This window comes from Vanellus vanellus (assembly GCF_965231255.1).
Source record: "Vanellus vanellus genome assembly, chromosome: 9".
In the NCBI taxonomy this organism is placed as follows: Eukaryota; Metazoa; Chordata; class Aves; order Charadriiformes; family Charadriidae; genus Vanellus; species Vanellus vanellus.
Genome location: NC_138914.1, coordinates 10,459,675 through 10,530,451, shown reverse-complemented (window position 1 = coordinate 10,530,451; position 70,777 = coordinate 10,459,675). Strand labels below are relative to the sequence as shown.

At 52.2% G+C, this 70,777-nt stretch overlaps 1 protein-coding gene across 2 annotated transcripts; it reads right to left on the bottom strand.

The window, feature by feature from the left end:
- Window positions 1-19,212: 19,212 nt before the first annotated feature.
- Window positions 19,213-53,759, bottom strand: LMCD1 (LIM and cysteine rich domains 1). 2 transcript variants are annotated; one of them, XM_082487486.1, is made up of 6 exons: window positions 53,714-53,759; window positions 35,652-35,740; window positions 32,873-33,128; window positions 27,240-27,575; window positions 20,807-21,022; window positions 19,213-20,260 (listed from the first exon to the last, which is right to left on the bottom strand). In XM_082487486.1, exons 1-6 carry the CDS (start codon window positions 53,738-53,740, stop codon window positions 20,102-20,104), a joined length of 1,083 nt encoding a protein of 360 aa, XP_082343612.1. In that variant the 5' UTR covers window positions 53,741-53,759; the 3' UTR covers window positions 19,213-20,101. The 2 variants fall into 2 exon arrangements, with proteins under 2 accessions (XP_082343612.1, XP_082343613.1); XM_082487487.1 differs by lacking the exon at window positions 53,714-53,759 and adding an exon at window positions 40,691-40,796.
- Between the last annotated feature and the right edge of the window lie 17,018 nt (window positions 53,760-70,777).

Sequence of the window (70,777 nt, the reverse complement as noted above, 5' to 3'; positions counted from 1 at the left end):
GCCTCGGGAAACCCCATATTTCGGTGCCACATGCCTTGTGGGTGATGAAATGGCTCGGGGAGGTGTTCCAAGGGGGAAAGGGAACAGGACAACCTTGGGGTCAGCTTTCGGGTGGGGATGTGGGAGCTGCCGCAGGTGCCGGTGGGGAGGGTGCTCCTCCGGGCACCCCGCGCTGTCCCTGCCACCAGACCCCACAGGACCCCATTGGGGACACAACAAAGAAGATAAAGCACATTTTCCAATCTAAGTGGCTCTGACTAGAATGAGACCCTAGAAAGCTGAAAAACAAAAAAAAATCCATATTTGAGACAATATTCATGAAGCAGCGGGAAGAATTGCAGTAATCCCTTCGGTAACTCCATGGGAGTCGGAGTCCCCTTGACTCCTTGCATCTATTTTTGGCCTGGAACAGCTCAGATGGTGAAGCCATCAGCTAGCCATGCTCGCCCCCGCTTTATGAAAAACAAGGAAATACCTCTCCCACGCACGCATGGGGAGGAAAAAAGCCCTTACAAGTGAAGGTGAGGGTCAGCACAGGACAGCCCGCCGCTGTCTCCATCCCCGGGAGGCACCTCTGCAGGCCAATGGGGGCGCCTTGGTGGGGGCTGGTGGGTGTCTTGGGGGGGGTGTCGGTGGGTGGCTGCCCCACGCAAGGCAAAGCGCTGAGCAAGCTCAGCACCGGTCAGGGCGGCTCCTTGGCTAGGGAACCTCCTGCAGAACATGCCGGGCTCCACGGAGGGTACCACAGCTCTCCTGGGCGGTGTCATCCCTAAGGAGATAAAACCCGCAGTTTATCTGCCGCAGCAGAGTGCTCGTGCCACGGCTTCCCTGCCCCGGGTGAGAGCGGGGGGCTCAGCCGGGTCTCTGGGCGAGAAACAAACGTGCGGGTCCCCGCTGCTGTGCAGTTCAAGCCCCTGTAGCAAAACATTAGCCAAAGGCTTGTGGGGTTCCTGGGGAGCACCGGTTACCCAAGGCCGGCTCATCCGGCGGCTGCGTTTGTCCGGGAGGGCAGCGACACCCTCCGTGGAGCCACCGAGGTCACACGGCTTTCTCCATCACTCCTGCCAAATCTGAGGAAAGCAACAGAAAGACTAAATCTTTAATATTGTACAGGGAAAAAAACAATCAATCAGACACATCCTGTAACTGACTGAAATGCAACATTATCAGGCGTATTTTTTTTTTCTTTTTTTTTTTTTTTCTCTCCTGCCCACGTTTCTCCCTTTCCCCAGACAGATGACATGTTTATTTGCCTGAGCTGGAGCTGGGAGCTCGTACAATCTTATCATTGTCAAAGCACAGCCTAGCAGAGAAGAGATTTTATCTTTTGCTCTCTGCTATTTTCGCTCCTTCAGGGCTGCCCTTGCAATAGAAGAGTAATTAGCAATTGGGCAGCAGCTCAAGAGAGGCTGTGTGATTGCTGTGGAGCTCCTTGCTTTCCCAGACAAGCAAACGTTTCTAACTCTCTATTTTGCGTAGTTCTCGGGTTCAAATTACTACGAATTAGTTACAGGGCTTGCTATCATAAAGGAGTAAGATTTTAAGGACGAGAAAATACATTAATTGGTTCAGGCACTAAGAACATATGAAATAAATTGAATTTCTTTTTGGGATTAAAGAGGAAAATCTAGGGAGGCTCCAAGACAAATTTGAGAAAACATGATAGTTGCAGTTAATTGAAGTGTTTCAACCCCATTTTTTTTCTTAACCATTTGAAATTTCTTTTCCCGGAATCGGGATCTCCCCCAGAGCGCGGTGATCTGGGCTGACACACATCACTTTGCGTCTGATACTCCAAAACTAACTGGAATTTTGCATTCAGCCGCAGTTAAGTGCAGTGCCAGGATACGTAGATTACTGTCAGCGTTTTATTTTTACAGGACTTTTCTGCTTGTTCTCTTCCTTTCCACTTCTCCGCTGGCTTTTTTTCCCAGCTGAACAACCTGGCGGCGGTGCTGGCAGCGGGACGCAGACCCCACCGCAGCGACCGACGTGGGGCCGGGAGCACCTGCGGCGCTGCGAACACCGGCGGTGCTGCTGCCGCCGGCCCGGGGGAGGCTCCCGGGGGCATCCACAGGAATGTGAACTGCCGCCGCCACTGTGCCTTTGGCGCAGCAATCACGGCTCCCGTTTCTTTGCATCCTTTTGGTTTGAATTCATAGGAAACTGGTAGCACCCAGATGTGCCGAGCGGGGCCAGCGGCACCCACCCCGCGGCCGGTGCGGGGGTGTTTCTGTAGCCACGTGGGGTGTGGGGAGGACGGATCCGAAGCCCCACGGGGCTGCTGAGCATGGGACAGGGGCCGTGGTGGTGGCAGCCCCTGCAGCGGGTCGTTTCGTCGTTCGGCTGCCCCCACTGCTCCCACCGCAGCCCCTACCAGAGCGCGGCATAATTTCAGCAGCGTTTTGCCACCGCTTGCAGATGCGGCTTGTGCACTTGCTGACATTATGCGGGAAAGATTTATGAGCCGTATGAAATAATAATAAAAATTTCTACTTTATTCTAAGCCTCTTGAAGGAAAGAACTCCTTTCTGCACTAAAGCAAACAGGACAAAGGAAACCCTGGCCTCGCGCTCACCCTCAGAGGCACGCGGTGTAACAGCGTTCCCATAAAGTCAGTGCAAAATGAGGAACCTGCCTCTGGAGCAGGCCTTGGCAGGTTGCAAATTCTGTATTATGCCATAAATCATAAAAAAAAAAAATAAAAAATCATCACTATTACTGACATTTGCTCAGCTGACATTAAAAACTGCAGTTAAAAATAAGAAAGCTGAAATCCAGCTGGAAGTTACCTGGAGCCCTGGCACTGCCGTCAGTGGTTGTGCGGCGGCAGGACTGGTTCTTATGGAAAGTGTAAGAGCAGCAGCTGCAGCCCGTTGTGCCTGAGCCAGGCATGGAGGATAAGTTGCATGAAATAATAACGTCTGACGAAATGTGGTGCACGCTGGACCCCATCGATGGTACCCAGAAGCTCCCCAGCAATCCTCAGCGCTGTGCAGTGGTGCCGGGTTTGGTGTGATCACCTGCGCAGCGTTGTACGATGCCCGGCCCTGGAAGGCTCTTTGAGGGGAGCGCGGGCAGAGCCCTGCCAGCCCTGCTCAGACCCGGGCACCGCAGCCCTCGGCAGCCTCCAACAACTCCGCCGTGGCCAGACACAGCCCCCATGAAGGGCAGGAGGAGGTGGGAGGACACTGGTGAGATCTTCCAGCGTCACCCCAGTAACGTGGGGATCAGGGTGAAAGGCAGACCAGTCCCTGGTGGCTTTCCCATGCCCCCGCGGGGATCCACAGGTGACCTGGGACCAGCGTGGTTAGAAAGCCCACCTGCAGCGCTCGAGGCGGCCCTCGGAGCCGGGCGGCTCTGGACACCGAAGCAGCCGGCAGAGCTGGAGCCTTCTGGGATTCGGGCAGGAGCCCTGGGAAAAGGTATTTGCAGCTGTCTCGTGTGAACTTTTGCTCGAAGCAGCCAAAACAAGAAGGCTAAAAATCCCGCCCTCGGAGCGAGGGGCTGGTGTTGCTGCACGGATGTTGCACACTCCGCTTTCTGCTGGCCGGGAGCGGGCTGGGCTCTCCCTAGGGTCTGCCATCAGCATTTAATACTGAGGCTTCTTGCCTCAGGCCACAGTCAGCCCTTTGAAAACGTATTTTATCAGAGGCTCAAAGCGATGCAACGGCTTCCTGTTACAACCAAATGCATCTGGTTTGGGTTTTCGGATTTATCCCTTGCTCCCTGCCATAAGGGGCTGGGGCTGCGCCAACCCATTGTTTCTCCAGTGGAAACAGATGGTACGGGCAAAATATTTGTTTGCGTTCAAAACCAGTCCAAATTATTTAACGTCGACCTGCTGGTCAGATGCCTTTTTAGAGATCTGCCCCTCCGCCACCTGAGCGCCCTGTCCCCTGGCTGGTGGCCGCACCATGGACCTGGGGACGAGGCGCATGACAGACACGCACGGACCCACGCCAGCAGGTCCCACCCCCACCCCTGCTCTGACCTCAGGTTCGCAATCCATAGAGCCATCCATTTCCATGGTGGAACACTTTAATTTTCCAGACCTTGATTTACCTCTGCCTGGAGTTTTTTCTCAAACTAAGTGGAACCAAGAACCAAAGGTGATCTGAGAACTTAAATTTGGTGGAAAGCTTACTCCTTGGAAGAGGGTAAATAGATAAATGCTCACTTTCACGGCGGCCTTTCTAAGGCACATTTTTGGTGACTAAGAAACCATAAAAAACAGCTACTTCAGGGAAGACACATTTATCTTGATATAACTTTTTCATCAAAATTGGTTGAAACTTATCTTTAGAATTTTGCAGGAGCGGCTGATATTTCAGAATTTTTCCTGATAAAAAAAAAAAAAAAGGCAACTTTTTTCCCCAAGCAGCAGCATTTGTAGAAAATCCCTTGAATAATCCTGCCTTTCTTTTGGTGAAAGATCCTGGGGCAAATTCTCTGGTGCTGTAAATAGATACTTTTCCCTGAATCCTCTGTGCTTTGCCATGAAGAGTGTTGACTACCGTCTCCATCTCTCCAGGACTTGTGCTTGCGACAGCCCTGACTCTTTCTCCAGGCTGTTATTCAGCCTCCAAAACCTGATGCCAAAATTCTTCCCTCCAGGCAGCATGGGCCAGGTTTTCCCTGCCGCTACTCAACTGGCTGCAGCAAGCTTCCACGGGGGAACGCGACCCAATGAGTTTAATCAAAGGGAATTTTCACGCTCCTTCAAAGCGTAGATGTAAGTAAGTCACACGATGAACTACTGACGACAACCAGAAATCTGATGCAAAATCTAAATGCCATGCCTTGCTGAAGTGTTCAAAGCCAGACCAAAAAATATAAAATATAAATATAAAATGTAAAAGGAAAGAAAGGTTTCCTCCTGAAGATTTAAGAGTAGCCTCAGATAGATCAGTTACATTCAAACTGCCCATGGGGTATGAAAGATAAAAGGACGGGGTTTCTGGAAAAAGTAAAACAAAACAAAACAAAATTGAGCCACTGATACCATCAACTGACTCCTTCCGGTGGGAAGAAGCATTGCCTGTGACACCAGCTTGATTTCCATAGCTACCAAGAAGAGGTTCCTCTTTAAGAGCAGCTTTCCTTCCTACCCTAAACCAGCCTCTGTGTCACAATATTATGGGCTGGGCATTTCAAACACCAACCAGTGGGGAAGGGCAGTGTCAGTACCGGGAGGCTGCAGGCAACCAAGCACAGGCTCCATCCCAGCCAGACCCAGCACGCTGGAGAACGGGGAAAAGCTGGTGAGAGCTGGGGCAGTTCGCAGGCTACTGGCGGGCGTGCGGGGGCACGTGGCATTTGCCATGGTTAGCGGAAAGCACACACCATTTGTTGAACTTTTATAGTTTAAATATTGTGCCCGACAGTCAAGTCAATTCTCACATATTCTAAACAAAGCACAAATGCAGTTTCCTTGCTGGTGGCTTTCAGCTGTAAACACCAGGATTTGATTTGTCTAAACTTTCGTCCTTTTGGGGGGAAAAAAGTCTTAAAGAACAAAATATTTGTAATTTGTTCAGTCTGTTTGTACTAAAAAAAAAAAAATCAAAAGGCCCTTCTTTTGGCTGCTGTGCCCCAGTGAGTGCATCCCTGGCATGCCGAAGAGGGCAAACACGGGTGCGGTCACCCAGGCTGGACCAAGGGTGGCTTCCAGAGCCACCACGAGCTCCTTGGGGTCTACCAGTGGCCTCTCCCCGGGGACTGATCTCCTGGGGGTTGCATTATTCCCTCTTTACTTGCATTTAGTGGTGTCTTGGGGGGTTGCCGAGTCGCTGGTGTAACCGGGTTCTATCGAGAGCGCTGGCGATTCCCCGGGCAGCCCCTCACTGCGCTGCCGCTGCAGGACAGCAAAGCGCAAGGGACAGGGAGAGGTCTTGGTGACCCTGCACTTTAACCCGACAGGACGTATTGAGACCAAGCCTGATGCAGGGCTGCGCTCGTGGCAGTGACCGCGGGGCTGCGGTCGGGTCGGGCAGCACCGGAGGGGAGCTGCTCTCGGGGTCCGGCCCCGGAGTGGCCGGCTGGGATGCCAGGCTGGCCACTGTGAGGGCGCTTCGGCTGCCCACTGGTGACTGAGAAGCAAACACGGTCCCCATCAGAGCAAAAGCAGGTCTGCGAGTGGGGGAATTCCTGCCTGGGGCCACAGCGGTGTGGCTGGAGGAAGCCCCCCCTTCCATGCCATTGGGAAGGCAGCAGAGGACCTGTGTGGCTTGGGAGGGTTGGGGAGCAGCCATGGCTGGAAACCTGGCTGGGGTTAGAAGGTGGGGTGCGGCAGCGCTTCCAAAAATTGAATCCAAGCTTAGGATTCCCCCCACCAGCTTTTGTCCCAGCTGGGTTTAATAACACAGGCATATGTCAGGAGCGAGCGAGCCCAGCTGCCTGCAAGCGGTTTGGCTCTGTGATTAGCACCATAGAATCACAGAATGGCTTAGAATCACAGAATCACAGACTGGTGGGGGTCGGAAGGGCCCTCTGAAGCTCATCCAGTCCAACCCCCCGCCAGAGCAGGGTCACTTACAGCAGTTGCACAGGACGGCATCCAGGCGGGTTTGGAATGGCTCCAGAGTGGGAGACTCCCCCACCTCTCTGGGCAGCCTCTGCCAGTGCTCTGCCACCCTCATAGGAGAGAAGTTGCTCCTCATGTTTAGATGGAACTTCCTATGCTCAAGTTTGTGCCCGATACCTCTTGTCCTGTCACTGGGCACCACTGAAAAAAGACTGTTCCCATCCCCCTGGCACCCTCCCTTTGATAAGATCCCCTCTCAGTCTCCTTTTCTCCAGACTAAAAAGACCCAAAGCCCTTCCTCTTAAGAAAGATGCTCAAGGTATGGTCGGAAGGGACCATAAAGACCACGGAGATCGCGCAGACCCAGCCTCTGGCACTGAGGGCTTTGCCCCCCGGGCTGCCTGCCGCAGCACCCCCGGTGCAGGGGACAGACGGGTGCACGGTGCTGCCGGGCTCGAGGGGCCGCCAGCAAGCCCACCGCGCCGGGGACAGCCGGGGCCGGCGCAGCGACTGCAGGGTTGGCTGGTGCTCCTCCAAAGGCACCAGGGTCCCCAGCAACCGGGGGAGGGGGGAGAGGGGGGTATGGCAGGGCAATAAGCCCCACTGAGTGTTTGACCTCCCTTGAAAAGTCCGTGGAAAGTGGGTAAATGTCTCCAAGTGTCGCAAACTCACATTTTTGGCCCTGCAAACAGTGAGGTGCTCTATTACAAAAAGCGCTAGTGTCACCCAGAGCAAACCAGTGACACCGGCGAGTAATTTTAGCACGGCCCTGGAGAAGAATTGTGGTGGGAGACTGATGCAAGGACAGATCCTGAGCGCTGCGAGTCGGCACAGCTCTGCCACAGCTCATCCGCTCTCGGAGCCGCAGGACACCGGTGTGGCAGGGGGTTTAGACAAGTCGCAGCAGAAGCCCTCAGAAAGAGATATAGTCTCGTAAAGGCATCCACGTCATGAGGGCTTTTCTTCCTGCTTGCTCCCAGTCTTTTCTTTCAGAGTGTTTATCCAAACCCTGCATTTAAAGAGGTGCCTCAGAGATCTAACATCTGGCCACGGAAGGTGGCGTTCTGGATGCTGCTATGTCAGGGTAACACCTCCACATCCTTTGGGCAGTGTTAATATTTGGACAGTGTTAAAATATAACCGGCGTGTCTTGGTTGAGATTAAGGCCCTGGCTGCGCCCCAGTCCCCGCCAACCTGCGAGACACAGCCTGGATCTCCTCCCACGCCTGAAGCAGCGCAGGGCTTAGGGCTTGACATCGGCACTCGCTGTTTAAACAAAAAATACACATTAATATCTGCGGAAGTAATGCCTGAGTAATAGCTGCAGGAACAGACACGATTAAGCGCTGTGGAGAAAAACAATTAAGCTGATCAGCCAAAATATTAGGAAAGCAGCTCTGTAAATACCATTTTTTTTTTTTTCTCTCTGCAAAATAAAGAAGGAGCCGGAGGTTGCGGGGAGCTGTGCTCTGAATATTCATGGTGTATTGCCGGTCCTCGTTGGCACTGAGGGTAAGGAAGGCCACCAACTGTTAACCTTTGCAATTTAGTCTTTCATTTCCCGCGTTAGCACGCCGTGGAAAGAGCTGCAAGTGGCGGTCGTGGTGTATTAGTCCTGATAACGGCGGTGTGAAATCGGGCTGAGCTCCCCCGTTTGCCCGGGGTGTCACGTTTGTTTTGACTTTATCACCTGGTCAGGATTAAACTCAGTCATTTAAAAATCAGAGGTAAAGAGCTGACCCCGCAGGCCTGGCACTGCGGCCATGAGCACGCTTGTGCCTTTCCACTGTCACAGGCGGGCGAATAAACTTTCTGTATGAAACTTGGAACCATTTTGGATGGGGCAGGCTACTCGGGAAGGGTTATTTTTCTCGCCAGGCTCCTGCCTTCCAGCACTCCCAGGCTCTCCTGCCTGCCTCTCTCCCCCTTTACTGGGCAGCTCTCCCTTCTCCAACGTTTGCAGGTTCTTCCTTGTGTCCAGTGGCCAACATGGGTCGCTGTGTGATGGACACCGGCATGGTGTAGGATGGTGCTGTTGAAAGCAACTGGTCCTGCCCGCAGCAAACCATCAAACTGTGATGTGGTTGCTGCTTCAAAGGTGGAAAACCGACTCACCAAACAGCGCAGATCTGGAATTACTCATGCTGCATGAAGTGGCAATATGGGATGGCATTCAGAAAACAGGCATTTTCTGGGGAAACTCCCCCACTGGCACCCCTGGTGACCCCGGTAGCCACTGGTGGCAATCAGGACGGAGTCAGGCAATGCCCACACTGCCCACAGCTCCTGCCTCATCCCGCCGGGTTCACCTCCCCAGCGATGCAGAATGGGTTTGCCGGCGGCTGGAGAGGCAGCAACGCGTGTGCCGCAAGGCTGCAGCAGGGCACGGGGCACACTGTCCCCCTTGGCTGGGCCGCCTCTGGCCCCCGCTGCTGCTTGCCGCGGCACTTGCTCGGGAGGTGCGGTTTGGCACCGTGGGGAGTGGAAACACCCATGGAAAAAGCAACCTGAGAACAGCGCGGCTCTGTCTCTCCTGCGGCCCCACTTGTACAACAGCCATCTGTTTGCTGGCCTCCGCGTTTGGAGGAAGCGCTGGTGAATTAAAGGCTGAGGAACAAAACGTTTCAGTTTGGTTTGTGGCTTGTGTGCGTCTGCAAGGGCAGCAGGGAGCACGGTGAGGGCTCTGTTTGCCTTTTCCCCCTGCAAAAGGGAGATGTAACTCCAGCGTCCTGCCCCTGTAAGGCTACGGAGACACCTTACGTGATGTATGACACAAACCGGCTTTGGGAATGTTCCTGACCACAGTCCAGCTCTGTGAGACAAACACAACCTAAAATCGCCTTCCCCGTGCTACCGACTGCTGGGATGCTGTCCATCGCTGGGCTGGGCAGGATGGGGGGAGAGAGCATCCCTGTGCTGCCAGGCGGTCCCACAGCTGGGCTGGGGGTCCATGCATGGTCCTTCTCATGCACCAATACACCAGAGACCAGCCTGCACCCAACGGCTGGGTCTCCATCATCCCCCTGCATGGGTGAGCGCAGGCTCCGTGCCTGTGGGATGCAGGGCAGGCGATGTGCCCCGGGATGAGAGTGGGGTGCGGGGTAGCCACCCTGCCCGCGCCAGGCACAACTGAGCAATCCCGCTTGTCATCGCTGGGTCTGCGGGGCTGTGACAGGAATGCAGCGCTGATGGGAATCACGGAATTTTCAGAGTTGGAAGGGACCTCTAGAGAGCAAGTAAGTTTTTTCCACCCTAACCTGTCAATTCTTGTCTTTCCTTTACCTTCTCATCACGTGGTTTAAGACGTCTTTTGCTGGCACAGGAATCGTGGTGCTGCACCTGGAGAGGGATGAGCACAACGGACTCGGCAGTTCTGTAACGCAGCAGCTGGGGAATAACTGCACATTAGTCATGGAGAAGCTCAGGGTCACAGGGGGACTGCACTAAAGCACAGCTCTGGTACGGACCCGAGGGCAGCACTGTGCTTACACTGTTTATACACTGGCTGATGGTGTTTGCAGGGGGATCCCCTTGCATCACCACATCTTTTCCTTGTCTGTTCTCCCGCATCCCGGGTGAGCCAGCATCCCTCCTCTACCCCGGCGCAGCGGCACTACCGGAGCTGCGCGTTGCGACTCCGCTCTCTTCCAGCCACGTGAAGGTCCATCCCAAACCCCAGGGAATTGATGAAAACCCCTCAGCACTGGGCACAGCTGATTTATTAAGAGTAGTTAATTAAAGGCAACTTGTTGTTATTAATTTGGAGATTCCCAGAGTATGTGATCGCTTAGTCCCTGTAAAGTCACCAGAAAAGAAAAATTCCTGCAGCAAGCTTTGATTGGAGTTGAAAAATGACCTTTCTTTTCTGAGTAAATTCGAGCTGCAAACCCAGAAGGCGGCTGCCTTCCAGTTGAACGGCTTTCGAGTCCCGTTCCACTAAAAGGGTTGCTTTTCAAGCCTTGTCAATCTAAGGGAATTTATTTAGGCAGTCTCAAGAGAAGTTCTTGGCAAAGTATTAATGGGTTTCTTTTATAAAAGAGGCCTTTATTCCCTGCTCTTTAAGCTGCCCTGTGTCTCGTTCGGCTTCTTGAGTTCATGTGCAGAGAAAACGTCTGTCTTTGACAGTGTCCATGCTTCAGCGCCGTCCCAGGGCTCCGGAGGAATTTGTTAAGCCCATGATGAAACATCTGGCTCAATAATAACACAGCTGTGCGTGGCACCTTCTCACCCCGGGCGGTGAGGGGCTGTAGCCCTCGGCGTTACGGGCGTCTCGACTAATGCGTGTGGCGCGGGGCAGCCCATGGCGGGGGCACGCTGGGAGCGGGCAGCACGCAGGGTGACACGCCAGTGCGAAGGCAGATGAGTCGCGCACACACCCAAAAATAACGCACCCTGCTGTGCATGCTTTCTTAGCCCAGGTGCATTGCAGCTTGCCTGCTAAAGGCGCATCAGGACAGAAAAGGCTTCCTGGAAAAGCCCTTTCCCCACTCTGGGTGATGGATGGAGCTCAAGCGTGGGCGGTTGGAACTCCAGAGGACGGAGCATGCCGGCAGCGTTTGGGACCTGCATACGCGGACTCTCACCGTGGAGGTCTTGCCCCATTTCACCGTGCAGCCGCCTTCCCACATCACTCACCAACATGGGCTACTGGTGACAAGCATAGCTGCAGGACACGGGGTACCCAGCCGGTTTGGTGGGACAAATTTCTAGCAAAGGCTGTAGAAAAGCAATGGAGCACTTATCCTTGCCAAGAGAGTGGAGCAGTGAAATATGTCAGCACTTTGCACGATTTAAAAATATATATATATATCTGATTCAAGAAAGTGTATTCAGCTGCTGCAGCGCAGGTCCCGGAGCCAGCCGGATGGTGGGACATGGCCACAGCTCAATCTCCCATCATCAGCAGCCCATGCCAGGAGAGCACTTCTTGGTGGGGTTCTCTGTCCGCAAGATGGTTTGAGCTGACACCTGGCAGCTGCTTGAAGTGGAAGCGGTTATTTGAGCACTGTCCATCACGATTTGATCAGAAGGCACTTTGCTTTCCAGGTAGACAAAATCCAGTTCCCTTCAATTTTCTTTTATTAACAGTACAACGCAGTGCACGGACGTGTGAAGTCGCAAATCAGGTATTCCTGCAGACGTGCAAGGCAGGACGGGAGCAGCACCACCAGCTGAGCACTGTGCCATGGGGCTGCCGGAGACGCTGGCGCCCATCGCCTCTTGAAACGAGGCAACAATGCATAAAAACCTCATTGTGGGGAGATTTACTTTTTGGGTGATTTGGCTGAAGAAGTTGAGTTAAAAAGTAAATAAAAACTCAAATTAGATTTATATAGGCATAATTAACCTCACTTTTTATAGAATAACACATACCCACATGCAGTTTATTTAGCTCAGCCCTAAAGCAGCAGCTGTTGCAAGTCTCTGGAAGAGTTTCCACTGAAACACACCGGCACTTCATGAATACTTGTTTTTGCACCTTTAAATTTTTCTCTCTGGGGCTTTTAAGCGAGTTTTATTGTAGTGTTTATATAGCTACCTCAGTCTGCCTTTGGTTTATGTTTTTTTCACCTGAAGCCACTGAATTTTGAGTTTTATTAGTTACAGGTATCTGAAATCATATTCTTTTAAGAACTGACTGCACTAATAAAACTCCTGAAAAGTTTCTGTTGGAGGCAATCATCTTCTGTCCAGGTGTCTGATTCTTATTGAGTTATACTAGAGATGAACAACTTTGCTCCGGCGGTTTGTTACCACCAAGGTAAATAACAAGAGTCCCATCGATTCCAACAAGTCAGGACCAAGTCGATTCATTGGAGAAATATCCAACCAAACAGACTTTTTTTTTTTTTTCTTGAAATACATTATAAAGGAGAACACTACTTTGCTTTTCTTGCAGAGAATAAAGTGAAACACAGCATGATCACCATCGAGCCAAACCTCCGCCTCTCAGTCTGGAGCAGAGCAGCCCTTCCAGGGTCAGGGGAAGGCTCCTGCAGAGCAGAGCTGCTCTCCTGCTCAAAAGCTGCGCACTGCAGGAAAAGGTCAGAAAAACATATTTCTTCCCCCCTTTAAGGATTTTCCTACCTTTTCCGCACGGTCACAGCGGAGCAGGGGGCGCAGAGCCAGCTCCAGGCCCACACATCATCCATGCCCTCCAGCCAGCACCTCTCACCCCACCACCTCTCACTTGCTCCTGATGACAGGACTCCCTCTTCACAGGTTCCGGGCCCATAAATAAATCACAGTGCCCAGGTGTTTTCCATAGACCTCTGAGGGAAACCCGTTAAAGGTCTCCAGACCTGCCTTCCCTCTGTCCCTGCCCAGAGAAACCTGTGCGAAGTGGTGGGGGAAGCAAGCTTTGCTGCGAGACTCCGACCAGCTCCCCGGTCCCTCCTCAGCATCCATGGGTTGGTTGACACCTACCTTTGAAGGTGTCACCCATTAACAGTAAGATCCTGTCCTCCTGTCACAGGGAATAGCTAATTTTCTCTTACTTGTCTGAGCTCAGAAATTTTATTTCAAGCCCTATCGTTTGTCTTAGAGTATATATTGCGAATTTATACAAAGAATCAGCATTTGCTTAAGCAAAGGGCTCCCTTCTTCCAAGCCCACCTCCCTGGCTGAGGGGTACAAAGCACCGCTCCAGCCACTGCTCACTTCTTAATAGTTTTTCTCCCCACCTTGGCAGAGGACTCCCCATGCTTATGTGTGGGGCAGCGCACAGGACCCCCTCCTCCCCAGCTGGGGCCAATTCTTCCCCTGGCCCCACGCTGGGGACCACCCCCGCGGCGAGGGGGGATGCCCTGGGAGGGGGACGGTGACCCGAACGGAGCCGCTGTCCTTAAACAGCCTCTGCCTTCCCACTGGCGAAATCCTCCCAAATCACAAACAGACGGTCCCTTTTTCTTCCTCAAATACTTCTTAAAAAAAAAAGGGACCACAAATAAGACAGCACTGCAAATATTTGCAGATCCAGATCAGTTAAGCTTTGAAAAACATCAGCTTGCAAAAGTTCAGCTGAACTGTGGTTTCTCCCCCGTCAATGGTTATTTTCTCTCTGCCGGCGGGCGCTGCCCTCCCTCCCGCGCTTCAGGCCGCGTCCGCTGCCGGGGGGAGCGGGTGAAGGGCCCCCCCATGCCTGGCACAGCCCCTCGTGCCCCGGCCGGAGGCTCACCCCTCGCTGCCGCCGGGTGCCGCACTGCGGGCTCCAGCCCAGTGCCGGGGCTCGGGCACGGCCGCCCTCCCCTGCCAGAGCCCCTGCGCTCCAGTATCCATTTCTCCTCCATGAAAAAGTTTATTTTCAAAAAGTGCTTCCTCTCTCAGACCATCTCGAGGAAATACTGGGGGTGATTGCGTTTTACCAACGCCAGCCAGCGTCTCGCACGCAGGGACGGCAGCGTGCCCCGGCTGGTGAAAAGCAGCATCACCTCCGACCTTCCTCCTTCCCTCCTCCTCCTCGCAGGAGCCCTCACCCCACCGCAGCTCCCTTCCCTCAGGCAGCACGCCCGCCCCGAGGCCAGGAAGGGAACCGAAGCAAGGCTTGGGAGACTTTCATATCCAGAAATAGTTTATTTAAAGTTTCAGGAACATTTTCATGTATTGTCAGTCATATTTAGGAGAACAACTACACAGCACGTTTGAGTTTAAATTGGAGCTGAATGTTCATGTAGGAGGCACAAAGTCCTCGTGCTCGTCATTGACAGGAGGAAATTAAGAGGTTTGTCCTTTGCAGATTCACAAGCTAAAACACGGGCATCAGTCACTGCGACACGCGGCGCTCAGTCAACCATCAGACAACGCAACGCATCCCTCTGCTTCCATGAAAGAGCGGGATTAATACCAAAAAACCCACCAGGTGAGACGTTCAGCTCCCCGGCTCGGCTCCTAGGGGCCACCCCGACTGGCAGACGCCTGCGCTTGGCACCGTCCCCGCGGGAGCCCTGCGCCCCACGGCAGCGTGTGAAAGGAGCAGCGGCCCCTCCGTGGAGAGGTTTCACGGCAGCAGAAGCACTGGAATTCATGTTTCGGCAGCACAGAGAACATTACCGGCCCCATGGCACTGTCACCCCCCGGCCTTGCCACCTCCCTGGGAAGGGTGGCCGAGGCCCTCGGCACACCGTGGCGCTTGGTCGGCACAGCGAGACCCGTTCCCAAATCCCTCACCCTGCCCCATCTGCTCTCCCTCGGAAGAGAGCAAACCCGGCGCAGCCGCCACGAGCAGCTTCGAGCATCCAAAATGCTGGATTTTCCAGTTAAAGGAACCCAGTGCAAAGCTTGGGGAGAAAACAAACAAACAAACAAACAAACAAAGGCACTCACACAGCCAGCGTGCCCGGCACGTGGGGACAGACGGGGAGACCGGGCACAGCCGCTCTGACGGCTTCACCTCCATGCAGCATCCGGAGCACGGGGCCACACCGGTGCCGTAAGGGATCACGGTGGCCACGGCCAGGCGAGAGGCCGCTCACACGCGCTCTTCACACAAACGGGAGCCCCTCGCTGCGTTCAAACACGGCTCTCCTCCCCCTCCCCCCCCCCCCCCCCCCCCCCCGAGCGGCAGGAGCCAGAGCTGCCCGCTCCCCACCGACGGGGTGCAGCACCCCACCGCACCCCGCTCCCGTTCTGCTGCCGCCGTCTTCATTGCTTTCCATTCCGTCTGCCTGTCTGACGAGAAGAGACCCGTGTGCGCACAACAGCAGCGTACCGAGATGAGCGCATCGCATCGTCTCCCAACAGCAGTGTGGCTGTCACACTGCCGCCGAGGTGGGACATTAAACACTGCGGGGACATCGCAGACCACAGCCCGACGCCATGCGCTGAATCAGCACGCGGGGGGCGCTGGCGCCGTGCTCCAGCGGAGACCTTCGCTGTGGCTGGGGGCTGGAGCGCGGCAGCGCGCTGACCCTCTCACCCGGGGTCCCGGGGCAGCCCCTGCCCGCGGAGGGGGATGCCCGCGGAGGGGGATGCCCGCGGCCAGGCGCCACAGAGCCGTCTTTGTGCGGGAGCTTTTGTTTGAAACGGTGGCCGGGACACAGCTGTGGCACGAGGTGCTTTTCCAACAGTCGCACAACACAGGCTTTGCCCTTCCTCTGTTCCCGCCGCACACAGTAACCCTGGGAAACACCTCCATTTTTATGAGTTTTCTGGACAGACCCTCCGTACCTTGCTCGCCGATGGCTCTCTATAAGACCGGCCAACATGTCCCTGTAAGTATAACTCCTGTGGAAACCAGAGCTCGTGACCCGCAGAAGGCAGCCGCAGCCATCTCTTTCGTTCTAGACGATAAACCATAGCAAAACACAGCGTAACTTCTTCACTTGGGGTGAGTATCTTTTCACACTTACACTGAATTTCAATTTTAATATCAAAACTAAAGGCTCACATATGTGTTGAGCTGTTAGATGCATTAATTTCATGCTTTTGCGCCTGACGCTTGAGAGGCATAGGATTTTGTTAAGCTGTTTAATTGCAGCGATTTTTTTAGCAGACAGTATTTTATAAGCTGCAGAAACACCTGAAAGGCTCAGCGGTTGCCAGCAGTCCAAACAGCCTGAAGCAAGCACGTGTCTGCTGAAACATGGACTTCAGAGAAGAAGCACGATTTATAGATCACAAAATCAAAACCCAAACCAGAATCACGGAATCACAGAGTTTCAGAGTTGGGAGGGACCTCTAGAGATCATCTAGTCCAACTCCCCTGCTAAAGCAGGATTGCCCAGAGCACATTACTCAGGACTGCATCCAGGCGGGTCTTGAAAATCTCCAGGGAAGGGGACTCCACTACCTCCCTGGGCAGCCTGTGCCAGTGCTCTGTCACCCTCACCGTAAAGAAGTGTTTCCGTGTATTTGAACGGAACTTCCTGTGTTCTAACTTGTGCCCATTGCCCCTTGTCCTGTTACTGGGAACCATTGAAAAGAGCCTGGGTCCATCCTCCTTCAACCCACCCTTTAGATACTTGTACGCCATAATAAGGTCTCCCCTCAGCCTTCTCTTCTCCAGGCTAAAGAGTCCCAGCTCTCTCAGCCTTTCCTCATAAGGGAGATGCTCCAATCCCTTAATCATCTTAGTTGCCCTTCACTGGACTTGCTCCAGCAGTTCCCTATCCCTCTTGAACTGGGGAGCCCAAAACTGGACACAGTATTCCAGTAGTGGCCTCACCAGTGCAGAGTAGAGGGGGAGAATGACCTCCTTCGACCTACTGGCCACACTCTTCCCTATGCAGCCCTGGATTCCATTGGCCTTTTTGGCAACAAGGGCACATTGCTTGCTCATGGGAACATGCTACAGTGGTATCTTTTCCAAGTAGCCAAATAAAGGCATTCGTGATGGAGGACAATGGTAATGGAGATGGACTCTGTAAGAAGTTGATGCCACTGTGTGTGGACTGCAGTCACAGTCCAGTGAGAGAAACCCGACGCAGACACTCTCATTGAGGACAATCCTTGGACATACAGTGGACTTGACCTCTCTCAGAGACCACTCCACCCAGCCCTGCCCTCACAGCCCCGGGGGGACGGCTGGGGACAAGGGGATGACCACCCACCACCTGGACAGAAATGCACTGTTGAACAGGCACCAGTCTTGGCTTTATGCTCCCCCCTCCCCCGCCGTGCTGGGGTGCCATGCTCCCCCCAAAACCCCATCCCCTCCCTGCACCCCCGCTCTGACATTTACCCAAGCTCCCACCACACACATTCTTCTGCGGCGGAGAAAACAAGAACCACCTCTTCTCCACCGCCTCCCTTTGAGGCTCTGTTGGTTTTTAACCCCAGCAGTGGTGGAAGGGGGATCCCCTCTACCCGCACACCTCCCCAGACAGGGGACCGCACGAGGAGAGGGGTCCATTGGAGATCCCACCTCTGAAGGGCTCTCGCCCTGGTGCTGCCCCACAGAGACAGCAAACGTGCCAGCCGTAGGGAGCTGGGAGCACCCTCCCCCCACTCTGCCCAGAGGCACAGGATGAGGGTCCCCATCCTTAGGTGTTTAGTGACAGACAGTCGAGGTCCAGACGAGCATCCCTCCACCCTGGGGTCGTGCCCAAACCACCCGCTGTGGTCTCTTCTGGACTTGATGCACACCACGCACCTCTTAAGCTAGCGTCCTTGGTGGCCAATACTCAAAAAAAGGGAAAACCGTCACCGCACGCTTTGTGGGGCTCAATAGGGCGAGTGCTGAGAGCACAGCACCCAGCCCACGGGGGCCCCCACCCTGCAAGCCGGGGAGCCAGTCCACCCCCGCCCAGTTCAGACGGGGCCCTCTGTGGTCAGGACTCCGGCTCAGCCCTCCCCTGCGCCCAGTTTATCACAAACCCTGCAAGCACTACGCTGCCAGCCAAGGCAAAACCACCAAACCAACCCCAAACCACCCAGGGGGAAGACTGCTGTGTGGGCAAACGGACAGTGTCCTTCCAGCAGGGAATGCTGTGTGGGTGTTAATGTCTGGGCTGAAATAACATTTGACAGGCGATTCACACTATTCCTATCACCTTACGCTGTTGGCTGCCTTAACATCACAGGGTTTAGAACGCCGATGTGTCTTTAAAAAAAAAGAAGTTTACAAAGACGTAAAGATAGTTCCCGTGTAACAAAATGAAGAAGAGGCAATAAAGCTGAGCACTGGGCTTTATTTTTCATTCCCACTTTACTTATAACCAGAGCGCCTGCATCCAAGGGACCTCATTATTCCTCACACAACTTCAGGTCCGCACACCCTCTCCTGACGCACAGCATCCGACCGAGCTCATGGAGTGACACCCCCCGGGCACCCAACGCAGCTGCTCACCACCCCGAGACGGACAAGCGACTCCTGGAGCGCCTGTGATACCCCGCGACCCTCCTCCATCACCCCGCAGCGACGGCTGGTGCTGCCGCCTCGGGGGATTCCTGCTCTGCTCCAGCAGCAGCATTTCGTTTACTCTCTTTAAATACCCCCGTGTTTCCGGGAATATCAACCCCGCAGGAGCGCAGGGCTGGACGAAGCCCACGAGGCACTCACACCCCACATATAGGTACATCTCGACCCCACATCGGTCCCACCCACTCAGCCACGGTGATGGACCGAGCTGCTCCTCCCGGGGGGGGGGGGGGGCACGGGGCAAAGTCCATCCCACGGCTCACACGCTCTGACCCCGCAGCGGGTACAGTTTCCCCCAACTCTCATTTGCAGGTTATTTTATCACAAGCAAGCAAACGTCCCCAGCACGGCGCACAGCTGGAAGAGAAACCAGCGTCTTCTGTAGCAGAAAGAAACCCCAGCAACAGTGAGCTCCTCGCACGCTCACCTCTGCAAAAAATATTCCAGTTCTCTGGCAAATTACGTAGACATTTAATATAAGAAAAAAGACTGAGCAACACAGACATCTGCCAGCCTGGACTAGCTGATATTTTCAGTGACTACCAGAAGCATCACTTGATGCAGGGAACAAATACTATCTGCAGAGAGTCAGTGCCGGGTCCTGGGACGGTGTCACCCCCATCAGACCCAAGAGGGGACAGGGATGTCCCCAGGGGAGGTCAGAGCTGCGGGACGAGGGGCAGGGCAGAGCCCAGGGCCAGGGTGCTGCCAGCTCCCACGGGAAGGTACAGCTCCCTGGTTCCAGGAGGGGGTCATTGGCGTATTACAGGGAAAAACTGTTATTGCAGCATTTTAGGCGCACACCCCCCCCACCCCCCACTCCTCCCCAGACAGCCTAGGCTGGAAAGCTGTTTTGATAAAATTCCCGGTCAAACCCAGCTGAAATAAAGGCCCATACTTGAAATGCTTAACAACCTCCAGCGTGGCGGTGGGAACACAATGCCGCTCTGTGGGAACAGGCTCGCCGGGAATAACAGGCGGGCGGCGGCAGGCGAGAGGCCGGAGCCCCGCGGTGGGACCTGCCGGGAATGCTGCTTCTGACGCCGGTTTCAGGGGAGAAGGTGGCAGGGGCAGGGCTGCACCCTTCCCATCACGCCAGGCTTAAACCAGTCACCCTGCGCCAACGCAGGTGGCGTTGCAGGTATTGTTGCATTATTGCATGCTTAGGAGGAGAAAGCGACAGCTACGTGTTGCTGCAATTTTATATCATTTGCTTTCAGACAGTAATCACGCAGGTTAATCAAATTCTTCAAACCCATTGCTTTAGTACAGCTGTCAGCAGCCTGTTAGTGTAAACTTCCAGTATGGATTTCAAAAAAATAAGAACAACCCTCATTTGTGACCACGACCGTAGGTGTAGTACGCCAGAAGTTACTTTTGAGATGTGTTATTTCCAAAAGACTATTGCAAGACCTTAGTCACAACAAGCTTGGAGAGACTTTACCAAAACCAGCACAACCCAGAACCTGCTCTTCAGTCCCGCCATGTACCTCCCACCCACAGGCACGTGAAGTCCCTTCACCTCCTCCCCAAGGAAACATTTCCCTGCAAGCTGCACTGGATGCAAGGGGGGCACGGAGCTGCTTGCAAGTGAATAGCCAGGCTCTAATTTGTTTTGTTTTGGTTTTTAACCTTCCCCTTCGCAGGTACTTGTCAAACGACCCCAGTCCTGTCGGGCGGGCGCTGGGGGAGCCCGCTGCGCCCCAGGCTGCTCCTGCTCAGAGGCGTTTGCTTTTGCTGCAGGTGGTGCAGAGGAGACCGGCGGCATCCAGGGCGAAGGGTTTGCCGGTCAGCAGCGTCTCGCACTCCAGGCAGGCGAAGTGCTTCTTGTGCCAGGCCATGCCTTCTGCCTGCTGGTAGTCCTCCGAGAAGATGATCTACGGGACAGACAGACAATGGCTCATTCGCACCGCCTCACCGAGCCAGAGCAGGGAGCACCAGCCCTGTGATGCCCACCGAGCTCTCCTCTCACCAGGGATTTCCTTCTGCAAGAGCCTGAATATTTTGACACACGCATAGTCGCTTAACTGAGCACGTAAAGCAAAGGGACTCAGCAGAGCTTCTACAATGATGCCGAGATTTGCCCAGGTGGCCCTGGAAGCTAGGCTTTGGGAACGGGGAAATAAAAGGCACGGAACCGCTCCTGAGCAAGTCACAGGCTGCGATTAACCACTACAAACCCATCAGGTTTTAAATGCAGAGCTGGATGGCTGCTCTGAGATGGATAGGGCACGGCTGGCTGCATCAGGATGCTTCACCCGTCTTCTTCAGGCACCGCAGCCCTGGTGACCAGCACCTGATGGATGAGCTCCCTGAGGGCATCCCGGGAGGCGTGGGCAGGGTAAGATACACGCCAGAGAAGCCCTGAACTAGCCCGTGCCAGGCGGGGAGCGCCGGGCAGAGGCATGCTGGCCGGTCCTTACCTCGTCACAGCCGGCGCAGCGTGGCCGGAGGCTCTCGCAGTAGTGGCGCCCGCACCAGGCGGCTCCGCTCTTCCAGAAGTAGATGAGGTCGACGAGGGGCTCGGAGCAGCGGCAGCACACGAAGCACGCCGGGTGCCACTGCCGAGAATAGCCGGCCCTGTCGGCGTAGACCACCGGGCAGTCCCCCGGCGTCGCCTGCTTGCAGGTCTCGCAGCGCTGCGGGAGAGAGGCGGCAGTGAGCGCGGGGCGGGAACGCGGCAGCCACGTTCAGTGCACAGGACGGATATTTACTCCTCGGATGTACCGATTCACCGCGTCTCTGCGGTGCGTCGTTCTTGGCCGCAGAGCTGGCGAGCGGCACGGTTAGCAAAACAGAACACCAGCCCCTCTCCGAGCATGTCCCCAGTGCTTCCCCCTTCTAAAGGGCCCAAAGGACCTACTGTGCTCCTGCTGACAGAATGGTCAGGGTTGGAAGGGACCGCAGCACCAAGGAGGGCAGTGGAAATAAAGCGTTTAACTCCAGGACCGCTAAGCTGTGTGGCTTCGGCTGGTTGTGTTTGAGCTGTTGTGCTGTGAAGGGAAACTCGAGAACTCCAGAGCCAGATTTTACACCTCTATGGGCTTGGAAGGGACAGCAAACGCACCCGTCTGAAGCGAGGGAATAGAAACAGCACAGTGAGGTGGATGAGCAAGGAAAGCTAATCTGAAGAGAAAGCAATGGTTGCAGCTCAAAAGTACCATGAAAAATGTCCCAATTTTGCCTCAGAACTCAGAGAGCATCACTGGGCCCCCATGGCCAACAGAACCAACATCTCCACATCTGTCACCCAGATCCTGTGCAAACATTTGGACCAGTGCTACCTATGGACAGAGCGTCAAGTCATAATATAACTAAGTCCTTATAAATATGCATTTGCCAGCCCTCACCTGGAATACTGTTTGCTTTCTCCCAGCCAGACCCTCGGGCAGGTGAGAATGGCACTACTCCCCATCAGCTCAGTGTCGGGCCTTTGGGACACCCCCCCCAGGCTAAACCCAACTTTCACTCAAATCCAAAGGTTGTCCAAGAAAGAGTTAAGACATCCTATAGTGCAGCACGTCAAAGATGTTATTGTTGCTTAGAGATTAGGTACTTTGGTCTTTTCTCACTGTTATTTTAATATATACGTCTGTGCACAAGACAGATGTCACTCTCCAGATTTCAGCACAGTGCTTTCAATTTATAACAGCCCAAAAAGACAGAATTAGGTTTGGCTAATCCCAAGATTAATTAGCATCTACGCATATTACACAGAAGACCAACTGGGTTTACTCTTTATCTGTGCCTGCAGAGTGATCCTGCGATTAGTTAAGAGCAAGTTTTAAAGCTCTCCTCTCTGAAGCTGACAGCTGCCGGGCTGTTAATTTAAGTTCCCATTTAAGTCTGGATAGCGGAGGTCAGGCTAATAGCTGCCGAGTCTGTGCTTTGTCACTCCCTAAAAGAAATGCTCTGAAGCAGCAGCTGGAGTCTCTCCCAGCGGAGCCTGTGGCTGTGCGGTCGCACTGCCGCCAGCAATCTCCGCAGCGCTCGGGCTGCGGCTTTCACCAAAGCCGGACGCGGTGCGAAGCAGCTTGCGTGTCGCACACGTCGTGGCTGAAGCTGCTGAGCCCGACCGGGGCGTTTGCACCACGGCGCGTCCCCTCCAGCACGCTCCGAGCGGCACAGGGCCGGGGATTTCCCTGTGCTCAGATGGCCACTTCACTTACAAACGCTCTGATTTAAGTCAACAAACTTCTAATAGGTGGGTAGAAGAGACACAAACGTAAAATTTCTCAGTAGAGGGTAAACTAGCAGTTTCTGAGCTGCGGGAGGACACCAGGGATGGGGCAGGGACAGAGGAGGGGGATGTCCCACAGGGCAGCTGTGGCCTGTGTCCTGAGGAACATCTCCTGATGCCACCACGGCCTGGGACACCCTGCACCGGGAGTACAGGACCCCATGGTGATCCTCCGTGCTACAACCCCGGTACTACAGCGGCAGAAAGGGCCTCTCTGGGGCACAGACAGAGTGGGGTTTTCTCTGTGAGCTCTGCAAACAGCAAACTACAGACGAGTTCCCCACCACATCCGGCCCCTTTTGCCAGCTCACGGCACGAGCACCAAGACGACTATTCTTTGCATTTAGGGAGTTTTTATAGAATCATAGAATGGTTTGGGTTGGAAGAGACCTTAAAGCTCATCCAGTGCCACCCCCTGCCCTGGGCAGGGACACCTCCCACCAGCCCAGGTTGCTCCAAGCCCCGTCCAACCTGGCCTTGAACACCTCCAGGGATGGGGCAGCCACAGCTTCTCTGGGCAACCTGCACCAGGGGCTCACCACCCTCACAGGAGAGAATTTCTTCCTAATATCTCATCTCAATCTCCCCTCTTTCAGTGTAAAACCGTTCCCCCTCGTCCCATCGCTCCCCTCGCTGATCAAGAGTCCCTCCCCAGCTCTCCTGGAGCCCTTTAGGCATTGAAGGCAGCAATAAGGTCTCCCTGCAGCCTTCTCTTCTCCAGGCTGAACTTGTTTCTCCCTTTACACAGCAGAAGGCTACTGGTCTTCCTGCATCCACCACATGGCTTTTGTTTGTTTTGTCACTTATTTCTAGCACACCACACATTTCGCTATTGCCTCCTCCCTCATTCACCCTGGATTTTCAGTAACTGCCCCACAGTCCTTGGAGCGGTTCCACCACGCTGATGGGCATCTCTTTTACCAGCAAATCCAGTATGACGAGCGAAGGCAGTGCAAGAGGAGACAAAATATTTCCTGGTTTGGCTTTCCGGCGAGCCTGAAAGGGGATACGTCTGCTTACGCTGCTCCTTCCACTGTGAAGGGCTTCAGATGCGTTTCTAAGTGCTCCCCAGACCCACACCAACGGAGGAGCATGCTCCAGAAGCCGGGATATTTCTGGTCCCCTACAAACAAGCACGCGAAGCTGTGGGGCTGGTGCGCTGCTCCCGGCACATGCTGCCGGTGAGGACAGACGGGCACCAATGAATTCTGCACCCACCCTACGGGACCCTGGTGCGTATTGTCCCGTCCCCCCACCCAAGGCACCAGACTCGGGCACCTCAGGGCACCGGCAAGCCCTATCCCACAGCTGCCTCCACACTGGGGACACGGCCAGACCCATCCATCCCTCCCAGCCCTGCTTATCTTGCAAGATCTAACAGCGAGAACAAACACCAGCAGCGTGCCAACTCCCAGCTCAAGTTTCTTGCCAACAAGAACTGTTAAAAAAACAACTTATTTTGCTGCTTCTTTCTATGGCAATTATTCACAGGGCTCTTCAAGCATCATAACTTCCACCCCCCTGCCATTTACACAGTAAATAAAAAGTGGCTCTTCAAATTTAAGATGGGGATTACAGCTTGGTACTCATTTTACATCTCCATCGTGTAGGGAGAGGAGTGAAGACTTAATTAGCAGAGTTACCAGAGGTGTTGGCCAAGAAAGTGTCCCTTTCTCCTAAGCTTTTTCAAACTTGCCGTCTCCGCTGGCTGCTGTTTCCCAACCACAGCTCCCGCGGAAGGAGGTCCCCGGGCACCACCAGGCTTCCCTCGAGCACTCGCTACACTGCCGGCCTCAAGCATTTTGGGACAACGGCTCATTTTGACCAACTGTTTCAGGATTTGACTTGATTCCACCACAGTGGCTTGCCACATCAGAAGACTTTCCAGTTCTGAGGGGGTTAAAGCTGATTTTATGCTCGGTGGAGAATGTTCAGTCTTAGGACAGACATATTAGAGTGATGGGGCCCCTCTCTGCAGCCGAGACGAGTTGAGAAAGCTGTCTGAGCTCAGATGCCTCTCTCATGGTGATTTACGTTGGCCCTGTATGTTTTCCTTTACACACCAATTTCAACACAGCTGGCCCCAGTGTGCAATATGAGGTTTAACAACCTCAGCACAGGGACCACACAAACACCCGAGGAAATCGTTCCAGCCTGTTTCTTGGTGCAGTTCTGGTGCTTTTCGGGTTCATTCTCTTCCAGAGCAAGGGCAGTGGGTTTCTGTTAGGCTCCCCCACCATCCAACCTTCATAAATCTATAGTTCAGATTCACACCTTGATCTGAAATAGGGTGAAATCAAGCTGCTGGTGCAGATTACCAGGTTTGGTATTCAACAGATACAAATCGGTGTCCTACTTCTAATGGACTCAATGAAAAAACATCACACAAACCGCTTGAGACTCAGGAGCTCCAAAATAAGCTATTCAGCACCCTATTTTCCCCCTGCAGCCTTGAACCAAAGGCACTCATGTCTTCTCAAAAAGCCTTCTTCATTGCTGCAATCCTGCAGGTCTTTAAGGGTTGGCACAAACACGCTCCCAGCTGAGGACAGCACGCCCTGGAGCGGCCCCGGGGCAGGCTGGTGGCACTGGTGGGCGTCACCTGCGGCACCCCGGAGATGGCAGCGGAGGGAGGCTCGGGGGAGTTTCTCAGGCCTGGCAGCAGGCGTCACGCTTAGTTTTAAGAGACGGTCACACAAGCAGAGACGTACCTAAACCTCCACAGCTGGAGTGTGCTGATCTACATTTCAACCCCGAATACATCAACAACATTAAACCCTCCGGCGTCGTTGGCTTCACGCGCTTCACTTACATCCCTTCACATCCATTCTCAGTCTTCACATCGCTCAGTTCGCTCACATCTCCTTTCAGCCCCACACACGTTGCAAAGTGAAGTGCTGTATCTCATTTTTCTATGGCAGAACTTTTCTTCCAGCGCAGTTTCGGGAGAACCAATACACCTTCTGGAAGTTCAGCACATCTCAGATCTCGGGATGCAGTCCATTCCCATCAGGTCACCTGCATTAATGGCTGCACGGGAGATCAAATTAAAACGGGCAGTGTGTTTTTAGAGGAGAAACAGGAGATCTGTCTTCAGTTTGGCAAGGAACCACGGGACTTCACAGTGTGCACAGCGCGCTGGTGGAAGCGGATCTCCTGCAACTGCTTTTGAAGCGGTTCCATTTTTCGGCTAGTGCCTCTAGACAAATGATGCTTTAAATTACGGGGAATAACATCACAGTTATGTATTTACTTGGAAGGATGACCTTGCAGTCTAAATAAACCCTCATTGCTAAAATGAATTTTATTGATATGTTTAATGGAAACCTTCCTTTTTTGGCTATTTTTCTTAGCTTAAAATTCTTTGTCCAGTTCAGTATTTCGCTGCAACAGTGAAGAACTTTTACTGTATCGCTGGACTCTGAAAGTCAGATGCATGTTAACAGAAAAGGCCATAGCAGAAGGGAGACATTACCCAATATGGAATGAAAATGAAAACTGCTCTCAATGTGTTACAATCTCGGTGCAGCAATGGCTAGAAAAATCTTGCCTTAAAAATAATCAGACACCATTTTTTTCCCCAGCCTAAAGTCCTCTGCTGCAAGTTACCCTCACAGGGCCCACTACGAAGTTTTCACTCGCCATATTTTATGGCAAGCATTTGTTCAGCAACCACAATGGCCACTCCAGCCTGCTCTGGGAGAACGTAAATCTAAAAGGGTGTTAGGGAATCTCAATCATTTCCCTGTGGAAATGCATTTTTATGCCCAGAGACATGCATGGTCTGTTCAAAGTCCCCCGGAGTGACTACAGCCCCATCTCCGTGTTCACAGCTTTGCATTAATTAGACCGAGCTACCGCCTCCTGTCACTCGCAGTCCTTCCACCAGCACTGGCCTGGAAGCCCAGCTGGAAATACTCCCTAGCTCGCAGTAAAACACCGCTTCTCATCTTGAGCACCTTATCGATGCCCCGAGAAGCTGTGGCTGCCCCATCCCTGGAGGTGTTCAAGGCCAGGTTGGACGGGGCTTGGAGCAACCTGGGCTGGTGGGAGGTGTCCCTGCCCAGGGCAGGGGGTGAAATAAGATCATCTTCAAGGTCTCTTCCAACCCAAAACATTCTATGATTCTATGATGCACAATCATCTGGGGACATGTCATGCCCAGTCTTTCAGAGCTGCCAAAAATCCCAAGGTGAAGTCACCGGCTCCCACAGCTAACGGAAAACGCACGTGTTGGTTCAGTACAGCTTTTGCTGTGGAGGGGGGGAGGTGGGGAAGAGGAAATCACCCACCCCTCGGCACCCGTTAGATGGACACTGGTGCTCAGCAGGGCTGGAAGGAGCACGCCAGGGCTCCCGCTGGGGTCTTTCACGGTGTTGTACCAAAGCACCTTGCGATGCGACCAGGCATCCCAGCACTGCTCCGCCAGTTTGAGGAAGCACTGCAGCAGGGTCAGAGAAGCCCACAGGAGCAGTCCCGTGGAAAAGGAATGGATAATCCCGGCTGGTGCAATCTTTCCCCCATCCCAAGCTGAGGCTGGAAACCTCCCCAGATCCCGAGCAGAGCCAGGACCACCCCCCCACCCCCCTCCCCCCAGCCCGTCCCACAGCACGTACGTAGTGCCCTCCCGCGGGCGCGCGCTCCAGGGCCCCGTTGGTGGACTCGGGGGGTTTGCCGGTGGTGATGCTCTTGTCCTGCGGCTTCCCCTCCTCCTTCCCGCCGCCGCCCTGGCCCGGCAGTGCCACCTCCCCGACGCCCAGCGCCTCGGCTTTGTACTTCTTCACAAAGTCTTCCATCAGCTTCAGCTCGCCCTCGGCGAGGCCGCGGCACTGCGACGGGTCCTGGTCGTACAGCGGGAGTTGTCTCATCAGCTGCCGCCGGCGATAATATGCCCCGTCCGTCCCCGCCACCGGCTGCATCTCCTTCGGGATGAGCTCCATGTACTGCATGGCCTGGGAGGGAGAGAGCACCCACAGTTACCCGGGGCCGCCGTGGGCAGGGCAGCACCAGCTTTCTTTGCACCGGTACTTTGCAAAGAGAAACGGTGGCAAGAAAACGTGCCCCTTCCCCTCCCTCCCCCTTTGAGCTGTTCTAACCCACACTTCAGAAATAAAAGGCTTAAGTAAAGTAAAACTTACTCAGACGCAAGTGGCAGCCAGGCTACTGTTAGCCATTTCATCCTCAGAAAACAGGTTGGGTGTTTTTTTGGGGATTTTTGGTTTTGGTTTTTTTTTTAAAAAAAAAAAAACAAAACAAAACAAAAAAACCCCACACAAAAACCCACAGTCTCCCCAGGAAAGCAAAGCAAAGCAGCAGAAACTTGCTTCACCAGTTTGCACCCAGCTCCAAACACACGCCCCCTTGCCAGCACAAGCATGCCACTGTTCCAGGTAATTTGGCAACAAGGCTGCTGAAAAGACCAGAAACCCATAAATATCAAAACCCGAGACCAGCAGCTTCCCACTGCCCCGTGCCGGGACGGGGAGAGCTGCGGAGACTGCACCAAGAGCAGCCCACGGCCCTCATGGACTGCATGCCGCACAGTTTACAGTTAGCATTTTAAAAGAAAATAACTATTTTTATACAAGAAAAAGTAGTCAGATGGCAGTCGAGCCTCTATCTTAACACTGAGAGCCACCAGCTCTACCCGACTATTGATCCCGCAGCGCCGGGAGGACGTTTGGTCGCTGCTGCCCTGCAGCGCGGAAAGCAAACGCCGCGGAACAGTCTCCAAAATAAAGTCTCCTACTCAACTGGCCACTAGCCACTGTCTTAAAAGCAGAGGAAACCTCTCGCGAGAGGTCTGTCCCACGCTGAACTAGCGTCTGCGGGGCGGTGGGGTCGGCACAGTTAACTGGCGCTGGCCGGGCGGTAGGGGAAGGGAGTTTCCCACTCGAGGCATTTTTCCTATTGTGGTGCGAAGAGCTGAGGGGCAGCCAGTTGGCGCGCTGCCACTCCGCTTTAAAGACCGGCATCCAGCTGCATTACATTTGTTTCCTACTTGGTCAGCATTTGAAACCCGGATTTGGGAGGAAAAAAAAAAAAAAAAAAAAAAAAAAGTAGAGAAGCGATTAACTGTTTACCGTACGTAGTCTGGTTCCGTACGGCCTTTTAAATACAGAAACGTTTGCACGACGCTGAACAACTCGTCACGTCTGTAGAACCTTCGAAGTCAGACAGCAGCGCGGCAGGGCAAGATTCCTGCCCAAAGCTTTGCAACAGCAAGAGACAAATGATTTAATGGAGGCAGGGCTTCTTCCCTGGTTCCCGGGTGCACGTTAACGTCACTGCACCTTACAGTATTAGGCATCGACACTCAGCATATTGTGGCAGGATTGGTGTCCAGATGTTTACTGGGGAAGGGCCGTGGCCCCGTGGGAGAAGGCGCTGCTTGGGAATAGCTGGTCCGGAGCCGTGGGATGCGGTAGGAGCGATGCGGTGCACAGACGGCTTTCACAGAAGCGAGAAATCCTAACGGGAACCGCAGAAGCAAGAGGCAAGAATTCCCCGACAGCTCCTCCCGGGCCTCACGCAGGCACTGTCCCACAAAATAAGGATACCGCCAGCGAAACCTGACAACTGGAAAAAAAAAAAGCAACCCAAGCCTCGACGCTACGTGACCGAGAGCATCGGGCCCGCAGATGCCGCGCAGTCTGCGCTGGTCTGCTGCAGCCGCAGCAGGAGCGCTCGCGGAGCGGTGACACAGTAGGGTCTTAGTGGATTAAGAATTTCTTCCACTACGAACGTGCCAAGACTAATGAACGCTTATACCAGAGCCACGAGAACAGCACCGCGCCAGCACGTGCGTCTGAAGCGCCTCGTTCCACTCCAGCGCCGGACTCCCCTCTGCCAACACCAAATGTCTGTGCTGAGAGTGCGAGAGAAGAGCGAAGCCTCGAGCCCTTCTTAAAAGCGCAGACGGACTGCTCAGGGGCGGTTTTCAGCATCTGCACAGACATGTGGTGGGTTTTCACTCCCTGATAAAGGCAATGCTTAAAGTTCTAATGGCAGATGTCATAAGACGTATCCAGAGAACAGACCAGGGGGAAAAAATTTCAACCGGACACCAAAAACTGAAATAAAGGATAATAAAAAGATGCTTCTTCTGCTGCTACCATGTATTTTTACGGTTAAACACTTTACTATGTTGCCTTAGCACAGATAATTTTGAGGAAGAGCGTTTTAAGTTTTCATTGTTAACTACTGGATTTTGGAGGTATTTTATGATCTGCTCTTTTTGCTTTCCCCAAGGACCCTGCGCGGCTACTTCATAACTTCTCCGGGCACGGCTTAATGAAAACACACTCTGAACTTCCTCCTATTATTGGACCATCCACTTCAGGACAACAATATTAAAAACAATGCCAAGTTTCCAGCCTGCCTGCAGAAGGAAATCACTGGAGCGAGGCAGTTATGCACTAAAAGCTTTTTGGCCCAAATCCCTTTTGAACTCTCCCGAGGAGGGCTGACATCCAGCGTTTCTCCTAAAAGTTTGTCAAGTTGCTCTCCTAGCCAAAATTTATCAAGGTTGTCTTCAAAGCTCTGGCACGTTGTTTACTTGAATCAAGACATCTCCCAGCCTGTTCGGGTACCATAAAGCATCCCGAAGCGCACGTCCCCGGGGCTGCCCCTCGCCAGCGCCGCAAGGACGGGGTTGGTGACTGCGGGAGCTGCCGGGCTGCATTTGGGATCCCCCCAAACACGTGCTCACAAGGGGGTAGGGTGGGGTGGGGGTGCAGACCCAGGGAGGGAGAAAGCAGCCCAGCAGCTGCAGAGTCCGGGCATCGCTCACGGCGAGGAGCCGACCCTGCCCCACAGTGCCGGTGGGGAAAGCCGTGTTCCCCATCGACCCCGTGCTGGGCAGCACGCTCGGTGAATCCAGCCGGGCGGGAAGAGCACCATCATTGTGCTCCCCGATCCCCCAGGGACCGGGGGAAGGCAAACAGCGGTTAAACAAACATCCCCGCCGGGCCAGCTCCGACCAAAGGCGAGCGAAGGGCAGAGGCGACGGCGGGCGGCAGCGCTGCGATCAGACAGCCGGGCAGCGGGATGCCAGCGGGGCTCGGTCCCTCATTAACACCCAGTGGTCTGCTCCAATTAGCACCACGGACCCCAGATGCATTCCCAGTATGGACCGCGTGCCACCCCCAGGCAGCCTCTCCAAGGGGGTGAGAGCAACTTTTAAGTTAAGAGGCAATAAGTCAGTCTGCCTCTCGGGTCTGCAGCTGCAATTTCACATTTGGTTCCCCAATTCTTTAAAAAAAAAATCTGGTTGCAATTTTCAGCAGCTTTAAACTATTTTGTTTAATTTGAAGAGCAAAAGCTGTCCACTAATGACAGTGTAATACGTAGTGTTTTTCATACCACAACACAGTTAAAAGCCAGTTAAATGCTTTCCCTCCAGAAGCGCTCCCCTGGTTAGCGCTTCCACATGCCGAAAGCCACTTCCATTTGTTCCCACGGGGCACTATTGCTCGCGCGGACGAAGAGGGGGCACAGGAGGGAACGTGGGGCCGGGCGCTTGGTTTGGATCCAGCTCTTGGCATGGCACCACACTGCTCCCCATCTCCCCTTTTCACCCTGAGTTGCCTTCACCAAACAAACTGAGAAGGCCCCGGAGATGCTGCAAGGGCTGGAGCCCCTCTGCTGGGAGGACAGGCTGAGAGAGTTGGGGGGGTTCAGCCTGGAGAAGAGAAGGCTCTGGGGAGACCTTAGAGCCCCTTTCCAGTGCCTAAAGGGGCTCCAGGAGAGCTGGGGAGGGACTCCTGATCAGGGAGGGGAGCGATGGGATGAGGGGCAACAGTTTTACGCTGAAAGAGGGGAGATTGAGATGAGATCTGAGGAAGAAATTCTCTCCTGTGAGGGTGGTGAGCCCCTGGCGCAGGTTGCCCCGAGAAGCTGTGGCTGCCCCATCCCTGGAGGTGTTCAAGGCCAGGTTGGACGGGGCTTGGAGCAACCTGGGCTGGGGGGAGGTGTCCCTGCCCAGGGCAGGGGGTGGCACTGGGTGAGAAGTTGAACCCCCTTTCCCCCCTCCTCCACTGACCCAAAGTGAAAGACAACAGCATTACAATGAAGTTAAGCCACGGAGTAAGCACGGTCAGCACACCGCGTTGGTTCGGTTTCGGTGTTCCTATGGACATGCATCTGGGGCTGCGGTGATGCAGCGTTCAACAGGAAACAAGGCTGTGTTCTGGGGAGGTTTAGGGCCATTCTGTGATTTACAGAGGCACAGGGGAGCACTAGTTGCACTCCTGGTTAACAAACCTGAGATGCCCGGCCAATTTAAGTCCAAGGTTTTAATGACTACCTCAGCAAGCAAAGAAGATAATTACTATATTAAAGACAACAGTTATTTTGCTTTTATAATTTCTGTAACAGAATAATTTACAAACACAGAGCTGGATTTGGATGCAGTATTACTTCTTTCAACATTGTCTCAAAAGCAGAGATATTCAATCAGACTGAGGCACCCTCTCCTGAGTATTTGCCCAAAAACCCCTGCAGGTTAGTGGCAGTGTCCCAGGTAGCCACCTCCACTGTGCTGGCTGGTCCTGGGACAGGCTCACACCAAGCAAGGCAGGACCTCCACCTCCAACAGGAGGTCAAAGCCCAGGGCAACTCCTCCTGCCCAAAGGAACCATGCAAACAGATCGTCTCCACTGCTGATCCTCAAAGCCTGGTCCAGACCACCTTGTTTTAGAAGCACAGAGACAGGACTCTAGAGTTAACTTGTCCTTGTGCGTGTCCCACAGCTTGCACAGCTTTCTGCCCCCATGATGTCCTGCCGGGGGGGTTTAGGGAGAGGACCAGCTCCCAGCCCAGGGACCCTGAGGAGGTCCGGAGGAACCTCTCCCACACGCAGCCCAGGGTTCTGGAGCGCACCCGCCTGCGTGGGCTGCACAGCCCTTGTGCAACGGATGGGACAGGGGAGATGGGATCTCTCCTCAGCAATGTTTTTATTGGACACGAGCTTTACCAAAGTAGTGAGCTTTCAAGTTGTAAAGCCCATTAAGACTTCTCCTAGAAATGTAAGCAAACCTATAAAAACTCAAAAGCAATCCATTCCCTTCTCCTACCTACTCCGGTTATTTACGTGGTTTTCCAAAATACGAAGTGTTACGCACATTCTTGCTCTCTGAGGCAAACCATATGTTTTACTATTTTTCCCCCAATAACGTTATCCCAAGCAGAATTATGTTCTCCATTATGCTACACAAGTAGCAGCCAAACATGCTGTGGATTGTCTTACCAGCTTCTGGGTGAGCCCTGGGGGAGCCCACTCATACGTGATGGTGTCAAAGGTGGGGTCTTTCCGAGAGACAATGGGGTTGGTGATGATCATGCGGTTCCTTTTGTAAATGCGAATGCCATCACCTCCTTTCACACGGGCGGTGAGTGTGGCATACTTGGAGTCTGACAGCAGGCGCCCAATTTTCCGATCATCCTCCACATCCGAGCTCAGGCTGTGATCCTCCTGGCTGCATTTGCATGACTTGCAGATTTTCCTGCGGGTGACAAACGAGATCATCCTCTCTATGTGTGCGTTGGGCCACGGGAGGCATGCAGTCATCAGCCTCTTCCAAAGGTTAAATGCAGACCAGGGTTATGGCATAATGCAAAAGGCTCCCGTGGCCTGAGCTACGCATGGGAATTCAGCATGATTCCTAGAACGGTTTGGGTTGGAAGAGACCTTAAATCTCATCCAGTGCCACCCCCTGCCCTGGGCAGGGACACCTCCCACCAGCCCAGGTTGCTCCAAGCCCCGTCCAACCTGGCCTTGAACACCTCCAGGAATGGGGCAGCCACAGCTTCTCGGGGCAACCTGGGACAGTGCCTCACCTTCTTCCTCATATCTCATCTAAATTTCCCCTCTTTCAGTGTAAAGCCATTCCCCCTCATCCCATCACTCCCCTCCCTGATCCAGAGTCCCTCCCCAGCTCTCCTGGAGCCCCTTTAGGCACTGGAAGGGGCTCTGAGGTCTCCTTGGAGCCTTCTTTTCTCCAGGCTGAACCCCCCCAACTCTCCCAGCCTGTCCTCCCAGCAGAGGGGCTCCAGCCCTCGCAGCATCTCCGCGGCCTCCTCTGGCCCCGCTCCAACAGCTCCGTGTCCTTCTGCTGGTGGGACCCCCCGAGCTGGAGGCAGCACTGCAGGGGGGTCTCCCCAGAGCGCGGCAGAGGGGCACAATCCCCCCCCTCGCCCTGCTGGCCACGCTGCGGGGGATGCAGCCCGGGGTGCCGGGGGCTGTCTGGGCTGCCAGTGCACATTGCCGGCTCATGGTGAGCTTCTCATCCCAAAGGGATCAGCAGCAACACGGAGGAGAACGCTGGAGATCCCCGAGCACTGTCCCTAAGCGAAAGCAGCCGCAGCAGCGCTGATACACCTCCGCCTCCCACCCACCGTGGGGAGCTGCCTCTTTCTGTGAACTTTGAAAACCCCGTCAAGCCTCGCTAAATTCCCCACTCTCGCCAGTCTCCGACAACCGAGAGCGAGCCTCACCTCGTACAAAGCTTCACGTGCCATTAAAAAGTGACTGCTGAAAGAACTGATACTTAAGTGTCTATCATTTTAATTATAATAAATAATAAAGATAAGTGGATAAGACCACTGCCTGCCAGCCAGATTTTCCATCCAATGCTGACAGCAAAAAGGACGAACTGACTCTGATGCAAGCCCAAGTATTTCAGCAGTATCCTGGAAAAAGTATGACTCAAACCAGCCTCCAATTGAGTCAATTAAAAAAACAACAGCGATTCAAGCAAATTAGTATTTTTAAGTTTGGATTTCCACGCAGGTGAGCTATTGAAATCGGGAACTGAAGGCTGCGGGACACAACTGTACGCCACCGTCCCGAATCCTGCGGAGGGTTTCAGCCACACAGAGAGCGGAGCTGCGGTCTCCCGTGTGCCGCTGCGCCGGGACCCGCTGCACAGCCCTCGCCGGGCTCGCAGAGCAGTCGGGGTTTTGCAAGACAACCTCACAGGGCATTAATTCTTTTTTAATTAATGACATCTGGGTAGCTCCCTTGCATTTCAAAGCCCCCTTTGTTTCTCCCAGTGTGGGTTTGCAAGCAGACGGGGCAGGGCAGCAGCGCGCTGCCCCAGCCCAGCCCAAAACATGCTGTACTGGTCGGCTCCCACCAGCTACTGATATCGGTGGCTATTTTAGTGGTTTTTAAGAAGAACAACTGAAAATAAAGTATCAAGTAACAAAACGCTTCTGGCACTGAACGTAGCGTTTCAGCCATGAGGGTGCTCAGGACAGCCAGCAGCAACAGCCACAGCGGTGCTGCCGAGCGGGATGCAGCGCCGAGCCCTCGCCGACGGCTTTGCTTCACCCCACCGGCTCGGCAGCCGCGCTCGCCCTCATGGACCAGGGCGGCAGCCGGGCACTCAGCACAGCTCCCACCAACTGCGCCAGAGCATCCTTTGGGTCAGCACTTCCCACCTCCAAAGCCAGCAAGAACACGGTTGTTTTCACTAAGTCATTTCCAAATGACGTGACGGGTGGGGGGCAGGCGGAGGGTGGGGGCTCCAGCACGCACACCGCGCAGGGCACCGTGCCCCGCTCCCGACATGCCACCGAACAGCACCGACTGCGCAGGGCTGTGCCGGGGATGGTCCCACCTTCTGCGAGCTGGTCCATCTCTCGCCCCGGCTTTCTCCTCTTCCCAAGCCACAGCTGTCTGCCAGGACCCGTGCTCAACCTAGCTGAGATAATCTCAACTCCCAGGGAGCAGGCAACGTTAGCAAAGGCAGAAAAACCCCACTGCACGAAGCCTGGGCTTGGTTTAAGCACTTGTGGATGAGATTTTAACTCAAAAACAATAAATAAAAGACCAGGATCAGTGAGAGAAGGGGGGGGTGGAGAGCAGCGAGCATGAGCATCTTCTCAGCTGTCCTACCCAGGCAGCGTGTCCTCTCCGCACCTCCCAACACCACTCAAGTGCTCTGCAGTTCCTTGTGCTGTCACCGAAGCCCGAATATCGGCAGGGCCAAAGGGACAGTGTCAGAGCAGGGCCAAGACATTACCTCCAAGAATGTGGCTCGAAGCCCGTGCACGTCCCTCTGCAGCGTAAACACGGCACACCTCTTCCCGCCTGCGGCTGGCTCACCGACATCTGGAAAAGAACAGGACACCGGAGTTGGCTTTATCCTCGCAGATTATGTGAGACTAGAGCACTAACATTGTTTTGTCCTTCAGAGGTTGATTTCTTCAGCCATGCCGGCAAAGTCTCAAACCTCCCAAACGCCATTTCACCACTGTCCACGCAGACCTGCTACAAGCTTACGCAGGGGTGGTCGGCATGAAGGTTTTCACCTTAACATGAGGGAAGATGGCACAGCAAACCCAGGGAACATACACACACACTGGATGGAACCCACAACTCTCACTAAAAGGTTATTTTGATTCATCTTATGTATTGCATATGAATCTGTGCAAGTCAGAAGTTTCACACAGCGAGAGGCGGAGGTGCATGGCCACCACCAACACCAAAGCCTCTTCACTGCAGCTCACACCTCCTCGCTCCATCTACAGGGCTCAAGTGTATTTTGGGAAGGTGGCATGCTTCCATGCCTCTGGCACTGGCTTTTATGGGTGGTTTCCACAGAAAACAGGAAACAGGGCAGGGAAAGGCTCCGGGGAGGAAAGGCGGAGGGGAAAAGGGGAAAGGGCTGTGGTTGTGCCACACTTTCTGCCACTCAGTGAGAACAGAGAAGAGTCAGTTCTATAGGTGGGAGCTCACTGCTGCGCAGACAGCCCTAATAACCTCCCAACGGGAGACAGACAAGTGCAAAAAAAAAAAAAAAACCAAAAAAAACCAACCACACACAACAGGAGCCAATAATTTTGAAAATAAGCCTATTTTAGTGTCTGTACCGTGGATTTATCAAACATGGCTTTTTGAATGTGAAGAACGCAGGAGGGTACGATGGGAGACAAAACCCAAAGTACTGCAGTAAGCATCAGGGAGAAGCGACGCCACAGGACACTGAACTTCTCAGCCTGGTTGTTTTTACAGAAGCTTGCAGACTCCTGTCTGAATAACACGTTTGTTCCCTGCAAAAATGGACTTAAGGAGAACAAGGACAGTCCCACCCCAGGACACGCACACCCGGCAGGAGCAGTGGCCGCACCACAGGACCTTTGCCCCACCTCAGCAGAGCTGAGCCGGCGCAGTCAGGGATTAAACTACAGGGTGGTCATCCACCTCCGCAAAACCCCAGTGCTCTCAGTCCTCAAGCAGCCTAAAGTGTCAGTCTCTTGCGGTCTTCTGACCGCTTTGGACCTCAGAGCCTGCATTTTCTGCCAAGGCATAACACATACAGGTCTCACACCCCCATGCCCCTTTTGGTGTTCGCTCCCGTTCATCAAGTTTTTGTAGGTGGTCTTTAACCTCCTCTCGAAGTACAAACTAGTTCCAGGTACCGACTGGTCATTTGTGCACACACACGTAGAGCCCATCAGAAGAACAGTTAAGGCTGCAGAGGTTCCCAAGGCTGGAGAAGGGTGTTGCCTGCCCGCACAATCTTAATCTAGTCCATGTGTTTTTCCGTGCTACGACAGTCTTTCATTACAAGATCACACACTATTTAAACTGATATTGTTACACCTCCTCCTGCCCTGGCTCCAGCTCCCCTCCCCACTCCGCAGCCAGGGCGGAATGCTCCCAGCTTCCACGGGGACGGGCAGAGGCCACCCTTGCCAACTCCTATTTTCCAACAGAGGGATCCAACAAACAGAGGTTGTTTTTAAAGGTCGCGTTTGGGGGAACACGCTCAGTTCCTTCACACTACAGTACTGTGGTTACAAAAAACCTGAAATAAAATAAATTCCCCTTTGAGGAGGAGACTCTGTAGGGACCCTGCACGGGTGGCCGGGCACCACGGGGCAGTGGCTTCGTTGGTGACCAGCCTGGAGGCCTGCCCAGCCGTGCTCTGCCGGGATGCCAAGCTGATGATGATGCTGGCAACCGCTCCTTCCTCCCGCATCCACCACCACCTGCACGGACCTGGGGCACCCTGACGCCTCCTCTGACATTCAAACTCTCCCCGCATCTTTCAAGAGGAAAAGGTTATTTGGTGGCACTCAGGAAAAACATTTAATTTACTTGGAAAAGCCAGTGCTGCTAATAAGAAAATAGCTTTTATGAACAGATGGTTCCAGAAATTGTCTGATGCCTATTTGCCAATTTTAAGGTAGACAACAAGCCTTTACAGGCTTTTTTTTTTTTTGTGCGGAACTATTAAGTCTCCATACAAGGCTGCTCATCCTTGAGAAACACAGCCCAGAGGCTATGACACAGCCCATTTCAGCTCACTTGGCCCACAGGACTGCCCTTTCAGTTGTGCCTCAGCTTTCACCTGTAGTTTTCACCTCATTTGTCACCTGCAGTCTTTCCAGATATTTTAAAGCCAGCGAAAAAGACCTCTCGCCCTGGGAATTCATAAAAATACATCTTAAAAGTGGTCTTGACATGCACACACACTCCACCCCACCTCTAACATTTTTCAGCTGTGTACCAGCTCTCCAGAAAATACAGACATTTAGGATTCCAGCACAGACCACTTAATGGTGCCAGTTCTGGAACCACATGCTAGATACCTACTAACTGATGGTGTCTCTTGGGTTCCCCCCCCCCCCGCCCCCCCACTGGCTCTAATCTTAATGAGTCAGACAGAAGCCGAGTATCAGCAAGGGACTATGAATGGTTGTTTATTTAAAATACAAACATCTGGATTAAATAAACTCATTTGGAAAAGCTCTATTACATACGAGGGGGAAAAGCATTGTCAGTAGCAAGAACCCGTGTAAGAACCCCCAAGAAGACAACCTGATGCTCCACAGCCCAAGTGTCAGTGCAGGAGCTCACAGCCACCTGGGGGTGGCCACCAGCGCACAACCTTCACATTGATACAGAAACCCAGTATTTCACTTTATTACTTCAGTGTTAACAAGACCCTTTCTTGGTAATTTATTCAATCTGGCAATTTGTTCTGCTTGTCCAAATATGATTTCTGCTTTATGTCCCAGGTCCAAATTTAATTGAGGTTAACTGCTCTTTACTCAGTCTAAACCCCATGGAAGTACCTGCTCAACCCGTACTCTCCACAACACCCTTGCACCCGCTCTCCAGAGCGGGCTGGCACAACCCATCACCCCAGTCAGCTGAAAGATCCGTGTCCAGGCTGATGGGTCTGTTTTAGACATCTGCCTGACTCCAAACACCACCACACAACAGCTTGGGCATGACTGCCCATTGCCAAGGGCTGAGTGAGCATCCCAAAGCCCACCAGCTGGCAGTGCTGGGGTCAAACAGGAGGTACCCCACACCACCGTGGGCTGGACAGACAGCTCTCAGATGGGTGGAGAAGTCCCACAAGTGCTTCTGACCCAAGGGGCACACTGCGGCACGGGCTGTGCCTGTAAAGCTTACTGGTCCGGCTGCACCCTTCCACCCCTGACCCAGCACAGCACCTCCACCAACACCCCATGAACTGCTTTTGGACAGCTGTGCTTGTCTCACCACAGTTAAACATTTACTCAGCCCCCCAAAATACAGCAAAATGGATCACTTTTAACACAGCAAAGTCTCAGCTCTTATCTTAAACTGCCATTATTGTTCCACTTTAAGAACAAACCCATTGGCATTGACAGGCGATCCTCACCTTTGGATTACACAAGAGCTGAGGATACATTTCCTCAAGACAAAAATAAGGAAGTCCTAGCCATTACTTTTGGCCACATATTCAGTCACGCACAGAAGACCTAGTCACCGGCCCTCCCATTTGTGCACCGCTCTAGCCAAGAGCAGACCAGATGCCTTTGCAACCAGGAGCTCCAGATCTCCTTGGGAACTCGTGTGTGCAGGTGTCAGTAGCACAAGGCTCCTCACCACACAAGCCACCTGCAAGTCTGGAGCTACAGGAAAACATATGGGGGAAACAGTGTGAAAATTGAGATGCTCTTCAAGGCAACACGTGGCTCCTGAGATGGCTTAGGTTTCTCTACCCTTGGAAGCGTAGGTCTCCAGCAGCAGGAGAAGGTCCTGGGATGGCAGCACATCTCCACCACTGCCTGCAGTGCAACTCAGGTGACCCCATGAAGTCTTAGGGACATCCCCATGGCCCAGGCAGAGTTCACCAGGGCAGCAGGAGCAGCCGGGGTGAACACACCTGAGCCCCTCCACCTTGAGGACAGGCCAATCCCCCACTGACCACGGCATCACCTTCCCCTGCGAGCTCAGACCCCTCTGGGCAGCGTCTCCTTGAGACAACCGAAGGCACAGCCAGGTCTCTTTGGAGCACAGCACTCTTCCCCGCTCCCTCCGGCGTGGAGGGAGGTTTGAGCCGCTCTCGTTTCCATCTCTGTGCAGGGGCCAAACATAACAGGCGCCGCCGCCTGTTTTTCGGGCTGCCTGGTCAGCAGGACTTCCTGCCCAGATATGGAGCTTCTCCTCACAGCTCTGCTCCGGCTCCTCAAATATGCATAAAAGGAGATTTCTTAAAAAAAAAAAAAGACACATAAGACACAGAAAAAAAAAAAAAAACCAACCACAACCAAACCCAGTAAGATAATGCGAAACAAGTGGTCCAACTATCTTAGACTCAACCTGTGGCCAAGTCCATTTGGGAACAGCATTGTTAGAGGAGAGACTTAAGTTTAAGATAAAGATTCTGAAGATATCTGTAATACTTTTTAAAAAAAAAAAGCCTGTGTCAACAAACTGCTTGGAAGAAAAGCAAATTCTGCTCACCATGACTAGATATACAACGCATTTCAAGATTTCTGTTTTGGCTTTTTTGCCTTATAGCATTCTTGCTGTTAAAAGAGAGAAAGCAAGTCAGTGCGGAGGAAATTCTTAGGTAGTGAAATGATAGGAAATTGAGGCCATTCTACCCACAAAAACATCTCTCGCCAATCTTGGGAGTACACCAGTAACACCATGGTTCACTGTTTTACTGGCCAAAGGCAGGGCCATCCTCGACACTGGTAATTTCACTCAATGGTTAGAAAATAGAAAGCCTATAATGACAAGTGACAAGGAAAAACCCAAACATGGCTCCACCTTGATTTAGAGTTTGAGGACTCCTTTGGAAAGGAACCCTGAGCTTCCAAGGCAGGTCCAGTGAGACAGACCCCTGATTAGAAGTTATGAGCAGGTCAGAGTCCAGCTCCACCAGCCTGCTCCATCTGCAGCTCAACGGAGACTCCAGAAGGTTTTTCTGGTGTATCATCCCCCTCTGACCAGCCCAGCAGACCTTGGCCGATGACCTTTTGCCAAAGGGTCTACTGAAGCTAGTTTGACAGTTGAGCTTGTTGCGAGGGGACCGCACATGGAGAAAACACTGTTTTCACAGTCACATGACTTGGAAATCCTTCCAAGAAGTGGAAGCTTCTTTCCACTCTCCTCACCACCAGTTCAGCACCAGAGATTCAGTACATCCACAAAGAGGAGACTTCAGACTAAACTTGGGTAGGTGTTTCATAGTGAATGCTCCTCTAGGAATAACCATGCCATGCCCAGACTAATGGGCCAAACTTCTAGACCCCAAAAGGGCTGAACTCAAACGTGCCAGTGCTCAGACACACCAGCTACCATAGCACAGGCCCTCAGAAACATCTCCTTCCTTCTAGAGTTGCAGCTACACAAGTACTTTCCCTCCTAGGTATAACTGGGTATATATGGACACAGAGCCCCATCAGCTGTCACGCTTTTGTGGTCTCCACACTTCCAGTCTAAAGCTGTAGCAATACACAGGTCCTGCCAAAGGCATCAGTAGCGCACTGGCTGCTGAGATCCCCCCGCAGGTGGTGGGTAGAAGGCTGATGTTCAGCACCGTACAGAGAAAAACTGCCTTGGGATGTATTTAACATCTCCGCTTTGCCCAGCCGCAGAAGGACGGGGTGGCTCCAGCACACTGCTCCTGGGACAATCACTCCATGAGATCCAATTGTTTTATGGAGTACCGAGGAGAACTTTAATGTAAATATAAAATTCTCACAGAGCTTGCAAGAAGGCCGGTGAGGGAAAGCTAACATCCTCCGCCGATGGCTGCGTTCGCAGAGAGGTTGGTTCAGCTCAGGTCGTGCAGAATCAGGAAGTCCCAGTGAGCATCTGTAACACAGATGAACCCAGAGTGCCGCGAGAGCCCATAGCAATACTCTGCTTTCCTGTAAGGACCTTAATGAGTCCGATACACACGGGGAATCGAGCACAGTAACAGCAGACCAATATCATATGCAGCCACGCATGTGCCTGAGGGGCTGTTTCACCACCTCCAGCCCGGTCGCCCCAGCCAGAGGCACCCACCTTTGCTGAAGAATTTCCCACCGCATAAGGGAAATGCGGTCATGAGTCTGGCACTTGCTTTTTAGCGATGCTTAAGTCTTCTTCCTTTTGTTTCGCTATTAGACTGCTCAGACCAGGCTGCTTCCCATACCACCTCTTCAGCTACGCACAAGGTACAGGGTCAAGACAGACTTCATAAATGAGTTTTGACCTCCAGCGGAAGCGTGCTACATGTCATGAGACCACGGCACAGACAAGGGAGCTGGTTAAGTGACAAACAAGGTGGAAATAGGAAAGCGGAGACAGCTCCAGCTGCAAAATCCATCACTGTAACAAAAAGATATCTCAGATAAGAGTTATCTGATCAGGGATGCTTAGACCATACTCCCTCAGAAGACCTTTAGTTCTCTTTCCTCCTGCATATCCACAGGGACCTTGGTCTAATCACAAGGAGTTTGTAGTAGTCCTGCAGATGGGAAACAAACCCCCAAAAGGCCAAGGTGTCTCCTAGCAGGATGGTTTCACCATTAGCAGTACGTATACCACGTACCACAAGAAAACACTGGGCAGCTTCAGCCAGAAGAGGCCACCCCTTTGGTTAGCAGCAGGCCAGCCACAGCACCGCTGCTGAGGGGGAGCGGACCTCTGGGGTCACCAGCCCAGTCGATGAGCTCCATTCATCTGCAGTTGCATCCTCAGAGGAATTCGGGCCTGAAGTTTTGGCAAGTTCAGCCAGTGTGGTTATTAATCAAAGACTGTTGAAGACCCATAAAGCTTCCAAGAGTAGACACCCTCCTGCAAGACTCAGTTTTGTGCACAGCAATGGGATGCAAGGCAGGACCCAACATGTTTGCCCCAGCTCGCTGTGCTCGATGCCAGTGGAGAGCGCAAGTCCCCTCCCAGCAGGTTGCCGAGGGGGCTGAGGGGTAACCCCACGAGAGCGTTACTCCTCGGCACTGCTGCATGAGTCACCCTCTGCTCTCCAGCCTCTGCATGGCTTTTGGGACCGGCTGCCACAGCACAGCTCCAGAAAGGACTGGTGGAGCTGGGACCTCCTGCTTCTGCAGAGGTTTCTGGATCCTGAAAGCAATTATTGCACAACACCTTATTTGGAGACTAAAAGCAGCAATGGAGACACGTAACTACCTCAAGTATGTTTTCTCCTCCTTTTTAGGAAGGGAAGAGGAAAAGCTGGTTTCCAAAAAGTTACTACAAGTTCATAACAGCTCTTCAGAGCCGAGGTCCTCGTTTCACCTCTCCTTGCGGTCAGACTGCTCCCCCAGCGCCCACGGCAAGTGCGATATAAGCCCTTCTCTGCAGCCTCTGGAAGACCCTCACATAGTCTCGGCATTTGATACCCTACCCCGATAAATCATAGCCAGGGCAGGGGAGAGCTCAAGCAAAGCCGCAGGACCATATGAACACTTTGGGTGGGGTTCCTCCAGCTGCAATGAATTTTGGAGATTAACAACTAACTTTGAGAAACTCTCTTGAACAAAGAAAAAAAAAAAAAAAAGAGAGAAAAGTCATATGATATTCACATGGGTGGGACTGGTTTGCTCAGCACAATTGTCAAGGAGTTTAGGGCTATGGATGGATAGCAATTAATTTGTTGTCATTATTTGACTGCAACGGAGCTAAACTTGCATAATAACAAGGCGCTAACTCAAACTTCCTTAAGGATTTCCAGTAAGTGGAGGGTGTGAGCGTTTCCATCTAACGGAAGGGGTATCTGTATGACAGCAAGGGCAATGCTGTGTGCCATCAGTTAGAGCTAAGCAGTATTTCCATGGGCTGCGGGAGGAGAAAAAAAAAAAAAAAAAAAAATCAGCCAAGCCTAACAGCAAAATATTAGCACATCCAAGGGGCTCTGTTTTAGTTAAAAGCGGGAATAAAGCTAGGCTCAGTACAGACAAAAAGCTTCTTTGGGTGCATTTTCCTTCCCATCGTGGGTCCAGCAGGGCAGATTTGCCATACTTGTCATCTTGTACACAACCATGACTTGCACCCAACGCAGCACACGTGCGGTTCCCTCTCCCGCAGGACGGGCAAGCTGCCCAGCAGCATGTTCGACCAAAGGCAGGGACCGCAGAATTCGCTCCTCACAGAGGCCCAGCAGCACGCAACATCAGCTCCTGGCCAGAAAGAGCTTCCCTGGCATGCCCAGGGTGGCAGGAGGTGGCAAGCCCACCTCTGCCAGATGACCTGGGGCTGGTCACCCAAAGCAGCCCCCCACCCCGCCCACGCCCAAATCTTCCTTCAGAGCACTTCACTTGGGTCAGTGACCTCCAGAAATCCATACGGCACCGGCAGCAGGGACAGAGCCACCACAGAGACCAAGCCTGGGGCACGGACATTACAAGATTGCCCAACATTGGAGGCAAGGTAGGACACTGGTGAGCTAGCAACGAACAGGTCCTCTGCTAGTAACTCTTCTGGTAACTAGAACTGCCCCAGTTCTGAGCCCACGCTGTTTTGTGCGCTATTGGGAGTCTCAAATAAGGCATCAATGTTTCATATAGCTATATATAGTAAAGGCAGTGCCTAGGTAATATTCACTCTGAACTAACAAGAAACCCATGTCAAATGGCCTCACTCCTATTTGAACTTCCTAATTCACACTGAAAAGCAGCTGCACTAGAAGAAATAAGAGTCTCGGTTATCTGGTCAAATTACCAAGATGGTTTTTCCCTTTAGTGGTTCCTACGCTGGCAAAAGGTTCACATCAATCTAACACATCTGAACTCACAGGTGATTGCTTGAATGAGGTCCTTTGATTTTGATTACTTGCCTAGCTTTTGCATATACATTTAAGTGCAAGGGCAGTTATTGCTAACCCTCCCCAGGGTATCAGTGTGTCACTACCTGCATTTCAGCACAGCGATGCTGAAGGCAGAGCCACCCACTAAAGCTCCACCTTCACAAGGTGCAACTGAAGTGCATGTCAAAAAAAAATAAAAGTCAAAACTTCATTTTTCATGTAACCTAAATGATGGTCCAGAATTTAAGGCAAGCATTAAAAGCACTGAAAACTTGGCCTAAAAGGTCCCAGTAGGAAAGGTTGTATACATCTGAAAAAAGCCACAGCTTTGGTTAGATATATAAAAAAAAAGTAATTACTTTCAATCCTAAAATACTGAGTGTTAAGGTCCTTTTACCATGCTGAAGAGCCCAAATCAACCCTCGCTTGGGTGGCAGAAACCTCCTTTCAAGAGCTTGGCCTCAAGCACCTTAATTCATGGTTTGGATGGGCAATCTGTCTCACTCAGCATTTTCCTAGATAGTTTTCCCATCTTGGAAAACCACTTAATAGGTTCCTTGAGAAAGAGGATCACCTGCTTCTCATTAAACCTGCTTCTCAAATGTTTTGTGCAAAGTTACCCCCAAAAGACATCTCTGAAGAGCTGAAGAGTTCCAAAAGGCTCTTTTGTGGCGTTGTTCCTCAGGATCCACACTAAGCATGGCCTGGGGCGAGGGTTGCTCTGGTGCAAGAGGAGCAGCCACCCATCCAACATGGAGTGCTGGCAGAGACTGGAGATGCAGGCGACAGCCTCAGCTTGCTGTGGTACCCATGTTGGAGCCAACACTGCCCCAGACTGCTGCTTGGGAGGGCACAGCCAGAGATGCCACCCCACTTAAATGCACATTAAGAAGACAACTAGGATGAGTTAAGTGAGATACCAAAGGAACCCAACAAAGCAGCCCTGGGTGGGATGAAATACCCCTGTCCCAGCTGGAGGACAGGGAACTCACCTTAGGGTTTGTTTTCGCTCATCCTCTCCTCTGGATGAGGCACCCCACAAATCTCACAGGGAAGAGCCCCATCTGGTTTCACCGCTCTGCCATTGGCTAGGGAAGATGTTTGCCACCTCTGTCATCAATGAGAGGAGAGGTTTGACAACATTGGTGTGGCACATGTCAGCTCTGCAATGCAGCCTGTGCGTGCGTCCCTCACCCCAGACACACACAGCCCGGGAGTTTTCACACAAAGCTACAGCATTTGGACCAGCTAGAAGACAAACAATACCAGCTCCAGAGGTGCCCCTGGGATGGGGATTTTCCTTCCCACTTTGTCAGCGTCAGCACTAAGGACAATGACACACCAGAGCAGAACCACCACTCCTGGAACAGACTGACCTTGTCCAACAGCTTCACACTTTGGGTATTACACTAAGTTTTTCCCCTCCTGCGGATGACCAAGGTGCATCCTCCTTGACCAGACCGGCTGTGTGGTCTCAGGTGCGCTCAGGAGTCAGCTCCCAGCACCGGCACAGCACAAAACTCTCCAAACCATCCCTGGGAGCTGCTGAAGGGCAGACAGGAGCTTACCTCGGATGGGAAACCCAGGGCAGGGCTGGACAGGCTCTCCTGGATTGTGGAAGGGGCTCCTTGGCAGTGTCTGCGAGTGGAATACATTTGTGCAAGGGCAAACAGCTACTCATAGGGGTGCATTAATCACTATACACACTTGCTACTGTAGTTTTGACTGAGAACCGCAAAGGGTTGTTTTGATTTATTTTCTTCTCGTTTTCATAGACAGAAAACATCTATTGTAATCACGACCTGAAAGCAATTTGTTTTCTTGCCAGATTATGAGCAAGCACAGTTACCCAATTACCACATTCACAGGGGAAAATAAAAAAGAAAATCACTTACAAAAGACTGTCTTTCACTTCAAATTCTCTCTATAGGATTTATTTAAGTTAGCAGTCAATGAGCTGCCATCATCTGGAACAATGGAAGCACTTACTGATATTAAACTCTACAGACTAAGAAGTTTGTTGCCTTTTATTTTTGCAACATAAAGACCAGTGAAAAGCATCGATATCTGTAAGAACTATTTCAATGGAGCTGCCAGATCTCAACCTACAGGATGACAGAGATACAACAGAGCCTCTGCAAATACCTTGCTCTTCCAAGAGCACATAGTTGGCAGCATTCCTTTCTCCACTAACAATGTGTCAAATAATGATAAGAGCAGGGCAAACTTTGAAAAATAAGATTAATAGATTTTTCCAGAAGCCAGACTGTGCTTCAGACACTTGGTCTTAATTATAAGACCAATCCAAGCTGTGAGTAGGTGTATAGGATGGGAAGAACCCACCCAATTTAATTAAGCAGCAGCTGTGCCAAGTTCCAGAGTGCTCAGGTAAGCATCTCATTGTAATCACTAATTGCCCTCACTGAGCCAGCTTCGTCCTTCCCACCTCCAGCACCAGGAGAAGGTGCTGAACTACCACCAGGAACAGGGGTCCCTCCAGACACCAACGTGTTGCACTTCAGCAGCTGCTGCCATCAAACTTCTGTACAACGCGACTGATTTAGTCCTCCTAAAAACCTTCTCAGCTCTACTCTTCTCGTGTTACAGCCGAGGAGATCAAGACACGAGGAAGCTGAAGATGCGCCCAAGGGCGGAGGCATGTCTGGGCCACCCATCCCGCTCCTTCACCCCCACAGCTCCCTCCATCAGTCCCAAGCCTGACGCAGGATCTGCCCACTACCACAGACCCCTCCAAAAATCTCAAAAGGCCCATTCAGCTGTGCAATAAGGCAAAAAACACAGCTTGGGCGTGAGGCGTTTAAGAGGAATAGTGTAGTAAGGTAGCAGCTCTGTGACACCTACTGAGAAGTTGTCACACCCGCCTCTGGGGCTGTGGGTCTGTGTTCCCATCCTAATGTCCAGATCCTGTACAGGTACTTTAAACAAGGAGAAATCCTGCCCAGTTCCTATATCCTGCTGCTCTGGATGAGGACACAGGGCTGAGAGGAGCCGGCTGTCCTCCCAGCTGGGGCTGGCACTGGCAGTCCTGGACACCCTGCGGCAGCGCAAGCAGACTCAGCGGCACGTGCCATGGGAACACAGGGGGTATTTCTTATTTTTCACCTGGAGCTTCATAATCTCGACAAGTTACCCTCATATTGAGGGAAAAATAACGTGAGGTGGTTTTGAATGACGTGTCTCCGGGTCTTCAGAAAGAGCAAGTGAAGTCCAAGTTTGTTTTGTGGCTGGTGATGCCCTGAACCCTAACGCAGAAGCTGAAGGGCTGTGCCACCTCAATACCAGCAACTGCCCACAGTGCTTTTCAGGAAATTTGCTTTCCTCTGCTCCTCTGATAAGACAACAGTAGACTTTTCATCCTATGACAGGTTCCTTCCCAGTGAAGCACTGTCTGGACTACTTTGCCAAAGCTAACCCTGACAGAATTTAGCCCATTATTTTTAGTAGGTAAGGCAACAAACCCCCAGCACTTAAAGCTTCCAACAGACATACAACTGTGCTAGAAATTAATGACGATATTTGCACAGCGGTTTATACACAACAGCCACCCAGCTGCTCTAGTGCTTCTCTTACCCAAGGCTTTAACCTCGCAGGCACGAGCGGAAGTTACTTTCCTAGAAGTGTGTATTTTTGCATGTCTGAAAGACACATCTAACAGCATCCACAATTAAGTACTAGCAGAAAAAAAAAAAAAAAAAAAAAATCTGTTTTCCTGTTTCCTACTCCTCAGCCATGCTCTTCCTTTCCCCAGTATCTTTACTGGAGCGGTGAGGAACCCAGCCAGCAGCACCCTGTCCGCTGCCACCTATGCGGTTCACGGGGCTCACCCCCTCCGGGGCACAGGGAACAGGTCCCCCTTCCCCTCACCTCCATCCCCAGGAGCCATCCCGCAACCGGTTGGCGATATGGCACCTCCCGAGCGAAACATTAACAATTTATGACACCTTATCTGTCAGCAATGAAGTCAAAGCTGCCGTTCATTTCAGTTGTACCAACTGCTTTTAATGCATTTTGCATTTGAGTCGTGCAAGCCTGGACGCCGACGAGCGGGGGGTGCGAAACCAGTGTACCCAGTGAGAAGGGAGTCCCCCACCGCAGAGGGAAATACTGCTCTGGGGCAGGTCAGAGGCTTCCAGGAACTGCAGGGATGAAGTCAAAGGGTTCGGAGTAGGTGGATGGTAAAAGCACAAGGAACCAGGCTGGTAACCAGCTTTAGGAAACTCTCGCTCTTCCAAAAATTGGAAATAACTGCCCTGAAAGCTCTCCCTTTCCCTGAGCCCCATCTTTAAATGGAGCAATAGCTTCCAGCTAGCACATCTGAATACCTCTTTTCCTGAATGGCTGAAACACAATATTTCCTTTTTAAAAAGAGGAAAAAAAAAACACCAAAACCCTCAGCCTAAACACATACTCCAGCCACCGCCTCCCTGCGGGACGAGGGAGATTTTGGAACTTGTAAATTGCATTTTACGGGACTCCATTTAGCTCTGAGCCCAAGTCCCAAAATACACTCTTTAACCCATGTGCTACTTTATGATTTCATATCTATAAATACTCGTTCCGAGCGAAGCGGGTCTCTGCGTTGAGATCAGCATCCGTTCCCCCGTGGCTGCGGCAGCAGCGCTCCTCCCGCGGGCTCCGGCAGAGCGACCCGGTTCCCGCCGCAGCGCTCCCGCGGGTGCAAACCCCCATGGGCAGGCGGGGTGATGCAGCCATCTCCTCATCAGCCACGCACAACCTGCCACCAACACAGGGACCAAACCCCTTCTCCACCGAGAGGGGGCTTTACGGAGAAGGTACCCACTTCTCACAACAAGACTCCAAGCTTCAGCTAGTGGGGACTGTTACCAGAAATTGTGAACATGGAAGAAGTCCTCAAGGGATAAATAACTTTGTGGTGTAATTGCTAAAAGTTATGAGGTCCAACTTTCAAAAGCAGAGATTAAATTGCTCATAAAGCTCCTGACAGCATTTATACAAAGAAGCACTAGCGCATCCCAGCGAGGCAGCGATGGCTTTGCGGGAACACTGACTGCCTTACAGCCCATGCTGTCTGTCCCGCTGCATGCCCACAGCGCTTGGAAGGAGTTTTGGACAGCACAGAGTCCACAGACGCATCCTGCAGGAGACCGCTCCTGGGCATAACCCCCATTATTCGGGAGCCCGTCCTTCCCCTGGGAAGCCCCCGGTGCTGGAGGGGAACACATCCGGGGGCTCAGCCCATGTCCCGCACACCTCGGCCAAGGGATATGGCTACGAAAAAAATGCATGAAAAAGTGAGTCTCCAATGTATTCAAGTTTTCTAAAGAGATCTCAACTGTTGGACTTGACAAAGGGCAATTCCCCAGTCCCTAAGAGCATTCCCATGTACTTCTACAGATTTACGTACAGGAGTCTTTAAGACAATTTGCTGATGGGGAAGGGCAGCATCTGCCTCTCCCCGAGCCCCTGATCGCCCCCCACCCCTGCAGACCCCGGGGTTGAGTTTTCACAGCAGCACCGACGCTTCCCCCCCCCCCCCCCCCCCCCCATCCCCCAGCTCTTCTGCTTCAGGTGTTTGCAAAAACCCTGTGCTAAAGGGCTGAAGAAAAAGTTGAAGCACCAAAATTTGTATTAACCGAGTAAACTTTACCTTGGCTTTGAACTGTGCTTTTAGCTTAGTGGGTTATTTTCTTCTCCTGACAAAAATGGACTGAGTTTAGCGAGAACAGTACACAAATCCTGCTGCCTGCACAGTCCAGCTGAACCGGCTCCAGTAACGCACGAAATGCCAGCCATCACGCTTTATCTTTGTTTCGAGTTTTAACTCTCCATTTAGAATTTAATCTAAACAACCCATTTGCCAAACAGAATGCCGTCCCACTCATGCTGTTTTAATTTCCTCAGAAAGAATCCCATAATACGCTAGGCAAGACATCAACAATAATTAAACCCAACAGTGACTGAAAATCAAATTTTCAGGGCCTTGCAACAAGCCCTAATGAGTTCCAGACTTGCCTTCCCTGACTTGCTCAAACTGGTTGCACGACGCTGCCAAGCCAAATTAAAATTTGACAGTTTTCCACCCCGTGCCCAGAAAAGGTGCCCTTCTCCCGATTCAGGAAACTGAACAGCCGTCTACTGCGAAGACGCCCACTTGTCCTTGGACATATATTATCCAGCCAGTGATCCGAGGTCTGTATTATTTTTTTTTTCTTGTTTTTATTATGTCACTTCACATCCCCTTAGAAGTGCAAACTAACCCGGACTTTTCCTTTTTTATACCAGTGTGCCCAGTTCCAGTTCAGGTGCTGGGAGAGCCATGCAGACACAGGGCATGCCCCCCCACCTCACCCAGGCAGGGGTCAGACTGGCCCCCACTGGCCCTCCAGCGGCCCCAAGGAGAGCTCCAGCAGAACTTCACCCTTCCACTGCAGCCGTTTGTGCTAGTCCCTTCACAGATTTTAGTGAAATTACCATTAAAGACAACACCTTGTCCTTCACCCTTCTGCCACAGGCAGCTGAGTATCCCAAAGTATCCCGCCACATGTTTTGGCAAGGCTCTGATGGTTTCTGCGCTCACAAGACTTCCAGGGTGCCTCATAAGCCCTTCGACACGCCACTGCGCAGCCACCCTGCTCCAGCCCCTGGGTATGATCAGAGATACACAGAATGGTTTGGGTTGGAAGGGACCTTAAAGCTCATCCAGTGCCACCCCCTGCCCTGGGCAGGGACACCTCCCACCAGCCCAGGTTGCTCCAAGCCCCGTCCAACCTGGCCTTGAACACCTCCAGGGATGGGGCAGCCACAGCTTCTCGGGGCAACCTGAGACAGGGGCTGACCACCCTCACAGCAAAGAATTTCTTCCCCAGATCTCATCTCAATCTCCCCTCTTTCAGTGTAAAACCATTTCCCCCTCATCCCATCACTCCCCTCCCTGATCAAGAGTCCCTCCCCAGCTCTCCTGGAGCCCCTTTAGGCACTGGAAGGGGCTCTGAGGTCTCCCCGGAGCCTTCTCTTCTCCAGGCTGAACCCCCCCAACTCTCTCAGCCTGTCCTCCCAGCAGAGGGGCTCCAGCCCTTGCAGCATCTCCAGGGCCTCCTCTGGAACCACTCTAACAGGTCCACATCCTTCTGATGCTGAGGACTCCATGATGCTCAAGAAGCTCCTGGGAGATGGGTCCAGTTCAGGGTGAGCTTTGCCCAAGCATATTTCTGCTCCACAGCCCAGATTTGCTCAGCCCTTGTTGCTGAGCATGTCTAACCCCACTTCTCTGCTCCCTCCTGCAGATATCCCCCAGTCTGGGGCTGCTGGCCGGGGCTTCTCCCCACTCAGGTTCCCTGAGTGGCAATTCAGGTGAGGCAGGACCTGAGCTGCATCTGGCAGAAACAGACTGACCACAGCCCAAATAGCCCATGAAAAAGGGTCAGTTTTCACTCTTGCAGGATCGATCTCCACTCAGTGCTGGGGAAGAGCTTCCCGAGGGCCTCCAGCTGTGCCCTCCCCACAGCAGCCACAGCAACCAGGACCCTATGGACATGCCTGAGGGTTACCAGCAACAGGGACCTGCTGGCAGAAGACACATTGCTCCAAGTCTAGGTGTATGACACACCAGATGAGACACACACACCCCCTGCCAAACACTCACCCAGGGCAACCTGCAAGGAGCATCCAGTTTTCCACTAAAATGCATCAAATAGTTTTCCTTGGGATACAGAAGTGGCACAGCTCAAACCTGAGGGGACAGAGGGACCTACACCTTGACACCATCCCAACAGGCAGGGAGGGAGCTCCAAGGACAGCATTGGCAAGAAACATCTCACAGAAGTTTATAGCAAAGGGTGCCATTCCCCTCGGGAATGTCCAGGGGTGTCCCTGTGCCCCAGCAGTCCCACAGAGGCCAGTCCCAGGGCACAGCACTGGGCACTGCCCAGTCAGGGCCATCTGGCATCAAGAGATGGGATTACAACAATGTGGAAACTGAGAGGCACTGACATTGAGCGTTTAACTCATCTCCTAATTATGCAGTGACAAAGGTACAGCAAGTAAGGTCGCAAGAGCAGCTGCTCTCTGGCGACCCATTCCACACATTTTCTATCCAGCGATTAAAATCCCTTCCATTCAGCTCAACGCCGTGCCAAGAGGGCGTTTCAGTTATTCTGGTTCTTTTGCTCAAAGGACACTGTGGCCGAGACCCGGGATGTCCCGGGGAAAGCAAGCCTTTGACAGCCAGAGCACAGGGAGCAAACACTGTCCAGAGGGTCTATGAGACAAGCAACCCCCCAACCCCTCCCCCCCCAAGGACACCAGCTGAGAGCAGCGGGGGTCAGGGTCTCATGCCAGTGAACTCAGACAAGAAGCAGTTGCTTTTCCAGCAAAAGCTTTGTTGAAGTAAGTTTTTGTATGGAAAGAACAAACGCAGACACGTGGCTTGGGCAGACCCTGCGTGGCCACAAGGCGCAGCCAGACCTGCCCTAGCGAGGTGGAGGAAGAGCTTAAGCACTTCAGAGATTACTTCTGTCCGCTCTTAACCCTGAGTATTTAACAGCCACGTAACATTCACGCTCTGTGACATTCCTTCTCTTTGCATCTGCTGCTCCAGCTCCTTACTCAAACCCAGTACAATAGCAGTCGCTGGGTGAGCTTTGCCCCAGAGGGCTCCAGCCAGTTTTCAACGGGACCACAAACCCACACGGAACGACACGAACGGGGCAAAGTGCCGCCGCAGCGCTCGGTGCGAATGAGCCTCTCCCGCCCAGACCGGGGCTCAGCGCCCTCGGTCCGCGAACCGCCGTGGGCGGGCAGAACCGCCGGTACAGCGCAGGCTGCGGGGGTGGGGGGAACAAGACGGGAGGTGACGGGATAACGGGAATAAAAAAAAAAAAAAAGTTTTACAGCGCGGCCGGCGCCCGCCGCTCCCAGGTGCGCGCCCGTCCCTCCTCCGCACAGCCCAACGCGGCTCCTCGGCACCGCGCAGCCCCGCCGCCAGGCCCTGGCCGGGCATGGGACACCCGGGTCGGTCTGTCCGCCCGCGGACCCACCTTCTGCACTCCGGGGCTCAACTCCATCCCGCGCCCGCCGCCTGCCCGCGCCGCTCCGTGCTGTGCCGCCCGCCCGCCGCCGCCTTTCATTGGCGACCGCGGCTGCCCCCACCCGCCCTCCGCCAATCCGCCGCCGGCAACAAACTTTCCCGACCAATGGCTGCGCGGCGGGGCGGGGCGCGCTGGCTGCCGCACGCACGTGGGCGCGGCGCGGGCGCGGCGCTCCGCTCCTCTCCGCGCAGCGCAGCGCAGCGCAGCGCAGCGCAGCGCAGGACAGGGCAGCGGAGCCGCCGCCGCAGCGCTCCGGGCTTAAAAAAAGAAAAAAAAAAAAAAAAGTGTTTTTAGGCACTCCCGCCCCAAAGCGGCGGTGCACGAGAGGGATGCGGAGGAGAGGGAGGGAATGGAGCCCGGAGCCTGGTAGTGCTCGAGCGGTGTGTGGGCCCGGCCAGGGTGGAGGCCGCTGTCAGGTCTCAAGCCAAGTCACTTTTCTTGGCTGGGCTGGGGGCTGTGCTACTGCCCCCCTGTCCCACTGTCCCCCTGTCCCGCCATCCTGATGTCCCCCTGTACCACTGTCCCGCCATCCTGCTGTCCCCCTGTCCTGCTGTCCCACCATCCCGCTGTCCCACTCTCCCGCCATCCCACTGTCCCGCCGTCGCAGGCTCTGACACCAAGCACAGGGAAACGGATTTCCCGAATCAGACAGGAATGTGCTGGGGCAGTTTATCACGGAAGGCAGACATGGAATGTTTTTAGCACAAGAGACTGTCCAAAACCATGTTTCTCTTGTTATTTCAATGTATGTTAAGCGTTGAATGACAATCTATTTTTGGTGGCTTTTTTTTATACACAGAACAGCAAGGTCTTCTTAACAGCTTTTGACAGACGGTCCTGCTCTGGCCGGGGGTCCGGCACAAAGCCCCTTTGTGCAGGTGAGGTTAAAAGGGCTCCACATGCTCCCACTCCTTCCCCCAGCTCCCCCCTTTCCGCTGTCTCCTGCCGTTCTCCCTTCCTCACCGTGAGAGTCCAGGAAAAACCCTGCTGAAATAACAGGAACCGCCTCCTGACCTTCTGTGATCAGAGCAGAGCTACCAGGAGCAGCGCACACAACCGCAGCTCGGGACTGAACCGCCTCTTTACAACTGTCATTAAAAGAAAAAGAATCCTAAACACTTTTGTGTTGATATAATAGCTTACACATTGGTACATCTTTCTGAGATTTCTTGCAGGCGTTCGCGCAGAGAAGGGAAGCAGACACCCCGGGCTCACTTTAACCTGCATTCCGTTTCTGAGAGTGCTTCACGATTAATTATGTCCCTTTTGCTCATCTGCTTCCACATGTGACCCCGCAGGGTTTATCAGAGCTCACGTTGCATTTTGCCCCCAGCACCTGGATATGCTTTTCCAAAGTGAAGGAACACAAATTACAGCGGCCGTCTGGAAAAGAAAATGAGTGAAGGGCAGCAAAGGCTGGTTCCTCACTGGGAGGAGACTGGGAACACAATACAGGCGCCTCTATTTCCCACCTCGTGCTCCAGCCACGCTCTGCCCTGGTTCTCACACGGCTCTGCAGCCTGCGGGAGAAGACAAGGACTCTGCTACTCCAGCCAGGAGCTGTGTTGCCTGGGTACGTGCGGGGATGGGTAAATCCACACAGCGCCTCAGGGGCAGCAGGGTCCCCAAATTCTCAGATGTACCTCAAAATCACCCAGGAACAGAGATGACATTGTTTTCCAGGCCGGCATTTGAACACTGGGCTTTCCTCTGCAGCCCTGTGCGATGCTGGGTGCAGCGAGGATGAGGATGGAGCGAGGAGCAGCGAGGACGAGGTGCATCCCAGGGTCCAGCCCAGGGAAGAGGGACTCTCTCTGCCCCAGAGAAGGGATGGGGATGGAGCCGTGTGGGTAGTACCGGGCTGGTACAGCAAATGGGCCGAAGGCATCTGGGGCTGGCGACCACCCGAGAGCCGGGATATGCGCTGGCACGCAGGGCAAATGTCTGATTTTTTTTAGAAGAGGTATTTAAACAGCCAGAAAAAAATCTGGGTTAGAGACCAAAGGCAGAAGAGAAATTCTGGAGAGGTGAAGTCCCCCCTGGGAGGGCATTCGGACCTGACCTTCCGCAGGGACGTTGGGAGCGAGCGCAGGGAACAGCACAGGGATATTGTTTTTCAGACCCGTGCCGTGAAGGGCTTGGCAGCCCCAGGAAACGTTTGAAATGGCAATGGGGTGACATTATCTCACTTTCCCAATGCACACACGCACGTGGCGACCTGGGAAGTAGGAAAGAACTTTCAAAGGGATTTCTGGGAGCCACGAGGCACGGGGCGATGGGCCAGGACCCCGCGGGGAGCGGTGACACTGCCCTGCTGCCACCCGGCCCCGGGGACGGCTGAGAGATGCGCTTCGGGCAAGCATGGAGAGAAAGCGATGTGTTTGTGGGTGGCTGAATCTGCGAGACATTACATATAGAAGTGTTGGATTTGGGTTTTTTTTCTTTCTTGGTTTTAGTTTTACCTGGCAGTTGTAAAGCTGAGCACCGGCAGGCGCCGGGTGCCGGGGCAGCGAGCAGGCTCTCCCCGGGCAGCAAAAGCTTTTTGTCCACACAGAAACAGTGCTTGACATGGTGTGTAATTACGCTCTATGATTTCTTAATAGTGGAAGATAATAAAACCAAGATTAGAATAAGATTTAGAAACATCCTAGATGCTTATATCTACAACAAAATACATCTGGAACTGTTGCAATTAATGATAACACAAATAAATCATGACAAGCGATAGCTCAGCGTAGCCAGAGCGAGAAGCCGTATCAAGGGTGGATTATTTCTGGTGTTCAGAAACCCCTTGAGAAGCACCTGATGGTGGCGGCTCTCAGAGACAGGAAACTCGGCCAAGCTGGACGGTGACTGTTTCAGTTTCTAGGTTTCAGCCTGTCATGGGGAATAAACAACCAGAAACGTTGTCTTTGGGGGTGAGATCTGCTCCCGCGTCACGGCAGGTCACGCACAGCGCGAAGTGGAGTCGGGGTGAGGCGAAGGCAAGTCGGAGGCGGCTCTGAGGAGGACCCGGCCACTCAAACTGTGCCTCGGGAAGGATGCCAACGCCACTTATCACTGACGGCCTCTGAATAATGAGTCTGCGCTATACTTAGCTCTCTGCTAGGAAGAGACAAAATCATCCTATGACTAAACACAGCTAAATCTTTGCAGTAGTCATTCCCCATAAATTGCCGGCAAATGGACAAAGGGGAAAGATGCTCAATTATGAGAAACAGAGATTTTAGCTTCCTGTTGATTCACCGGCAGCTTTTATCAGGACAAAACCATCCCCGCAGAGGTGTCACCAGACTGTTGCTGCCTGAAGTGCACTCGGCGGTCAGCTGAGCTCAGAAGGCAGAAGCCTGTACCACGGACAAAAAAATAGTTGCTAGCTGATATAATGGCAGTAGGAGCTTGGCATTAGTAATCGTTTCTGAACCGAGCAGACCTCCTCGCTGCTTCTGACACAACGCCGAAGGTGAAGCCAGACTTCCCGTCTCCTTTGAGTTAGTCTTTATTGGTCTGCAAGGTCAGGAGTTTATTGGAGTCACTGAGGACAGGGAGGAAAAGATGTATTAGGTCATCTGTGGAGGGAGGTCTCTCCTAGTGCATCACTCGCTGTGATTTAAAGCATCTTAAGCAACGCCCGTTTCTCAGGGCAGAATCTGTACTTTCTAAGATGGATGGCACAAGGTCTAACTCAGTTGAGGTTGCAGCTTTATTCCTCATTTATATTCTTGCCACTCGTACTGTTTCAGCCGTGGCTTTGAAGAATGGAGCAAGCCACTTGCCAGCCCTTCTGACTTTTGAACCCGGAGAACGAAGGCCGTGTCCTCCCAGCCCCTTCCCGAGCCCCGCGCTCTCCCCAGTGCCCCCTGGGCAGAGGGAGCAGCTCGCCAAGCCCGGCGCACTGCTACCGGCATCAGCGCTACGCCGGGGCAAGCCCAGCTCAAGGGCTTTATCCTCCTGCAGCGCAGACCCACCCGAAGGTGGGAAGAAGAGGATGAAGAAGGAGAGGAGCCCATCGGGTGCTGAGGTGCGGACAGGCGCTGTCTGAATTAAGACCAGCTCCTGGGGTTGTTGCAGCTAGCAGATGATTTACCAGATCAGCTCGCTGTGCCGGAGCTTCCCTGTCCCCTCCGTCACCACCGCCTGCGTGCCCTCCCCAGTGGTGGCACATACTCCCCGCCACGTGCCCAGGGACACACGGCACAGACTGTGGAGGATCTGTTCCTTCATTTTCACTGCCTTCATGTGCGTGCAGGGATGAGTCCTGCACCCTGCTCTGATCCCAGCCCCCCTCCCTGCTCCGGCTCCTTTAACTGCATCCCGGGCTGCATCCCCCGCAGCGTGGCCAGCAGGGTGAGGGGGGGGATTGTGCCCCTCTGCTGCGCTCTGGGGAGACCCCCCTGCAGTGCTGCCTCCAGCTCGGGGGGTCCCAACAGCAGAAGGACACGGAGCTGTTGGAGCGGGGCCAGAGGAGGCCGCGGAGATGCTGCGAGGGCTGGAGCCCCTCTGCTGGGAGGACAGGCTGAGAGAGTTGGGGGGGTTCATCCTGGAGAAGAGAAGGCTCCAAGGAGACCTCAGAGCCCCTTCCAGTGCCTAAAGGGGCTCCAGGAGAGCTGGGGAGGGACTCTGGATCAGGGAGGGGAGTGATGGGATGAGGGGGAATGGTTTTACACTGAAAGAGGGGAGATTGAGATGAGATCTGGGGGAGAAGGTGAGGCACTGTCCCAGGTTGCCCCGAGAAGCTGTGGCTGCTCCATCCCTGGAGGTGTTCAAGGCCAGGTTGGACGGGGCTTGGAGCAACCTGGGCTGGGGGGAGGTGTCCCTGCCCAGGGCAGGGGGGTGGAACTGGATGGTCTTTAAGGTCCATTCCAACCCAAACCATCCTGTGAGTCTATGATTCTCAGGGGAAGGGGACAAGTCCTGAGGGATGTGGAGTGGTGACATGGAGCTGCTCCGAACTGCCTGGTTGGGGATTCGGGTCCAGGCTGTGGGTGAGGGCTGACGGCCCCAGGCGTGCAGGGAGCAGGCTAACGAGGCTGACACCGTTCTGCGGGAGAGCGGCAGTGCTGGGGGAGCAGAAAGATTTTCTGAAGAGTTTCTTGGTTTCTTCAGGAATCCCATGTGGAGGAAAGGGCCAAAGTTCTGCCTGGAATTAATGCTGACCTGCTTTGTTGTGATGAAATAAAAGGCATTGCTGCAGAAAGGAGAATGAAACCTTGGAGCTGAAAACGAGTTTTGCTGTTAAGCAGGCGGGTGATGCCGCTGGGCTGCCAGAGCTGACCCCAGGCTCACCGAGCGCCGGCCCAGGGCAGATCCACGTTGATGGTCTTCATTTAAAAGAGCTGCTTGACTTGCTCCTTGACTGATGCAAGTGAAAATTTGGCCCAGAGACAACAGAAATGGCTGACAACTATAAATATTTCTGATGCCATGAGCTCGTTGAAGTCACAGCGATCGCCCCCCGACGTGGGGGTGAGGACCACCGCAGCCTCAGCAACCGGAGTCTGCGTGAGCTGGGGAAGTCATTTGCCTCTTTGAGAGCAGAATTTGTGAGCTGTAGGTCAAGAAACTAATGCGATGGTTAAAGGGATTACTGCAAGCTATGCTGTGTTTTCTAGTGAGAGAATTTGTGGTATTACATTCTTGGCTAATTTTCAATTTTTCTCTTTTGTATGAGCATAAAGGGATAAATGAAGTAGAAAATACTGTTCTGCAGCTGCTTTTGGTTAAGGTTTTGCCCCTCTTCCATGAGCATAGTAGTAAAAATACAGATTTGGTTGAAATATTTTTGAAGAAATTTTCGTCTCCTAGAGTCTGAATAAGAGCAGAGCAATCAAAGCAAGATGACAGGAAAATAAATGGAAGAAACTAATAAAAAAGGCAGACAAATGACGATTAAATCCAGGCAGCTCCTTGGTTATTGAATAAAGCAAGCCAAATTCCTGTATGTGCTGATTTTGCCCATGGTTGTTTGTAGAGAGATATATGATTGCAGTGGAAAGCGAAAAAAATACTGCATCAACTCTAAGAAGTATTTTGTGGCAACATGCTATGTTTTTTTCACTGGTCATGATCAAATGACTCATCTCGTTTATAGTCAAAAATAGATCCAGTAATGTAGATTAAAAAATAAAACAGCAATACATGTGGTTATGAACACAGCTGTTACGATATGGGTTTCCTAATTTGGCTATATTCATGCAAGGTCTTTCTTCCAAAGCTTTACGCAGTTCGTTTCATCATCAAAAGTTTATTTGTAGTGAGTAAAACTCTTAAAATCATGTATCAGTCCGAGTCTGTGAATTCTGTGAGCCTGTCTATAAAGTAAGAAATGACATATGGCGTTTACAAAGAAAATGAATCATTCTTTTTTTCCCTTTTATTTTGAAGCAAGGACTTTTTTTACTTTTGCCTTGGCCGTGCTCAGAGGATGTTGCTCCACTGCAGCCGGACCCGTTGGGAAGCGGCTGCCCGGCACAACTAGCTTCTGTGCCCAGCCAAAGCAGCCACCGGGCTCTGGAGGGACCAGTGCCACGATGGGCAGAGCTCCGTGGTTGGCATTAGCTTCACCCAGTGCTGAGAACGGAGGGCGTTACGGGGCTGCCATGTCACATCTCCATCAGCTGGTGAGCAGCCTTTGCCCAGTTGGCCGCGCTGCCAAGGAGTAGCGTCCCACCTGGTAGGAAGACAGATCTGGGAAGGGAGGAAATTGAATCTGGATGAGGCAAAACCTCTTGAGAAAGCTGTGGGCGTACTCAAATGTCCCAGAAAGGCTGTCCCAGGGTGAAGGGCTGTGCTTAGCTGACGTCTGTGGCTGTAAGAGGTCAGCGGACGGGTCCGGAGGGCACTGACCAGTCATGCGGTGGGAAAGCAGTGGAGAAGATGAGGGTGGTAGGGCAGACAAAGATCAGCCCTTAGAGATCATGACCATGGGAGCTAGTTGTGGTTCCTGAGCCACGGCGAAGCCATCCTGGAGCAGGAGCGGTTTGGTTCCGGGCTGTAAATCTTTAAGCTTACAAATGGCAGAGACCTACTGATCCAGCAACCCTGGTTCCTCGTCGTGCGTCGTCTGTACGGGTGAATAAAGTAGTGGCCCTCTGCTTCAGTCTTGCATCAAATATCTGCATCACCCTCTCTGTACGGGTCTGTATCAGGCTGTTTGAGTGGTCTTTATTTGAGGACTGGAGGGTGCCGGTGTTAAGATCTTTACCATCAGAGTGAGGAATCTTAGAAGTCCAAGAATACAAAAGTAACAAAAGGAATTTTGCAAATCGTTGCAGTTAAAAAATAGAGCCATTAACAAAGTAGAACTAATCTTATCTGATCCTACTCTTTAGAGCCTGGTATGTAGTTTTATAGATTAAATAGTTTTTCATTTTGACACTAAGAGTCCTCTTTTAACTTTCCAAAAGGCACAACTCAGGAATCTCAAAAAGAAAAATACTTGAGAACAAAGATTCCTCCTCTGCAAAGTATCTTCTTAATTGAAAAACAACGCCAAAAGTCTCTCTCCCAGCTCCAAGTTCAAGCCCTCTTTTGGAAGAATTTAGGAGTAGCGTTTTACAGAACGTGCAGTAATGCTGCCAGCCCTGCCGAGCGCACCCCTGGGGCGGAAACAGGATGAAGGGCTTCTCTCAGCATCCTTTATGAGGAGAACACTAATTTTCCTGTTCAGGTTGTGACTGTTTTCCCGCTTTCTTATTTTTTTGTTGCCGCTCGCAGTGCATGACCTAAGGTGCCTCCCCTATTGGTTGCCCATGTAGTCATACATACCGGTTGGAATGATCTGCTTCTGCATGGTAACGTGTTGCCATTTAAATCGGTATCACGACGCTTCAGTAATTCCTTTTAAAAGGTTGCCGTATCACCGCCATTATTCATTGTAGAAGGACCCATTGTAGTTTGATAGTAGGTGTCCTGTTTTCTTAAATTAATGATATACTGCAGAACTGCTAGCATATATTTAAGTTACCATTTACTATAGTAATAAATATTAATCAGCCTCTGAAAGAAGAAATGTGCCATTGTTGGAAGGAAGTAAAAGAAAATTTTATGTTACCCTGGGCTCTCTCGTTTCTGCAGGGACACAAGAAAAATGGTGTTTATCATTTGGTATTTCAACAGAAAAACACTGTAGGGCCTTTCTAAATCCATCTAGCTTAACTGCTTGCTCACAAGTTAAAAAAAAAACCCTATGGATTTAAAAGAAAGTATTTATTTCCCTATAGTTTAGCTACAGTTTATCAAATGTTCTTGCAAGTTGGAACCACACAGCACTTAGAAATGAAAAGCATCTCTGTACCATACGGGCTGTTTCTGAGCAGTGGCAGACAAAATCACAAATGTAATAGTTTCCATTATTTGCTCAAATGGTTGTAAGGACACCACATGGCACCGATGGGTTTCAATCCAACTATGAGCTTACATGCCTAAAACGTGAGCCCAGCTCCGCATGACAAACCCTGCCCGGCAACGAGACTTTCGCAAGCCCCTTTGCTACGATGGCTCCGGTGCGATCGGCTCTGTGTGCATCTCTGCTCTCACATCACTAACTACTGCGTTCGTGTAGTAGCTCTGGTAGCTCTCCAGGTCTCAGGCAGGGCTCAGAGCCCGGCACCACAGGCTTTTCTCCACTTCACAGCCCTTTGAGACCCTGTTAATGTCTCCTCTTTTACTGTTACAGAATCACAGGATGGTTTGGGTTGAAGGGACCTTTAAAGACCATCCAGTCCCACCCCCTGCCCTGGGCAGAGACACCTCCCACTAGCCCAGGTTGCTCCAAGCCCCGTCCAACCTGGCCTTGAACCCCTCCAGGGATGGGGCAGCCACAGCTTCTCTGGGCAACCTGGGACAGGGGCTCACCACCCTCAGAGTGAAAAATAATTTTTCTCCAGGCATGGATGCTAATAAAGATGTACTTGACAAGTGCTGGACTGTAACCACGTATTTGTACAGTCACACTCAAGAGCTCCTGAGGAGCAGCCAAATAACCCTCTTGTTCCCCTTTGGTGGTGCGTGGAGAGCAGGCGGGAAGGTTTGTTGAGAGAAGGTAAACCTCTCCAGACTCACTGACACCACTGGAACCCATGGAGCGGATACAGCTGGGATTGGATGAAGCCTGTCGATTCAAAAGCTTGCCTTCTTTTTCCAAGCGTATCGGGTCACATAATAAAAGATACTATCCCTTACCTTACCCAGGGTTTGTCCAGGTAAATTTGAAGGACAAGGAACTTCACAAGACCTGCTTACAGTAACAGGGAAATTCTGCATCAGAGCTGCAAAGCTTCAGCCTTACGCTGTCGCCACAAAATCACCTTTTCCTTTGGAGAGGCTTTTGTACTTCTGTTAGTAATAAGTCTACCTATTAATCAATAAAATCCTTTGTTTAATTAATGTTTAACCAAAAATGGCTAAGCCTTCTAACCGTACCTGGAGCTCTGGCACTCCGAAGTCTCTCTGCAAACCCGCCGTGCGGGTTTGGGGCTGGCGTAGGCTGCCTCAGCTTTCGGTAGGGATCTGCTCTGCCTGAGAGAGAAGGAACGGGCCATTTTCACCCCCTTTTGGTCTTAGTATGTAATTCAGAAACCACTTGCCACTATAAATTTCCTCTTTTTTTTTCAAAGCAACAGCTATGGGAGCCAGTTTTGTGCCACCCCGAGCATACGGACTTCTTCAGGGGCACCTTTGCGCAGCCGGGGGACTGCGTGCCACGCGCACACCCACCGGCATCGTCAGCAGCTGAGGTGCCTCTCCAAGCCTGGCTCGAGCCAAAAGGAGCAGCTTAGCTTAGCAGCTCTTTTTATCACGAACAGTGAATTCCTCTTCTTTTCCCCATTCATTTCAGAGCAGATCATTCACGTTCTGTTACCACAGCGCAGGATTTATGGCTGTGATTTAGTAGGTACGAGTTACCTGCTCCTGTCTCAAACACGTTGCCAGAAGTCTGGCACGCAACCCGCTCTGACATTACATGGACATTCCCTGTATTTATCTCCATTCCTCCATTAGTTTTGTGTTAATCTTGTTTATTACCTCGTTGTTACTCTTTAAAAACTGCCAGCTCGTTCATCTCGCAGAGGCTCCCACTCAGATGCTGTCGGCTAATTTGATTTAAGGGGCAGTAACTCTTTGGACCCGTCACTGGAAAACCTGCCCTCCTTTGGCTCAGGGCTGCTTGACGGAGCTCGCGGGCTGAATCAGCAGCGAGGTGGAGGGGTTATTAAAACACGTCTCTGCCCAAAGGGTCTCCAAGGGGTGGGAGAGAAGCACACCTGAAGGTGACACTTCCCAACAAGAGCTCTCATGGTTTTAGTCCGGTTCGGTGAACTGCGGTGGGGCCACGCAAACCCCAGGGGGGGCACTCCCGCCCTGCGCTCGCAGCACGGAGCGCGGAAACTCCGACGGCTGCAGGAGGGGGAAGGCAGACCTGAGCTTTTCCAGTCCCCAGTGGAGGTGTGGGCACCCCCTGAAACCATTACTTCTCGTTTCCCTCCAGCTAGATTGCCTTGGGCGATGGTCTCTGCGTGGCGAGAGCTGCTGGAAGCCAGCGAGCGCTGCTCGCCGGGACAGCATAGCACTTTCACACGCGCCGGGAAATGTAAACTACTTTTTGAGATCTCTATTAATCACCGTTGGGGCTCTCCCAGCAGAGCGTTCCCGACCAAACCCGCTTGACCAAGTCTGCAGCCTCACACCCTGGCTCCTTCCCTCCTCCGCCCCAGAGCGCTGGAAGGTGACGGAGACACAGCCCAGAAACACGGGAAGGTGGGAGTGCTGAACGGGGAACGAGAAACGGAGCCGAGGGATACGGCCAGGGGAGAGGAACAGAGGGTGAGGGACGACTGACACGTGCCGAGCACGTTGTTGGTGATTTCTGAGGGACGTGGCTCTGAAACCTGTGACTGGGAATAAGGGAGAGGATGTTTCATGGTTTTAAAAGATAAAATTATTTCTGTTCTCTGATTGGGTCTTTGAAACATCTCCCTCCTGGGAAATTCATAGAAATGAGAGACATACCCAAGTTACCATCTAAACAATGCCGCTATATTAATATTTTAATTCTGTAATGTAGGCTCGGTAAAATAAACAACGCCAAAATGTGGAACTCGGTGATGTGCAAAATTCAAAGTCTCTTCTCATTTGCTTGAAGCAGAAGCAATCACGTTTCATTTAAGCTAGATAGCTCACTCTCAGAATGATGGCGGGGAACATTTTTCTGCGTGTGCATCATGAATGGAGCTGAAATGCTCTCGAGTAACAGCCGTTGATCATAACACAATAGGAAAAAGAAGAGAATGATGTTACGGCGTGCCGCGTGTCTGGATCCTTCACAAACAGACTTAATCCGCGCTGCAGGCAGGGGGTCCCCGACCATTCATACGAAGTCTGTGTCCTTTCGTAGGACCCAACGTATAGCGTTGGTGTACAGCAAAGATGAATACCCAGCTAAACTCCCGGTAGGCGAGCCAGCAGGCTGAGGGGATCCTGATGTCGACTCACACTTTTCTGCTGGACGTGAGATAACAGACAACTTCTCATCTGTTATAAAGCTGGCATAGCACGGACACGATACCTGGTCTGGCATAAAGTGAGGGGGGGGGCAGCCATCGCAACAAATTTGAATGTGTCGAATGCATTTGTAATCAATGAGTGCATCACGTGTCCTCAGTGGTTTCATTAGGGACTAGGAACTCTAAAGGTGTTTTTACAGAAGCATCACGTGGTGGTCTGAGCTGTAATCTGGAGAAGGTGCCATTGGATATTAAATTTACGTATGAAGTACTAGGAAAATATGGGAAAGCGAGAAAGTGAATTGCTGGTGGTGGTTGACTGTGACCGTTGTGTGTGCATCCATCCATCACAGCATGACACGCATACGCGTTCAAAACACGATTTTGGAATGTGGCGATTGGCCGCAGATGGAGCGGGATTTATGGCTCCCAGTTGCATAGCAACATGTGGAAGTAAATCTGGGCGAAGGAATTTCCTTGTACCTGTCATTATGGAGATTTTCTACAGCACGGTTCCAGCGGAATTATTTATCTGTATAATCGCATCAACAACAGAGGAAACAGAGTGCTACACAAGCATTATGGAGAGAGATGGGCTCGCATCTGACATTCATTTGTCTGAGAATGTGATAATGCAGCTCCAAATCCACGTACCTGGACACTGGCATAAAGGAGCACAGAGACCGAGTCAACTCCCGGGCCACAAAACCCAGTTGACTCAGTAGCCATAGGCTGGTGGGACGGGAGGAGTGGAAGCCCAAAGGAAGGATGTTGAACAGACCAGCACACGGGTAAATGGAGTTTGCCATTTCCAGGTGGACAAATTTATTTTTTATAAGTGATAAAGTAATAAAATAAATGACTTTGCTAACCTTACCGTTACAGCTTGAGCTAGTGTCTGATCATTAGTCTAATGCTTTTAGAGACCAATCCTTCTGCCTTTTAGAGAATTACAGTCTTTTGGGTTGAATTAGGTAATCAGTAAATGGTGATTAAATCAGGGATATTCTTGTGTCACTAAATGAAATAACATGGGACTAGGGAACACGTTAATGCAGCACATACATGCTCCATAAGTCATGTTCTTACCTGCAAAGAAAGTGATATAGTTCTGCGCACAAATATTGGGGAAGAAAAGTTAGGAATGATGCGGCTGAGGGGAAAGCTTCAACTGGAGTTCGTGTCTCAGCGCACAGAGCAGAGGCCATGTGCGGGAGAAACCAAGTGTATGCTCCCGATGCCCCAAGTGACACCGGCTCCGGCTCCGTTCTCACCACCAGCCGTACGCGTAACGCGGGGCCGCGGTGCGTCCCGTGCAGGTGGGCGCTGCAGGCTGTCCCCAGCCCCTCCGGCCCTGAGCCCCGCAGGGTCGTCCGTTCCCCCCCGACACCCCCAGCCTTTCTGCGATGTGGCCGAAACTGGACTGGCTGCGGGGAGAAGGGACGAGGAACGGGCAGACAGAGACGGCGCGGTCTCTGCCCTACACGGAGACAGGCTTGCTGTCCTCTTGGACCAAATCCTGAGGCACTGGAGGGGAAAGCTGGCTGCCACTCACCTGGGGGGTGACATCGGTCCCCATGCCTGGGGACATCGGGTCTGGGGAGCGCGGGGCCTTTCCACGGTCTGCGAGAAGGCAGAGCTTTACCTGAGCCTTCGAGGGCTGCCCTAACGGGTCAGACTTCTGTCATGTTTGTAATTGCTGTTTTATGAGGAGTAGAGAACAGTGCAGTCTAAGGGAAAAAAAAAAACCCAAAAGGCAAGCAAGCAAGCTCGAGTGTAAGTTAGAGCTACCCAGGGATTTTTCTAATTCATTTTCTGGCCTCAGTTACGGTTTTATGTGTCTCTTTCCTTTAAGCAGTCAATAAAAACAGTCCTCACTATAGCAACTACCTCCTTCATCATTTAGACAGACATAACGCACCATTCTAAGGACGCTCATGCCAATTAGCACTGAAAACTTTTATAGACAAAGTGTTTCAAAGGAGCTACTCAGTTACATTAGCATTTTCCATTAACATCTTTATTTTTAATCATTCAGAACGTGTGTCAGCGGTCTGATTCCAACTCTCTGTGGGGATAAGGAACACTGGATATTTTGTGGGGATGGTGCTTCCGTGAGAGACGGGCAGGGGGAGGGAGCCCCCCGGCCGCTGATGCGCACACAGAGCACGTCCGTAAGCACGCGCGCTCGGAAGTCCCAGCAGAGCGCAATCCTGAATCAAAAGACAAAACTGCTTTTTTTAACTCTCGGCTGCAGCGTGGTACATACCATATCTGCAAAACAGAGCTTGGCGCGTCTGCATAACTCATTGCTGTGGAAAGAGTCATCAGGATGATGGATTGAAACACAGCCATCTCCATTATGGTATGCCATGTATGTTTTTAAAAGCTATTTTTAAAATTAATAGTACTCCGTAATGCTGATAAAGTAGAAAGCATTTATAATTTGTTGCACTCCCAACCTCTTTCTAAATCCACATTAGTCTGCTTTCCACTTCACTGAAGTGCATTTTTTAAAAGATACGATGGTTTGAAATTTATTAATAGTGTATTAAGGGAACAAACCCTTTATTATTTAATGGGTTCATCATTTTAAAGTGTTATATAAAGGCTGTTGTGCTTACTTTCCACCACTAATTTACGTTTCAATATTTTATGTCAATGCTCCTAGTGCTCACTGCCACACGAACGTTCATGCTTATCTCACAGGCTCCTTTCGCTCCATCGAGGGGTCGAATAAGGAGACACAGCACCTTCGGAAGCTCCAGCTGCGTCCTGTGCCAGGAAGAGTCTACATACGTTACTGTGAATTTCAAGGCAGGGTATTTAATTCCACTGTGAAGGCTCCGGGAAAGAGCACTCTGCAGTACATAGAACTTTACACATATAGCTTTGATTTTTGTTAGCTGTCAGGTTTGAAAGACCCGGATTTCCGAGAAACAGATTCAAATGGTATGAATTATTCTTTAGCTTTCTCCTTTAAACCGGCATCTCACTCTCTAAGCCTGTGACTAACACAAAGAATGGGACCTTCTGGCGATTTATCTCTTTTCTAGCTGTCTGGGGTTGAGCGACACAGGACTAATTTCTTTTTTAATGCTTGGGAGAACTGCACTTTTAGAATACTCTAGTCTCTGAACTTGTGACAATATTCACTTTACAGCCAGCTATGGTGTGGGGGTTTCAAGCTCTCGGTGTTTCTGAGCTCGCCAGGTGCGGGGACGAGGAGGAGCGAGACCCGGGCACTTGACCCACGCTGCCCAACAGGGTTAGTTCATACCAGGAACGGCACATTCCATAGAAATCAGAAAGACTGCTGAGGAGTTCCTCCCTCCCGTGATGGCTGCAATCCTGAGAACTCCTCGCCCCGGTGCCGGAGCCCCGAGCCCTTCCCTTCCCCCCGGAGCCGCAACGCTCACAGTGTCCCACATTGGCTGTCAGTGCTGGGAGTGCACAGCTTCTACGGACAGAATGGGCTGGGGGTAATCCTTGGGTATTTTATATTGGTGTTGGGATCAATACCTGTTCTTTAGTATTATTGTTAATTATTTAGTCTTATCCTATTAAATCTGTTTATAATTCAACCCTCGTGTTTCCTTGTTTTTCCCCGATTCTCCTTCCCGGTCATCGGGTGAGAGAATAATTGTCTAAACGACAATAAACTGCCGTGGGTTTCCCACACCAGAACACTAGCTGATGAAGTCAGGACCTGCGGTACCCGGTCCGTCCGCAGCAGAGCCGCTTGCTTCCCGCGCATCCCGCTGTGTCCCCTCGCCGTGCCTGTGCCACGCACCTCACAGCTCACACCCCCTCGTCTCCATCTCCGTCCCTTTGCAACTACCGAGCTCTGAGAATTCGCAATTATTTTTCCACCAGTTGCTAATAAGGAGATGGACCGAGCGGAGACATTTCTGCGCAGGAAACACCCTGATCTGAGAGTATTGCTCCCAGGAGAGAGCTGCAGGTTTTCGGTTTCAGGAGGTTGTGCGGATCCGTCCCTGCCTCGGGGGCGGTTGCCCCAGAGCCCCCGTGCTAGCCCGCGGGGCCGGTGCAGCGCAGAGCGGGCGCTGCTGGCAGGGGGCAACGCTCACCCCCAAGAATGCGGCAGCTGAGACTGACGGCCACCGGGACACGGTTAAACGCTGACGGATCTCCTCTGCTGCCAGAACCGCTCCACGCAGGGCACGTGATGCAGCTGGACAAAGACAAGGGCATAAATATGCCCGCAAGAATCTATCAAAATTATTAATGGTGTTTTTCTAACCTTTTTAATGAGGAGATACTCACTTCCAACAGCACTGCCAGTGTTGGCATCCTTGATTTTTATTTTTTTTTTTCCAAAGAGGTTTAATTGAGCTAGGTATAAATAGCAGATCAGTAAACAAGACCTTTTGGCTCTGTGAATCATGTCTAAGATATTTGCAAGCCCTCCACAGCCTCTCTGATGGTGAAGAATGTGCTCATTAGGCCGGTCCAGATGCATTCCACAATCCAGCGAGAAAGTCACTTCTCCAGTAGATAAATCACTGCAATATTGATGCGCTCGTTTGCAGACAAGGAGCGGTCCGAGGCGAAGGCGGCCGCCCCAGGGACCTTGGTGCGTACGTCTGTTAGGACCTCCCAGATTCACAGAGTTCCACCCAAAAAGAGTTTTGACAGAAGAATCACAGGAACCTGTGTTGATTTCACGCCATTTAATTTACACCCTGCCTCTGAGTATTCCAGAACGCCTCTAAAAAAATCCCATAAACAAACCTGCACTGAAAGCAAAATGGACACTGGAAAACCAGCAATTTTTACTCTGAGTTTACTTACTTGGCAATCTCTCAGCTGACCACTTACATGACAAGCGTCTCTATTTAATCTTGCTTTGGTAATGTAAGGGAATGGTCCCCATCGTCTTCAGGAATGCAGTTTGTTTTCCTTCAGTAATCTCCATGGCATTAATTACGTATGTTTAAGGGTATGCGGAAGTGTTTGCAGCATTGGAAACCCTCTCTCTGTTTCTAAAGTCAAACTGGACGTAAACCCCCGTATATATGTGGATACATACCTACACACTACCTAATTACCTAGATTATAAAACAGACTTGTAAAGCTGAGGTCAAAAAATAGAGACGCCTCAAAGGGGAAGGGTACAGAGTGTTGTTTTGACCGGAATAATAAAAGTGAATTGCCTAGATCTAAAAATATTTTGGACTATATGTAGGCCCTAGATGCTTGAAATTTCCTTAAAATGCAAATGAGGGGACTGGAACTTTTCTTATCTTGCCTAACTCCTCTTGGAAATGTAATTTGTTGCATTTATAGGCTGCCTTTTGTCTGAGGATTTCAAAGCGTGCTGCCGATCTTAATGAAACCAGTTGTGCGTGTAGGGTTGCGTAAGGTTTAAAAGTCTCGACGAAGGTAAGGAAAACGCGTTGGGTAAAAAAAAAAAAAAAAAAGAAAAAGAAAGAAACCCAAAAGGCCTCAGCACACTGGAGCCTGGAGGCGAAGCCACCAGCCCGGG

Excerpts from the sequence above, each read along its gene's own strand:
- LMCD1 (XM_082487486.1), bottom strand. The coding sequence starts at position 53,740 with ATGGAGTTGAGCCCCGGAGTGCAGAAG. Across the intron at positions 35,741-53,713 it reads TGAGCCCCGGAGTGCAGAAG|ATGTCGGTGAGCCAGCCGCA; the intron begins GTGGGTCCGCGG and ends GTTCTTTTCCAG. Across the intron at positions 20,261-20,806 it reads GCTGCGCCGGCTGTGACGAG|ATCATCTTCTCGGAGGACTA; the intron begins GTAAGGACCGGC and ends TCTGTCCCGTAG.